Source organism: Pseudonaja textilis, chromosome 1, assembly GCF_049901715.1.
Source record: "Pseudonaja textilis isolate UNSWEBS1 chromosome 1, rPseTex1.2, whole genome shotgun sequence".
NCBI lineage: Eukaryota > Metazoa > Chordata > Lepidosauria > Squamata > Elapidae > Pseudonaja > Pseudonaja textilis.
Genome location: NC_141990.1, coordinates 50528022 through 50600110, shown reverse-complemented (window position 1 = coordinate 50600110; position 72089 = coordinate 50528022). Strand labels below are relative to the sequence as shown.

The 72089-nt window shown below is 36.3% G+C and overlaps 1 long non-coding RNA gene across 3 annotated transcripts; it reads left to right on the top strand.

Moving 5' to 3' along the window:
• Positions 1–43718: 43718 nt before the first annotated feature.
• Positions 43719–57189, top strand: LOC148127613 (uncharacterized). Of its 3 annotated transcripts, none has more exons than XR_015740975.1 (4): positions 47783–47869; positions 48355–48524; positions 48685–48776; positions 57021–57189. It is a non-coding gene; the product is annotated as an uncharacterized LOC148127613 (long non-coding RNA). The 3 variants fall into 3 exon arrangements; XR_015740976.1 differs by lacking the exon at positions 57021–57189 and adding an exon at positions 54462–54523; XR_015740973.1 differs by lacking the exons at positions 47783–47869; positions 48355–48524 and adding an exon at positions 43719–43740.
• The last annotated feature ends 14900 nt before the right edge of the window (positions 57190–72089 follow it).

Below are 72089 nucleotides of genomic sequence, written 5' to 3'. Positions count from 1 at the left end.
GAAAAAGAAAAGAGATTGATACACCAATTAATAGATGAGAAAGGCATCCCACAACATGAGATTGAGAAGAAAAAGGATATTATATTAAACTATTTCCAAAGATTATATAAAAAGAAGAAATCAATGAGGATAAAATAAGAACTTATCTGGAGAATACGAATGATAAAACAATAGGGGAAGGAGACAAAGAATTACTAAATAAGGATATTACATGGTCTGAGTTAAAATCTGCAATGGAAAATCAATGTAATAATAAATCCCCTGGTCCAGATGGGATTCCAGTAGAATTATATAAAGCCACATTAGATTTAGTAGGGCCTCTGATGCTGGAAGTGTTTAACAGTACTTTCGGCTGCCAAAATGCCAGACTCATGGAGGGAGGCGTTGATTGCGTTAATTCCGAAGGAGGATGTGGATGCCAGATATATTAACAATTATAGACCAATCTCACTTTTAAATGCCGATTATAAATTATTTACCTCAATTATTGCGAATAGAGTAAAACAAGTTTTAAATTTATACATTCATGAAGACCAAAATGGTTTCCTTCCATTCCGCCAAATTAAAAACAATTTAAGAACCGTTATTGACGTCTTAGAATATTATGAAGCTCATCCAGAGAAACAATTTACACTCTTGTTTCTAGATGCGGAGAAAGCATTCGATAACTTACATTGGCACTTCTTAATACAAAAATCTATAACATGAATCTGGGCACTAAATTCGAGAATATTATCACAACAATTTACAATACCCAACAAGCCAATATACTAATTAATGGTGAACAAACAGGCCCACTAAGCATTGAAAAGGGCGTTAGACAGGGTTGCCTCTCTCACCCCTCTTATTTATATTTGCTTTAGAATCATTGTTAACGCGGATAAGACAAAATCCTGAAATTCAAGGGGTTAGGGTCAAGGCAGAGGAATATAAATTACAGGCGTTTGCAGACGATATGGTTTTCTTCCTAGAGGATCCCATGGAGAAAGGACATAATCTAATAAAAGAACTAGAACAATATGGTTCAGTAGCAGGACTAAAGATCAACAGAAATAAGACGAAATTACTGACTAAAAATCTAACAGAGAACCAGAGGAAAGAATTAGAAAAAACCATGGGGATACAGGCAACAAAAAAGGTCAAATATTTAGGCATATGGTTAACACCACATAGTAAATCACTCAAAGAGAATAATTATGATAAACTGTTACAGCAAATTAAGAAAGATCTAGAATCCTGGAATAAGTTGCAGCTTTCTTTACTGGGCAGGATTGCCACAATCAAAATGAACATTTTACCAAAACTCCTTTACTTATTCCAGACAATCCCAATAAAATTACCAAAAATTTTTTTTGATGATATAAATAAGGTAACTCTTAAATTTATTTGGCAAGGGAAAAAAAGCTAGAATCAGTATTAAGGCCTTACAAGATGCAAAAAGTAGAGGTGGGCTAGCGCTTCCAAACTGGGAATTATATTATTGGGCAGCCAATTTACTATGGTTAAAAGACTGGGTCAATTTACGGAATAAAAGAACTCTAGCCTTGGAAGGCACGACCTTCAGAGAGGATGGCACGCATTTCTATGGGATGTGGGGAAAACTAAACAGGCGTACTTTCATAGACATCTTATTAGAGATTCACTATTAACTAATTGGAAAAAAATATGTAAAAACATTATTTAAAAATTCGATTTGGCTTTCAACAATGGAGGCAATGGTTCATCCCAACAATTTGGATATAACAAAAATGACTAAATATAAAGATTTATTAGATCCTTTAGGGAAACTAAGAACTCGACAGGATTTACAGGAACAGGGATTTAAAATTGATCAGTGGTTATATATACAAATCCATAGTAGATACAAACAAGATATCAAAGAGTTTGGAATTTATAGCAAATTACAACACTTAGATAAAATCTTATTAGGATCAAATAAAAAGAATATTTCTAAATTTTATAAATATTTATTGGAGGTAGAATTAGAGCAAGAGATAGTGAAAGGGAACATGATAAAGTGGAGTAGGAATATTGGAAGAAGCATTACATTAACAGAATGGGAAAAGATCTGGAATAGAATCATTAAGATTACGAAATCTGCGGCGTACAAAGAAAATATGTATAAAATGTTATATAGATGGCACTTACCCCCTTCGAGGTTAGCGAAAATGAACCCAAACTCTAGTCCAAAATGTTGGAAATGTAAAAACATAGAGGGAACCTACTTTCATATGTGGTGGACCTGTAAAGAAGCCCAGAAATACTGGCAAAAATTAGAAAATGGCTGGAGGAGATAACCAAAGATCAAATTGAATACAAACCAGAGTTCTTCCTACTAGGGATCTCTGATAAACATTTTCCTAAAAAGACAGAAATACATAATAATTCATATTCTAACTGCGGCCAGATTAGCATTTGCCCAATGCTGGAAATCATCCCGTTTACCTACAGATCAATTGGTCATTCAGAAAATATGTGACTCATGCAGAAATGGACAATTTAACCATAGCTCTTAAAATAAAGAGTCTTCAGCATTTGATAATAATTGGAATGCATGGTATAATTGGTTATATCAGAGATAGACTGTTTAATGAGCATAAATAAGCATAAATATCCATAAATAGCGATAAGATGTGTATATTTAAAGTAAGGTAGGAGAATTGGATCTTGTAGACTGTCAAAAAGAATATTTGTCTGGTTTTAACGTATTTTCTTTTTTTTTCCGTCTCTTTGTTTTTTTTTTTTTTTTTCTCTCTTTATACTTCTTCTTCTCCTTTTTCGGTCGCAAGACCGAGCGTTTTTTTTTTTTCCTCTCTCTTTCTCTTCTTTCTTTCTTCTTTTTCTCTCTCTGTTTCTTATGTAATGTTGTTATGTTATTTTTTTAATTGTAAATTCAATAAAATTTATATGAAAGAAAATGTAAACTGAGTTTCATTTTAAAACCATTGCATTTGATTATTGTGAATCTTTTTTATCTAGGATTGTTGATTTGGCTGGATTCTGGACCCATCAAATTATTATTTGACTTTTTATTACCTCTTGATATATTATTAACTAGAATGATCCAGGCTAGAATGATAGTCATTTTTTACTCATTATATGCAACAGCTGCCAGCATATTCAGTGGTATGAAAAGGCAGCAGTGATGATATGAATAAGCCATCAGTATTACACAGAATCAATCTTTTATTGTTTATTCCAAAGCTTTGCTAAGGCAAACAGATGTTTGGGCATGCTCACAGGTATTCCCACCCCTCAATAAAAAATAAATTGGTATATAGAATACATCAGGCTCAATTCTTTGGTCTCTGTATATTCTAATTTGCCTTCTGTTCCTTGGCAGACTTAACATCATTTGGCTGAAAAACAACAGGGTGAGAGAAAAGGACTGAAAACTTCAGCTTTGTTGTCTGATGAATCTGGACTAATCCCATATCTGAGACAAAATAATTCCTCCAACAACCTAGAACTATTAGCCATTTAGTGGTTGGAAGGATATAGAGACAAATGGGCCTGAAAAAAATTGTCTTCAGTTCTGCTGATAGGAAAAGTACTCCATAGTGTGAGGCAAATGGTACAGGGAAGGAACATATAAGGGCTGTGCATCAGAGATGGTATTCAGCAAGTTCTGACCAGTTTGGAGAACGAGTAGCAGAAATTTTGAGTAGTGCAGAGAACCAGCAAATACCACCTTTGACTGGAGAGTTTACAACGTCCTTCCCTTGCCACACCCACCAAGCCATGCCCACAGAACCAGTAGTAAATAAAATTGAATCCCACCATTGCTGTGCACATGTTTTACTGCTAACAGACGAATGCAAGATTTTAAAAGGCTCCCCAGTCACACACAGCCATGTTCACATGACCATAACATAGTTGCAGGCTCCGTATTCTTTGTGGGTCCATTTCTAATAATCTGCATATTGAGTTTTAGTGGATTCAGTGGGAAGGGTTTTTGCCTGGAAACTGCTGATGGAGCACTCACAACTTCTTAAGACAAACCGTTCCACTGATTAATTGGTCTCACTTTCAGTGAGAACAATTTCTCCTTAGTTCGACGTTGGTTCTCTCCTTGATTAGTTTCCATCTGTTATTTCTTGTCCTTCCTTCAAGTGCTGTGCTTTGGAGTATAGGTTGACCCCCTTTTCTTTGTGGCAGCTTCTCAATTAGCACTAGCACTAGCATTTAGGCTTATATACCACTTCACAGTGCTTTAGAGCCCCCTCTAAGTGGTTTACAGAGTCAGCATATTGTTCCCAACAATCTCACTCCTCATTTTTCCAGCCTCGGAAGGATGGAAGGCTGAGTCTATCTTGAACCAGTTAGGATCAAACTCCTGACAGTGGGAATGCAGAGTTAGCCTGCAATACTACATTCTAACCACTTTGCGACCATGAATCTTATTCCAGGTATTGGAACACTGCTATCATGTCATCCCTAGTATTTTTTTCATTAAAGTAGGCATACCCAATTCCTGCAACCATTCTTCATACCATAACCAAAGAGTTAAGCATACAAAAAAAAAGAAGAGGGGGAGGGGGGAAATCCTCTCTCTCTCCTTTTTTGTACTTCTCCTTCTGGATTATATCTATAAAAAGGAAATAGCTACAATTAGGAAATCAGAGTAACTTGCAGAAGGGAGAAGGTCTTTGATAGATCAAAGGACAAAAATGGGATTAGCCAACAACATATAATCTGTATACAAAACCACATGCCCATTTACATCTCTAACCAATATAACAAAGTCACCATAGCATTGCTTATTCATTTATCCAGTAATAAACAACCTAGAGAATCACTCATCCTTTGCCTTATCTCTTGCTCACTGTTGAGCCATTCGTTGAGCATTTTGTTTATTCTCACACATGTTTTGTTTCATCATATACATGAGCAATGGCAAGAAACTGAGATTATTTTGTACAGACCAACCCATGAGAGGAAAGACCATCCTTGCTGCAGTTTGCTAATTACTATGCTGGTTGGGAATGGTTTGAGTCCAATACATCTGGAAGGCCTGGAGAAGGCAGATGTGCTGAGGAAAAGACATTCCAAGCAAAATTTGGCTAATTTTGTTTACATTTTCCAAGGCTTCAGAGAAGCCAGGGCTTATGCCAAATTGAGTCATGTCTACATGTTGTATAATGGAGGGTTAAATCCAGATGGTACTCAGATATTGCTGAATTTTGGTAAAAACGTCAAATACATCTAAAGAGGAATTTATGGGGAAAGCTGATAGGCAAATGGTTGATGAGATGAAACAGATCAGAAGAATAAAGCAATGACTCAGGCAAATGTCTTTTATTCCGCACCCTCATTTCTAAGATTTGCCTAGTTTAGATGTTAGTGGAGATGGTATAGAAATCAAGAGACTGGAGCATGATACAAACTTTCAACACAAACTAAATCAAAACCTCGTGATCACCATGTGCTTCTCATATGTAAACAACCATGATAGAATAGGAACAAGATTTTCAATGAATAATGAGAAGTACCTGGAAATCTCCTCAGAGGAATTCCCATTTCCTGTAAGATACTGCATGCAGTATCTTACCGAAGATACAATAGGTATCTTCGATAATTCTCCAGCTCTATATTAATGCTGTCATGCACTATTAGCTGCTTGAGACCCCTCCTTTTCTGTCTGTACCCAAAGCCCCAAGGACAAGAGATGGATGGAAGCAGTCTATTTCTGGCCTCTCCCATTTCTACATGAACTTGAGTATATTTTCCCATAAAATATATACTGTACATCTTTCTTTTTGTAAGCACATCCTCCTCAAATGTGTCTTTTGAGTACTAAGAATTACTTCATGAAATTGAGAACTGATTACTCATTTTGATTGTTCAGTTTGACTATTCAAGATTATTGTGTGTCAGAGGATAATTATCTTCAAATGACTCTGAGCCACATTGTTAGTATGAAAACTGTAAGTTAGATTAAAATGGTGGAATCAAACTTTCCAAGATTTTTAGAAAACTGTAACTGTTCCACAATATCTTAAATCAATGCTGAAGTGCTTCTGAGTATTACTGCTTCAAGGACAGGCTCGTGGGATTTGTTGTGCACCTAATAATGTCACTGGGGATGTGATGTTATCTGAATTACATTCATAATTCAGCTATGAATGAAGCAAAAAAATTGTAAGAGGAACATTTTAGAGAAGAAGGACTAAACTGTTGATTGAAAAATTTCAAATGAGGCAGAAGGTTGTTCCATTGCAAATTGCTATGTGGAATTGATGGGGATACCTTGTTTCTGTATTTGTATTGGAAGCATCTACAAAACCAACTGAAGAGTGCTTCTGGATTGAAAGGATTTGCCACTGACAACGCCATTGTCCAGGGGATGTCCTATCGCCAGAAATAATGCAATCTTCATGTCGCCCAGGGTACCTGGTTGAAAAGTTAATCCATAACTTTTTATTTCTATCTTTAAGCATATCATGTTTTGGCAACTATTCTATACAAGTAAATATTTATTGGACAAAATACAGAATGGAATCTCCTCCTCCATATATATTGATTTATCCCATGTTTGTGAATAAATGGTTTTGTTTTGGGATCCTATGAAGATTGCTTTTCAAGGGGCTTAAAAATATAAGGAAAATGTATTACAGTATTAGAAAGCCTCTTCCTATTTGACCTCTGATTCTTTTTACTTAGGGTTTGCAAAATAGATCATTTTATTTCCATTCTTAAAGGTTTTCTTCCCCTGAGATTGTTGGATTGAGAATCTGCAACCATCACTGTTTGTTATTACTATGAAGGGTGAGAGATGTCCTTTAAAAGTATAAACAAATATAACAGAATATTTATAGGACATTAATCATTCAGGATGCTGAATTCAGCCAACTACGAGAATATTCACACTGCCATTTCCTGCATTTGTTATGGAAATGCCTTGCAAAATCTGCTCCACTACTCTAACCTTAACTCCACATTTCTCTATTACAGAACTGTATCTTCGCCCTCCCTGTAATAATGCAACCACTGGCAGAGGACAGTGAAGTACTGTATCTATTAGATTTCCTGCTCTTTCTCTTTCTCCCTCCCTAAAGTGCAGAATCAAGAACCAATTTAATCACCAAGCTCTGAGTCAGCTAGTAAATAATTCAGCTCCCCATATTCAGACGCCAGAATCAATTGTACAAACAGAGCAACTTGAAAGCATGAAATGAGGGGAATAGGGAAGTGGCAAGACTGTGAAGATTTTTTTCCTTTAAAAAAAAGGGTGGTTTTGCACTGGAATTTGTGATGCTTACATGGTAATTATCAACTGCATTTTGATAGAGAAAGAGGGAAGACATTGAAGCCCAGAGTCATTTGCTGAGATGGATGGCTATATAAATTGACTAAATAAATAAAGATACAGCTGCAGTCCTTGAAGTACTCTCTGGAGAGCATCCTTAAGTGCTGTAATTTCTTTTGGACAAGAAGGAGCATATGGGGGGGGGGGTGAGCAAAAATCCAGCTGCACATAATTAATGAGATATTGAAGCTAGAATGAGTTCAGTTTGAGGAGTATCTCCATAAATGTTAACAGTGAAGTGCGGACTGGTTCCTCTTTGACTGTGTGAAATCAAAACTAGACACAAGCTAACTATCATCTTTATCTTCAATTCTTCCGGGTGATTTCAAGCAATGTCAGTATTTAGATATGCTTCCTTTAATTGGATATATTCCAGTTTTGTTGGATTACAAAACCCATGCTAGCTAGAATTTATAGTCCAAGACACCTGGAGAACACAGAATTGGAGAATGCTAATTTAAACAGTTTCCTATTTCTACTGAATATTTCTTCCATTTAAAAAAATATTGAGTGCAGATAATTCAATTTCAGCATTTTAAAATAATGTGCATATTAATTTGTAATATACACTGCTCAAAAAAATAAAGGGAACACAAAAATAAGACATCCTAGATCTGAATGAATGAAATATTCTCATTAAATACTTTGTTCATTACATAATTGAATGTGCTGACAACAACATCACACAAAAATTATCAATGGAAATCAAATTTAGCAACCCATGGAGGTCTGGATTTGGAGTTACATTCAAAATTAAAGTGGAAAAAAACATTACAGGCTGATCCAACTTTGATGTAATGTCCTTAAAACAAGTCAAAATGAGGCTCAGTAGTGTGTGTGGCCTCCACGTGCCTGTATGATCTCCCTACAATGCCTAGGCATGCTCCTGATGAGGTGGCGGATGGTCTCCTGAGGGATCTCCTCCCACACCTGGACTAAAGCATCCCCCAACTCCTGGACACTCTGTCGTGCAATGTGGCGTTGGTGGATGGAGCGAGACATGATGTCCCAGATGTGCTCAATTGGATTCAGGTCTGGGGAATGGGCAGGCCAGTCCATAGCATCAATGCCTTCGTATTGCAGGAACTACTGACACACTCCAGCCACATGAGGTCTAGCATTGTCGTGCATTAGGAGGAACCCAAGGCCAAGTGCACCAGCATATGGTCTCACAAGGAGTCTGAGGATCTCATCTTGTTTCTCTCTTCTTCTCTTGCTTTGATTGAAAACAAATAAATCCACTCCTTCATTCTCTATTGCAGGTGTGCTTTAAAGTCCACAGGAGATCACATGAGTCAGTTTATTGACTAATATAGGACGGATGGCAAATATACAGATGCATTCAAAAATACCCAAAGTATACCTGGTGTTTTACTTCTGCTTTTAGTTACACAGAATCCTACCTTCAGTTACAAGAATTTACTTGATATAATGTGGAGAAACAAACCATTTTCCTGTTTCTGCCATCATTAATTAATGTAGTACATTGCAAAATCATAAATCTGACAAGTTCTATTCAGATATCATGGGCAGGGTTGAACTAGCATTTCTCATACATAAATCCTTTTGCAACCAAAAATGACTTTACTGAAGTGTGGATGATGGTGATGAACCACTTTATATATATTTCTTCCCAGGTTCAGCAGAAGATGCCCATGGACTCCCTCACTTGGTATTTGGAAGCTGTGGGAGATTAATTAGTACAAAATAAATTGAAAAAGACATAAACATGTGGTTTATTTTGATTCCTATAATGGTGCAAGATTCTGTCACACTCATTTTGAAGAAGTAGGTCTGGGCATTGAGGGTATTTTTGGATTCACACTTCTGCTTTACCAGCATATGGAACCATAGCCAGGGAAATTTTAGTCCTGATTTGACTAGTATGCAAAGAGGACGTGGGAACAATTAGTGCCCTTGGCATTGTACATCTGATCATGCCAGCATGCTCTATTTGCTATTGTCTTTGAAGACTAAAATTTCACTTGGTAAAGAATGTGGCCGCCCATACCCAATCACTTGGCAGGCAACCACTCAACCCAGTAGGAGAATAACAGTAAAGGTGACTAGACCTGAGGAAAATACACTGGGTGTCTTTGGACAATTTTTTCTCAGTCTAACCTACCTCCTCCTTCTGAAGGTAAAATGAAGGATTATCCCATATACATTATGTTTGAGTACCTGGAAGAGAAGGAGGAGGAAAAGGAGGGGCCAGAAATGGAAAACAAAGACATTGCACTAATTTACTGTCAAATGATACAATGTGCATGTGTGTAGTATTGTATATACAATATATGTAATATACACAAATGTTAGGAATATGTCACCTAACAGTAATTTTGGTTGGAAATATATAAACCAAGATAAACCTTTTAATACTGTATCTTTAAGAAAATGCAAAACTATAATTGGGTGTGGTTTCTCAAACGGCCATAAGATGGAGCCAGAAACCTGGGTCATTTAGTTTTAGTCTTAGTCTCAGAAGAGAGTGTGAGTGAATCTGTTTCCTTCTGTTGGAGAGTATTGCCGTTCCTCCATTTTTCCTCTTAATTGACTGTTATTCTTGGATTTGATGTAAGTTTGATACTGAACTGTTTTTGACACTGGACTTTGTTATTGGATTATCCCTGGATTGAAAACTGACTGATTTACTTGTGAATGACTTTTTGGATTGCTTGTTTGGACTTTGCTTAAACCGTTTCTGGAAGTAAAAACCTACATTTACTGTACAGTGTATCTGTGTGCTGTGTGTGTATTATTCAAACACTACTCTCAAATACGTCTCCCTGTACGCGCTCATTCTCCTAATGGGGAATTACCTCAAAAACAATTTATCACTTATGATACTAAAAGAAATAAAGAAATGTTCCACATGGTATATGAATCCTATCAATAAATTTGAGATATGGTTTCTTCACATTTTGCTTAATTATGTGAATTTAATCATTCTCTCTCTCACACACAAACCCATTTTACAACATTCAGTAGATGTACTCATGCTTCACATTAAGCCCAAATAAGGAAATTATACTATGGTTTAGCAAAAGTAGAACCCACTATTTTCACTTATTAATAATGGAGATTTAAATAAGATGAAAATAAGTAAATAGTGGTAAAAGCATAAAAGAAGCAGTTTCTGTCCATTTTAAAATTGTCTTCAGGGAGTAAGAAACTAGGTATTTTTGTATAGAAAGATAAGAAATGTTATATATTCTGCATTCAAAACCAGTTCTTGGGCTCAGGACAAATTAAATCTATGTCTTTGCCAAGAACCTCAGTTAGGAGAACAATGAAAAAGTTCCAATCAAAACATAATAGAAGTTGCAGGTATGCAATTAATCCACTCCCAGTTTAGTAAATATACAGGTTTAAAGATGAATAAATCAACCAATGTCAGAGATCAGTGGACCAGGAAGTTGTGAGACTGTTGTTTTATAAATAATTTCAAAATGCTGCTTAATGTACTTCATGCCTATAGATCAGGGATGTCAAACTCGCAGCTGGATGTGTCATGTGCTGGCCCCCCCACTGCCCAGTTTAGCGAATGGGAAAAAGTCCCAATACATCATATGATGCTGCTGTGACAATGTGAATTTGACACCCCTGCTATAGATGTAGATGCTGGAGAGAAAAGAATGCTCTAACAATGAAACAGTCCTAGCAAATGTCAAAATAAATTCTGGTTTCTTCTATGAAAAGAGGAAGACAAAGTTAGTCTTTTTCTTTGAAAAACTGCTAATTCTTCCATGCTGCTATTCAAAGTAATCTCTATTTGAGGAATAGATAATCAAAGTTTCATAGGGAAATCAAGATTCAAATATGAAATTTGTTGTGTTTTCTACTGAGCCATCAAGACACTTTCAGTTAATACAGACTGAGTTTCGGAAAGGATAAAAAGAGGACGGGGAATCAATACTATGTAGAGTTTTTGTTATTGTTGTTATTACAGTTATTAATCCAAGCCTTCCAGGTATAAGAAATCATTTTGCTCAGGAAACAAGACTGGTGGCCATCTTGGATTGAAATGGAGGATGCCTCTAACATTTGCCTCTTGTACAAATTGCTTCTGCTGAAGTCAGGTAATAGTGCATCTACTGAGAGGACAAAAGAAGCAAAGGAAAGCCATCAAGCTGCACAGCAAGTAGTAAAACCATAACCTATCTCGTTTGTTGTGGGGAAAAATGCATCTCAATGTGACCTGCATTCCAATGGAAGATGGTAGTAAATTGCAAGGCTAAGACAGTTATAGAGGGAGCAAAAATTCCAGGGTCCACCTCTAGTCTAATTCTGTTTGTAGTACAGAAATAGGTTCACTCACTATACTTTGTCACTTTCATCTTTCTTTCTTTTTGATTCCAGTGAGCTTTTCCTTTAATCTCCCACTTCTTTCTTTGCTCCTTGCTAGAAATGGAAGATTTTGAGCACCTTCTTTTTACATTCAAATGGGAGCTTTTAGTAGTTCATTTGCTAAAGTTAGAATAGCTCAGAAAGTTTGAATGTTTTTGAGAGAAGACGACTTGAAAAATGCAGTGTAGGAATTGGAATTCTTTATGGTGCTGGTGATTCTTTTCCTTCACATTGTATTGCCTTGTTTTATTCCTCATGTCATTTACTACCATTATATAATACTGCTTTGATAGTTTCCTTTATGTTTTGTTATAGTTACTTAAATTCACATTCTGATTTAGATAACACTCCTGAAATGGCAAATGTGTATCAATAAACTGTTTGATTCCTTCCTGTAATAATCTTGAATTTCTAAGGTAAACTAAATATAAACAAAGGTATTTCTGAATGGATCTAATGGCGAGGATAAATTGTAGATTTTTTTTGTCTCTACAGTGACCACAGAATGTTAAAGGTCTGGAGCTGAAGGATACTCTAGCATGTGTGACTTCATTGCTGTTTGCCATGCATCAAATCCTTGAAACAGTTATAGAAACAGAATAGGATTAGGATTACCAGATTGCAGTCTGCACATTATGTTGTATATTAGCCTCTCCCAACCTGATGATCTCGGTTAGATTTATCATGACCCATGGAAATTCTTCTTATTGTTTTACATGGTCTTAATTAGATTTGAAATGGAGAGACCTCCTGTCCAAGGTTATCCAGCTGGCTTCCAGGCCTAAATGAGAACCAGAACATAGGTCTGGTCTACATGTTCCTAGTCCAGTATTTTAGAACTACATCATGTTGGATCTCAGCACAGCCAGTGGCAGTACTGTATGTGATGCAAATTGCAAACCAAAACAATTGGTTGATACTGGATTGAGAAAAGTTTAACATTCCCAGTCAACTGCAGAATCATTCCTTTAACATCTTCTGCACATTTCACCTCTACTATGCAACATTTGGGATTGTGGGATAGGTTGATTTGGAGGAAAAAAAGTTGCCACAGGAGATTTGTCTATTTACAAGATGGCAACTATTGTGTGTATGAGAATCCTATTTGCAGAAAGATTCTCAGAAAGTATTTTACCATTTTGATAAAAACTTTGTGGGCTCACAAAACATTCTTGCAATAAGTATACTGCTAAAGGATGTTGCTTTCTTTTCAGAATATCAGCTTTGTAATTGTTTTAACTAAAAGGATTTCCCCTCCACACAAATTTAGAGAGTTGGCTGGGCAATTAGGAGATTTCTTGATTATATCATTGTGTAGAGGCACATCGTTGCTCATCCCTGATAAAAATGCACTCTTTGTTTTAAAATTATAATAATAAAAAGGAGCCAAACTTCCATTATAGTGGAGAAAAATCTAACAAAACATGTAGATTGTATGCTTTTCATCTTTGTCTTTTGGACATTACTAGGGTTACACTCAGTTCATCACTTTGCCTAATCTATCAGACCCAAGTTAACCCTCCTTGCCTCCAAACAAAATCTTCCCACCCACGGTAGACAGTTTGAGGTTGAAGCTGTAAGGAGTTGAGGTTATAACAATGGAGTCAGGTAGGGCATTCCAGGTGTTGACCACTTTGCTGAAGTTGTATTTTCTGCAATCAAGTTTGGAGCGGTTTACCTTGAGTTTGTATCGATACTTTGCCTGTGTATTATTGTGATTGAGGCTGAAGAAGTCATTGACAGGTAAGACATTGTAACAGAAATTTTGTGTACTATGCTTAGATCGGACCGCAGGTGGTGCAGTTCTAAATTGTTCAGGCACAAAATTTCGAGCCTGGAGGTATAGGGAATTCTATTGTGAGTGGAGGTTATTGCCACTGTTAATGTTTATTTCTCATAATATACTGGATGAACCTAATAAAAATTAGCTTTTGTTTTAATTGACAGAATAAACATTCTTCAATCCTTTGACCAGTAATTTGGGTGTCATTTTAATTAAATGGCACTTGAGAACAAACACTTGCCAGTATTGGTTTTGGAAGTGTTGAATAAGACTTGCTGCCTCGTGGTAGCTATGGGATGGTTTTGAAATACGTTTTGACAAATATTACCATCTGCTGGGCAGACTGGAACAGTGCCGTGTGTAATAAATTCAGAGGTAAAGCTCAGAGGAAAAGCAAATTCATAGCAACAACAACAATCCTGTTTTTCTTTTAAGGTTACCATTTTATTCAGCACCACTTTTTATGAAGCAAAGTCCATGATATCAGCTTCATAAAGTCTTGTTCTCTGTCTCATATTGATATTATTTATGTATACATATAAACACTTAAAAGGGAAAATATTTGTTTAGGTTGTGGTTAACGGACTACAAAATGGAAAGCAGAGTGGAAGGACTATGTATCATTTAGTCCAAATGATGCATAATCCATTCATAGGTATAAATACTACATAATATTGTTACATAATTGTGTGACCTTATTTCTAAAGTAGGAAAAGAAGGTCCAAATGCAATTAAATTTTCATTGAATAGAATAGAATTCTAATTTAGATTTAAACCTAACAGTTCTCAGCTAAAAATCTGATTTTTACACATGTTCATGTGGACTGCACAAATCTTCTGTGCCTCTTTGCTATCATCTAATGGTTATATGAATATATTCATTTGAAAATTTTCTTATGCAGAGGAGTCTAAATAAGCATCCTTTTGTTTGTCATGCTAACTTTCTGCATGCGTTGGGCAATACAGATAAGACTATGTACTTGGGGAGTGAATGAGAAAAACAGTTTCCTGTGAAGTTATCATTATTTGTGAGTGGCAGGCACAGCGGTTAGAATGCAGTATTGCAGGCTAACTCCACTCACATTGCCAGAAGTTTGATTCTTTCTAGCCTTTCTAGCCTGGTGCAAGGTTGACTCAAATTTCCATCCTTCCGAGATCAGTAAAATGAGGGCCCAGATTGTTGAGGGTATATGCTGACTCTGTAAACCAGTGCTATAAAGCACTGTGAAGCAGTATATAAGCCTAAGTGCCATTGCTATTGCTATTCACAATAGGAGGCCCATTTCATGATAAGATGTAAAGAAATTTAAACCAAAATTATTTTCAACCTTCTCATCAGTTGCCTCATCAGTAGGCTTGAATGCCATAGCCTTCCAAATGCCAAAATTGTCATCCAAACTCAAATCCTTGGATTTGTAGAAAATCCACAATTGCAATTTGATTGTTCATTGGAGCTCCTTTGTTTTTTTAATAAAATATTTACTATATTTTATCAATAAGAATAAAATGCAAAACAGGAAAAACAGAAAAACATGCATCTAACAGTAACAAAAAAAGTCGTGTATAAAAAGAAAAAGAACAAATAACCCGTACATCAAATAAACTCTAACATTAAACATACAAAAAAATCCCTCCAGCCAGCTACTGGAAAGAATAAAAATCCCAGCTTCCAGTGGAGTTCCTTTAAATGTGGTTATCTGGGTCAGGTTTCCTAAAATGCTTTCCAATACTGATGTCCATTTGCAGATGCCTTGATGAATTGCATTAAGGGTACTGACATGTATATTCATCACTTTTGTTTCCTATTTTTCTCCACACTGGGACTCCTAACAAGCTATAGCACAGACCCAGAGCAAGCTAGTGATCATTTTATCTCCATCACAATTTCCCCAATCTAGCAAAATGCCAGGCCTTTTGGTGCAAAGATTATCAGCAAATTGGCCTTTTTTTCCTAGTGGTGTCATTAAAAAGAAATATCCCTTTCTCAGAGAAACATTTTCACCTTTTCCTGCTTTTTAAGATTGAACTTTTAATGGTAAAATGCTTTTTGTAAACATGCCTCCCTTATCCAGATCTTCCTTCTACGGTTCCTGCTCTGAACATGTGAAAATATTTCCTTGTTTTTAGAGGCCAGGAGATGGAGCCATAGTGCAGCTCAAAACACAGTGGTGATCCTTAGAAAGCAAATAGAGAATTATTGTGTGTCCTGTTAATAGGTAATGCAAAGGCCCAGTTAACTGAACAATGGTGCTGAAAAGAGTATGCAGGTGAACAGAGAAGTTTTTTTCCCCAGTCTGATTTAGAAATTATTCAGCCTACACCTAGAATTGCATTTGCCTTACTCTTGAAGGATATTTCTCAACAGCCTAAAGGCTGAAGTTTATACCCAATTCTAAAAACAAGATTCACGTATAAGTTATAATAAAATGAGCATTCATTTCTCTCAATCCAGAAGATACATTCTGAAACAGAAACAAAATTATTTCATATCATTCCAAGAAGGATTTTCCCCAAACTAATATTTATTGTTCTTATAGAAAGAATAATTACTGCCAGCTGACACAGTTCTCATACTATTGTATTACTGTCCTTTCATTTTGGCCAACAAACAGCTTCCTCTGGTACTAAGATTCATAATACAAAGGAGATACCAGTTAACATTAAATTATTCCCCTAAATCTAAAATCTCAAAACAAATTCATCTCGGCTTTACAATGAAAAACATTTTATATGCTGCTTTGTTTCCAGCAAGGAACAATGGTCCTCCACCCACCCACCCCCGCCGATCCTATAAGCTGCTCCAATTCTGCTTTAGCAAGGGACTGAAAAGCCAACTTTACAAAGAGGGAGCAGGTTGAGGTGTTTTGTGAACACATTGAGTGTGACTGATGAAGGTCAGCTGAAAATGCATTTTATGTACATCCCCACTGCATCATTATATTTATTCCTTTTGTGTCCTGATTGTTTTTGTTGATTTTTAAATATAAGCTATTTTGAATCTTTCTTATTTGTTGGTTATATCTTTATATCTCAAATTTTATTTTGATTTGTTGATCCATTAGTAGCTTTGGCTCAGTTCATAATCCTTTTTTAAATCTTTTCAAGCTAAGTGCCATACTTGGTATTTCATTGGGATAGATTGATTTAACTTTTAACTTTAAATTTCATAAAGTGTTAAGTCGAATAAAGCTAAATACATTAGAAATAATAAAGTTTACCTCTTGACACATGATATACTAAGCCACAAATTTTCCAGTCACATATTGTTATGCAAATCCAGCCTTTGTGGTCAGTTTATTGTCCAAAATATAATGCAACCTCTACCCCCTAAAAAGCAAAAATAACCAAATCAGGTCAATTCAATTTATTATGGGTAAGACAGTCATGTGAACACAGTCTCTCTGTAATCATAATTTTCACTTCTATTTTATTAAAAATTATAATTCTGTAGGGATTTTAGAAGGAAAAATTTGTGGCTCCAGGAAAATAGGTTATGCACCCCTGCCCTCAATATCAGCCACTGGTAACCTTGTTTATTTGTTTGTTTAAGCTGGGAGGATTACCTAGCTCCAGAAAACTCTGGATGGTATTAAAACAATAGCAACCAAAGTAACAAAAACAACTTTTTTGGAGAGAGAGAAGTTCCTTGAAGATGGGTTCCAGTACAAGTCCAAAAGCTTGTAAAAAATAAACCTCTGGTCCAAGTGACTGAGTCAGATTGGATCCTGAAACATAATCTTGAGACAAGTATATTTCCTTTCATTTGCAAAAAACATTTATGTCGCAGAAGAAAACATTCAACTAGTATGTAAAATCTTAAAAGAGGCTTGTCATCCATTTTAACCCAATGCCTGAGGAAAAGGTCAGATTTTCATTGACTTTAAAAGTAATAAGGGTGGAGGCCATACTCTAATTAAACCAAGGTTTAATTAAAGAAAAGTTTTGATCAGTAGACCAAGCTATAAATAAAGTGTCTTTGAGACATTCAGTACAGATTGGGCAGAAAAGTAACATATAAATCAAATATACAAATCAGCCAATCAAATACAAGATGAAATGGAAGAATGAAGTAGAAAGAAAGAAATTTCAGTAGAAGTAAATTAGCATAGAATCCAACTTCATGAAATAGTTCTGTGGAAACTTATTTTCATCCTTTGCTTCTAACTCTTTTACAAGGATGACATCAACTGTACCAGCAGCAATATAAAACAAAAGTGTTACCAGTTTGATGTCATACCTAAGCCTACCTTTTACAATAGCACTGAGTAAAGATACATTGAGTGTTTCCAGTTTTTGAAGATTTTTATATGCTTTTGTTTAATATCTTTTTCAATTTTTAAAAATTATCACATCAGTTATACATTTATTTGAAGTTAAACCCCAAAGTACATATTAGAAGGGCTAAACCCTAAGGAAATATTATTTTCAGTGTATTAAAACCTGAACAAGTTGTTATGAAAGGAATTATTTGCATTTATAAACATGGCAACTTATATATAATAGGGCCAGGTGTTCAACTGATACTATAGATTTTCACCAGGTGTACTTTCTATAACTTCGCTAAAAGCAAAGAAATAATTTGAAGCAGAAAAATAAAACAATGTATATTCTAATGAATCTGCACAGCTGCTGAGGATGGTCATGGGAATGGCACTTTGTACCCAATTTACTTCACCATTTTAGCTCCATTATTAAGATAAATTGAATAGTAAACTGGGAGATTGTATTCTCCCTTGAAACTCTATTGAACTCTAAGATCACAATCCAACCCTTTGTAGAGAAAATATGTTGCAATATGGTCATTCCTTCTACAGCTTTTTCCTTAAGCTGGCAATACCTAAGGAACATTCCAGCAGCCAAATATGTTGAACAAAAAAATGGAAGGAATCTGGATGCTCTTCAAAAAAAAGTCACTTCCAGGACAAAAAATATTGTGATTTTAGTTTGTAAAATCTCCATAATAGCTTTTGCATGATTCATGCTCATGTTGCAATAGAGGGTTAGAAAAAATGTAATGGGGCAAAATATTGTTTTATAATTTGAAGAGAAATAGGAGAAAAGGGGATGTGGATCAGCAAGTGGATGTATAATTATTTCCAGTTACTGTACTTTAGACAGAACCAATTATTCTTTGAAACCAATGGTAGATGATCTCTTTACTCATGCTGACAATATGCTTTTCTTGCCCTTTTTGTTTAGGAAATATAGAATAATTCCATAGTGTATGAGAATTAGTGATTGCAGCTCTGGGGTGATTAAATCAATCGAACATACCCTCCTAAATTGTGTACAGTGGCATCCACAGCAGACCACAATGTTGCAATCAAAATGATAACATACTCTATATATGACATCGTCACAATTATGGATTTCTTTCCCAACATCTAATGCAAGTTTCCAAACCCAAACACAAAGAGTTCAGAATTACACCTAATTAACAGAATAATAGAGTTGGAAGGTACTTTAGAGATCTTTTAGTCCAACCCCATGCAAAAGCAGAAGACCCTAGACCAGGCCTGTCAAACTGGCAGCCCACAGACCGGATACATCACACACACAGGCCACGCCCACCCTGGCTCCCCAAAGGCAAAAAAGTCTCGATACATCACAATCTGGCCCATGACACGATCGAGTTTGACACCCGTCTTATACCATTCTGGACAAATGGCGGATTTATTTAACAAATGACTGGTATATGGTAATTATTTAACAAGTACGGGATTTAGCTTGTCTTGTTACTTGAAGGAGAAAAAAGTATATTTGCTTTCATCAACCCTATCTTCCATGTTCTTATAATCATTGGTATTTATTTTGAACGTGGCTATCGTATTCATCATCACTATAGTATGGGACAAACAAGAGACATATATCAAAGCAATCTCTGCTGGTAACATTATCTAGGGCTCTTTGAAATCCCCAAAGCAACTGTTAATAGCTCCATCCCAGGAAAAATGATACTGTTTTGAGTAATCCAAGTATTTTGGTTGAGAGAGGGCAGAGTGCTTGGTGTCATGGTTTATTTTTTGAAACAGTTGGCAGAGTGATCAGATTCACTCAGTTAAACGAATTAAGTAATTGCACAATATTGCAAAAAAAAATTTCCATATTACACCACCTGATATTCCCATCATACAGCCCTGAGCCTGCAAACTGAAGGCTTTAGCTGAACAAGCAGGAATCTGATCTCAAACAGGGCCCTTGTTAAGCAGTTGCAATGAAATGATGCCAGAGTTTGGGTTGCGGGTTTGTCAACTAACTGCTTTTTATTACCACTCATTAGCAAAAGTGATACCTCAGGCGTAGGAGATTCATCAGCCAAACATTGACCTTTGGAGGGGCCTAATTAAATTGGATGGGAGACCAAGCACAAGAGCTGGTCCACTTGCAACTCACTGGCTAAATCACCTGCATCTTGGGCTCGGAGTCATTTTTGCATAATTGCTCATCAAAGAAACAGAGAAATGTATGACAATAGCAAAGAATGCAAAGAACTTTATCAGATATTTTTAGTCTGGGTAAAGAAAGGGAACATATTACTTTGCGGAATGACTATCATATTTTTCTGAAAACTTTATTGGCTTTTACCTTTATTGAAAGATTTTTAAAAAACTATAACTCCAAGTCATAACAATGACATATAAACAACAAGTTATAACAATGATGCAAATTACACATCGTGTTAGATTGTGAAATGTCTGTTTACAGACTCACCCAAGACATTTAGTTGCCCAAAGCAAAGAACAAAATAATACCTTCTGTGTACCATATGACTTTGTCATCAACAGAGAGGGAGAGGGAGAGAAGAAACGTGCCCATTGTCTTACTCGTGTTAGTCTTAAGTAAAAGTAGCTTTTCTTCAGATGATCCTATTTGCTCTGAGGAAAAAACTGTTTTGGAGACTAAGAAGATTTGCCAACTTGAAAAATAGCAAACTGAAGAGCAACACAGTGATTTCTTTCTGATTGTTCTATCACATGAAAAAGCAGAAACATGACAGAAGGGAACAAAGACTAGGCCTGGTTTTAAAAGCTTCAATAGAGAAAAAATTATAAAATCTATACATACCCTAATCTTCCCAGTCCTTTCTATTTAAAAATAAAACTATAAATGGATAGCTAGGGCAAATTAATAATCATAATCATCCCTCTGATATTTGCTCCTATAAAAACCATTTGATTGAAAGGTTTTATGGGGAATTATTTTACATTCATTTGGAATTATGTGTAACAGACTTCTCAACACAAAGCCAATCCAAAATTAATTTCTTGAGTAAGTCCCATTAAACTGATGGCCTTACTTTAAGCCAATATATGCATACTTACATACTTTGAAATATATACCTAAATATACATACACTGTGAAATTATTCAGTGTTGTGGATTTTCCCCCAAAATCCTGAGAATTATACTCTGATGGGAGTACTGAAAACCCTGTCAAATGTAATTTCCTCACAAAGTCTTATTCTTTTTAAAGGAGAAATTACCCTTAAACATACACTGCACATACCACCCATTTAAACAATCTCACACTGAAACCTCTGGTTTTGTAAGAGTTAACACTTCATAATGATCAGAGTAATTGATGAGAATGACAATAACTGATAAAATCTTAGATCAATTCATGTGAAGCAGGAATTCAGATCCCTGCAGATCATACATATGGTTTTTCACCATTTAAGACCTGGTCCAGATGCTAAGCACCCTAAACAAGTCATAAGGCAAAATTTAGAAAATAACCGGAAGGAAGAAAATTATTCACAAATAACGCAGATCTAAGTTAGCAAGAAAATGAATGCTTCTTATGCACCTTTTTTGCTGAGAAAGATATAATGTTCAGTTTGGATGGATATAGATTGGTAGACTGGATTATTTTAGTCTTTAGGATTTGAAACAGCCTAGGAAGAAGCACAAAATAATACTGTGTAGTCTGGAAGGTCGGCTCAAAACTCAGAGAACCAGTTGGGTGTTATTGTCTAATGTCAAATTTGCTCCCTGACTCCTATTTTGAAGTTTTCTAACACCGAAAAAGGCTGCAAGCCTGTAACTAATTTGATGCTTTCAGCTTGTCAACATAAATACTTTTTACTCAAAGTATCCACCCACTTCTTGCCTGCTTGAATATTTGACAGCTGATATATCCAAAGGGAATGCATTTTACAATGAAACCCATGTTAATTTTACACATACACTGAACATTATATAAGCAACCCATATGAGATGTGTTGTTTTAGAGACATGAAATTATGTGATAGAATAATAATTCACTTTGTTGTAAGAGCCACTTAGATGTCTTGTGTTTTTTTCTTTTATACATAATTATCATCACTCTTGCTTGCCTTGTTTGTCTGTCTTTCCTTCTTAGGGCAATTTCAAAGCAAGTATATTTCTTCTACAACTGACCCCAACCCATTGGGTTCACAACCTCTGGTGATCACAAAAAAAGAAGTACAAGAACTATTTCATAGACAAAAGCCAGGAAAAGCACCAGGGCCAGACAAGATAACTCCTTCTTGCTTAAAAGTCTGTGCTGAACAATTGGCCCCCATGTTCACCCAAATCTTCAATGAATCACCAGAGATGTGCTATGTTCCTTCTTGCTTCAAATGCTCTACTACCATCCCAGTGCCAAAGAAGCATCCATCAAAGAACTGAATGGCTACAGACCAGTTGCTCTAACATTGGTAATTATGAAAATCTTTGAAAAGCTAGTGCTGTCCTACCTGAAAACCATCACGGATCCGCTGTTAGATCCCATGCAGTTTGCATACCAAGCAAATAGTTCAACAGATGATGCTGTTAATATGGCTCTGCACTACATCCTACAACACCTTGAATCTCCAAATGCAAGGTCCTCTTTGTAGACTTCAGTTCTGCATTCAATACCATCATTCTAGACACTCTTCTAAGTAAATTAAACCAGCTAGCGGTACCTGATTGGACCAAGTGGATCATAAGCTTCTTAACAGATAGGAAGCAGCAGGTGAAGCTTGGCAGAATCACATCTGATACCTGTACCATTAGCACAGAGCCCCCCCCAAGGCTGTGTGCTTTCTTCACTTCTCTTCTCTCTATATACCAATGACTGCATCTCAAACGATCTATCTGTTAAAATACTGAAATTTGCAGATGACGCAACAGTGATTGGTCTCATTCGAGACAACGACGAATCCCCATACAGACAGGAGGTTGTACAACTTGTCTTGTGGTATAACTGGAACAATCTGGATCTGAACACACTCAAAACCGTAGAAATGGTGGTAGACTTTAGAAGAAGCCCTCTCATACTACCACCTCTTACAATACTAGACAACACAGTATCAACAGTAGAGACCTTCAAATTTCTAGGTTCTATTATATCACATGACCTAAAATGGACATCAAAAACATCATTAAAAAAGCACAACAAAAAATATTCTTTCTGCGCCAACTCAGAAAGCTCAAACTGCCCAAGGAGCTGCTGATACAGTTCTACAGAAGAATTATTGAGTCTATCATCTGCACCTCTATAACTGTCTGGTTTGGTTCTGCAACCCAACAGGACAGACACAGACTTCAGAGGATAATTAAGATTGCAGAAAAAATAATTACTACCAACCTGCCTTCAATTGAGGACCTGTTTACTGCACAAGTTAAAAAAGGGCTGTGAAAATATTTACAGACCCCTCACATCCTGGACATAAACTGTTTCAACTCCTTCCCTCAAAACAACTCTATAAAGCACTGCACACCAGAACAACTAAACACGAGGACAGTTTTTCCCCAAACGCCATCACTCTGCTAAACAAATAATTCCCACAACACTGTCTAACTATTTACAAAGTTTTCACTACTATTACTATTAACCTATTACTATTAACCTTCTTATCACTCCTTATCACCCATCCCCTCCCACTTGTATGACTGTAACTTTGTCGCTTGTATCTTTATGATTTATATTGACTGTTTCCTAGTATAATTTAATTGCTTATTGTACCCTATGACTATCATTAAGTGTTGTACCTTATGATTTCTGACTCCTGACGAATGTATTTTTTCTTTTATGTATACTGAGAGCATTTGCACCAAGACAAATTCCTTGTGCATCCAATCACACTTGGCCAATAAAAAAGAATTCTAATTCTACTTCTTAAACTTCAGAAATTCCAGTCTGGATTTCAGCAGATTGGTGACAGAGCCAGACTTGTGTTCATTCTGGACTTATACACACCACAAAACCTGATTGTCAGTTCCCCTGCTTCTTGCCTGTCCTATCTTGCAGAGAAGGTAACCTTCATTGGCTGGCTAATGGATAGACTAGTCTCCAGTACCTGCCTTTTCCTTGATTCCTCCTCACAAGAGCTGTGCCTTTGCTTTGTTTCTCCAGGCACATATGAATACCATCACATCCTCTGCTTATCTTTCTCCTTTGTCATTAACAGAGAGCCTTGCTTTTTTTTTTTCCTTTCTTTCTTTAACATATGGTACCATCATTGGGCTGATGCAGAAGAACAGGGAACAGATTGTCCTTTCATTCCTACACTAATTGAAAGGAATTGAAAATGGAAACTTTGTGGAAAGGAAGACCTGATAATTCAGCTTCATATCAACAAAGTGTCAGTGTTTCTATTTGCAAATTTAAAAGAAGTGTTTGAAAATCAAGGGAAGGGAAGCTTTGCAGACTTCTGAGCAGAAAGTGAGAAAGCAAGGCAACATGCTCGTCCAGCCAGGACAAAAATGGAAAGGGTGCTTACTGGGAGACATATGGCCTGAGCAGAGCACGAGCCTTTAGGATTTAGGATAGCTCATAACTTAACAGCCATATTCAGATCAATACCAAGATTATTTCTTTGTTTACTTTACTAAATTTATATGCCACCCATCTCATTATCAAATGACTCTTAAAAAAGAAATTATCTTAAAATACAAAACAGTACCTACCAACCAGAAAAGATAGTGCAGTCCAGGACAAAAGGGAGGGATCAGCGGCTGGAGTAGAAGCAACCTGCCATGGATTGCAGCCAGCAAGAGTTAGGTTTGTAACTACAACTACAACAAAACTAAGTGTCAGAGAACAAAGAGAACTCCAAAAGGCTTAAAACAATTTACTTCTGGAAACAAGAGTTTTGAATTGAATCTGGAAAATAAAGGTATAAGGTACTTTTGCAATGGGCTGGGCATAGGAGGAGGTTACCATCATCCACTCCTGCACTCCAGGAATAGGGAACAATTCTTACAATTCCTACTGGTGATGGGTGAAGCAGATACACCCTTATCTCTAAATTTCCTTAACTTTCTACTTCTCTTCCAAATAAGGAAGGATCCAGTTAACTCTTTTCTTCAGTTCTATTAATGCATTATCATCACGCTCTATACTCATTAAAGAAAATACCACACAAACACACACAAGCCTTTGCATTCTTTGTCCATATGATAAAGAATCCAGTAATCTTCCCATCTTATATACTGCAGGGCATTTAAGTTAAATAATCATAATGTCTGGACTCATAATAAAAGATATTAAAGACTTCCTTGGAAAATGCTGTTATTTTGTCCACTTCCAACTTGCATAAGCCAGGCACCCTATGTGAGTTTTCTCTAAATAGAGAAATTCAAATGTATCATTTTAGTGACTGAAGATTTTACAAAATATTAAAAATGTTGATAGGTAAAATATGTAAGGGCAAGAAGACAGGAAGGCAATGAAACTAATGGAACTGAAAGCTGAAGTCTGTGTTCTGGAATGGCAGAGAACTACAAATTACAACATAGCATTGTAATCCATTTGGAACACTAAGTTGTTGTGAAGTTATTACCACTTCAGGGGGCACATTGTTTCAATCAACCTTCTAAGGTACACTTCTCAAACAAGGGTACAGCAGCTGTACTACTTAATTTAACAAGAGCTGCTTATGTGCTTGCATAGCCCATGTACTAAAATTCTTTCTTCTTTCAGCTGCATCCTTTTGCTTAATGGAGCATTTTGCCTTCATTGCACTAGTGAAGAGCAAGCTGGAGCAAGCCTACTTGACACTGAGTACAAGATCCAGTACATTATGGTTTAAACTAAACAATACCGAGCTACCTTCTTTTAGTTTCTAGTCTTAGTTATTTGATTGGAAGCGTATGTTGTTCCAATTGTAGATTTTTTTTATGCTTAGATTTTAAAAAAAATACTCCATTGATATCAGTGAGGGATATTACCACTTAAAACCCTGACAGGGAAAATCTATATAACCCTTAGATATATGCTGTTCATGGAATAAGGGTTTCTCACCATTTGTTTTTGATTGTAGCCCTCAATTCTTACTCTCAAAAGCCAGCCTTAGGGGGATATTCAGTTTGCATATGAACTGAGTGTAGCATGATCCCCTTTTTCTGCAAATGAGAGCACTATTTCTCTCTAATACCCTCACTGCACCTCCAGAGCACTTAGATCACCATTTCAGCTGGCTGAGGTCAATATTATGGCTCATTTTGGGAGGGGTTGACTGTGGTGGAAAAGGATTAAGGGCACAATAAGAAATAAAGTTTCATTCAAGTTGAGTTTCATGCCTAGTTACTTCGTGACCATCCAGGTAAGAGTTTTTAGCAGCAACATCAAAATGGTTTAGCAATGATATTTCCAGATATTCTGGGTTTGTTAATTTCCCAGTTTAGGTTACAGCCTTAGCATATTTCCAAACACTAACCATATCCTGCCCTGCTTAATTTCCTGAGATCAACAAAAGTTGGAGTTGGCACTGCTACATAGCCGGGCATAAACAAAGAAGCAGGCAAGCAGATGAATAAGTAAAACAATCGATCTTGCAATAGAACTGTGGATCCACAGTCGCATCTCTTCTTTTTTTTTTAGAAAAGACAATCAATTATGGATACCATGCATGGAAATACATATTTCATCTCATTACCTTAGAAATGGCAATCATCCAATAAAACTTCTGCTGGAGATTTAAGCTAAATAATTTAGTTTAAAGCAGAATGTTTAAAATGTGAGTAATATATCTAAAACAGTTCCAAAATCGCAGTATAGAAACATCAATAATAAACTCTAAAGTTGCTATGAAAAAATATCTTATGCTAAATTAAAAGTCCGGGTTTGAAACCTCCAGATCCCAAAATTGTTAAGGCTTATTGGAAAACCAATACATCCACGTTGCAGGCTAAAAAATTTGGCAGACTAAACCAAGTGGGCCTCCTCTAGTGTAAAAAGCATAATACCAAAATAGGTGAGCAACTATTTTCCAAATAGCGAAATAATACTTCCAATTAAGAGTACATAATGGTAGGAGGGCAACAGCCAGTCTCTTGTCTTCAAGCCCTATTTTCTAAAAGCACCCAACTAACCATTGTGAAAATCAGGACACTGGACTAAATGGGCCTGTTTGATCCAGCAGGGTTTTTCTGACATTCATAAATCCATGTTCAACATAGCACATTAGAAGGAAATAATTAGCTTACTGTGGTGGCCACTTCTTTTGAACTGTAAGTTCCCTGCCAAGTAACTGAAAGTTACTTCCAAAGTTGATTTGCTTTTACATGGGATCAAATACTACCATAGTACTATGGTTGGAATATTTATTCAACACAGTTTATTCATAACTTGGCTTTCCATACTTCTCCAGTTCTCCTTTGCAATGTGTCCTAAGGAAATAGCACTTCCGGCCAATCTGAAGTATCAAAACTGGATTGCTCCAGAATATTTTAAGCTTTTGTAGACACAAAACACCACAGCTGCCACTCTTTGAATAGGCAGTGGAGAGCGTTTCTAGGCTATGTCCTGCTATTAAGTGACAGATCTGGAGGTATTGTTATTTCCTTGCTATTTATTCCTTTCCATTCCTTAGCATCAAACATTTTAATATGCTACCATATTTAAGGACTCATAATTATCTACCATGCATATATCAACCTTACAATGCCCCTGTTGGCTGTAAAAAAGAAGAAAAAATCTTTAATGAACATGCCATAGCCAGGTTTCCTTGGTCCCAGTCTTTTTAACAAATTGTGTTGAATGTTGGCATTCCAAACCAAATACCTGACTTTTAAGCAAAAAATCAAAAGACAGAGCTCTCATTCATTACAACTGGTCTTGGGAGCCAATATTTTTATGAAGTTTACTGAGGCTTATGCTATACTAGGGACTTTACAATGGAATTCATTGAATAGGAGACCACAGAGGCTGTGTATATACATATAGTTTCAATTTAATTCAAAGGAAGTAGCATATAATTCAACCTGCCCATGCTCCTAATTGAGGGAGAAGGCTAAAGATGCATCACTAATACTTCAGTCATGCAAAAAAAGTCTTCCAAGAAACATTGGTAATAAAAAAGCATCCAGTTTGTTTAAGAAACACTCTCCTCCTTTTAAGGAAAAGACATCATGCATCACTAAACAATCTAAAAACAAATTGAACTGCTATATTATTTAATTACTTGACCTCCCTGTGAGTTCCATAAGCCAAATCCCGTTCTAAAGTAAGCAGTTAAAGATCCTATTCAGAGAACGGTGCTGACCTACCAAGGCTAAAAGGGCATCTTGCTCTTTCTCCTCCATGCTCCTCCCCCCCATACCCCTAGGTTAGGTGCCAAGAGTTTTTCTATATCATAACTGACAGCTACCTTATATTTATCACATGCAGCTGTGGGTTTTCCATATTGAAACAGTCTTCTAATTTCTTGCTTTAGCTGAAAAGAAACACTTCAAGATGAGACTATAAAAGCCAATTCAATGACAAACTGAAAGCAAAGAATGAGGTCAATCGGACAATTCTGCAATATCAATTTAGAAATAATTGCTGGTTTAAAAAATAAACCAGGGCCCAAGACCAAAGTGATTGGTGGGGGAGTAGAATTGGCTGTCATTTTATTGGGTCTTTGCCTATTCCTGGGCCAGGAAAAAGATAGAAAGCAAAAGAGTTAGCAGTGATACAAATCCATTAACCACCATTGACAAGAATTTCCATCATGGTTTGGTTAGTTGAAAAATATCAATTTTGGCTGGTGATTAAGCCATAAATTCACTGGGATTTTTACAGCATGACAATTATAAAATATTGCTTTGTTACTTTATCTGTTTGGGGCATTTTTGTTGGTTAGCATTTGGTTTCTCTGAAACCGGATTCAAGAGCAGCCTCTTCCAATTTTCTTGAGAAGGATGAGAAAGAATGGGAAGTTAATGATTTGATCCCTAATCTTATGCTGTTCACCAGTCTTCTGGGTTCCAAGCAGAAACTTTTATTTTTCCAATGAATGTAAGAAAACTAAAAATCCTATTCCATGCATCCAATAAAGGATCAAGGAATAAATTCCTATTCATCCATCAAAGAGGCAACTAATCTTGATTAAACTAATCTACTCTAGTACAGAGTATTTTGCATGAAGTGACCAAGAAATGTTTCTGTGTCTTGCTTTCTACTGCATAATATCTGGTGATCTCCAGTCTGTCTTTCTTTCTTATGATGCTCTCACCCACTCAGAGTTCCCCAGAACAAAATGAAAATTAAATAAGCTATTAACATCATGCCAACAGAAATATAAAATCTAAACAACTTATGTACAAAAAATAATAATACGGATATGCTTCTCAATCACAGCACCAAGCCAACAATATGTTATATTCTTCCAAATATAAAAGAGATTCCTGGTGAGTTGCTTTATATTTCCACTGGCTTAAAAATCCAATTTATTTATTGGTTTGCAATAAAAATCTCAGCAAAAAGTCCTTCAGTGTCAGAGATCTCTTAAAACTGGGCAAGCTACAATCAGTTTCTAAACATAGGGCTCTTGACTATGTATTAAAAATCCTGCAGTCAACAGAACTTTACACAAAACAGAAATGAACCTTTTCAACAGATACAGATGGTTGTTGTTCTATGACTAAATTTCCTCTTTTATCATCTTATAGAATCATAACATCTTACAATCACAGACTTGGGAGAGTTATTTGAGGCCAACCAGTCCAATGCCACACTCAGTAAAAGATTCACAAGGAAGTCTCTAACAGGTAACCATCCATCTTCCGCTTGAAGATCTCCAGGAAAGGAAAATTCACCATTTTGTGGGATAGCGTATTCTACTGGCTGGTAGGCCATTCAGTAAGGACGTTCCTTCTAATGACTAGATTGAATCTAGTTCCCTGACTTTTAATCTGGTGATTCTGATAGGAAATAAATCTATGTAACAGTTCTTCAGATCTTTTGAAGACTACTATCCTAGTTTTCCTTAATAAGCTCTTCTATAGAATAAACATACCTGGGCCCTTAACTGTTTCACATTAGCTTGTTACAGAATCTCACCATCTTGGTAGCCCTCTTCCAGTGTTTCTTCACTCCAGTTTATATTCTTAATTATGATGTCCAAGAGTGTATATAGTATTCCAAATTGGGCTTAATCATGCAATAATAGAGTTACTTCCCATGATCCCGGACTCTGTGCTCCTATGACTCAGGATAGCATTGATTTTTAGCAGCTGCATCACATTTCTAGTTCATTTTTAACTTCTTACCATAATACTGCTGGGACTTTCTCTGTGTATTATTGCTAAACCAGATTGCCTACATCCTATAATTTTTTTTCCTTTTATTTTTTGTACCAGATGCAGAATTGTATATTTATCCCTGTTAAATTCCATTCTTTTTTTTTTTTAGCATTTCCCAAGTATGCCTAAATCCTTCAAAGTTTCTTTCTTTCCCCTCAGCTTTGTGTCATCTGCATCTGTACTAGTGTCCCCTCAACTTTCTCAAGGATAGAGCCCTGTGGTACCATACTCAAAGTGGAATCTTAAGAGCAGTCTTTAGGTATAGTTACTGAACCAATTGTGAATCTAACAGTTGATTTATCTAATTCATATTACTGAGAAGGAAGTCATAAGGAATTTTGTCAAAGGTTTTGTTGACCCCGGTGTGCACTATTTTAATGTCATATTAATGACATTCCTTGGATATGTTAACCTAGTAAGTCTCAAAGAAGGAGATAAGATTAATCTTATCTTAGGATTTGTTTGTGACAAAGCCATTCTGGTTGCTGTTAACTGTGACTTGCCAATCTCACACTGTTTCAAGACCTTGCCTAGTACTGATGTTAAGCTGATAAGATTATGATTTCCAGACACCTCTTTCTTTCTCCCCCTTCCCTTTCTTTTCATGGGGGAGAGGGGAATTTAAGGGTATCTGCTCTTCTCCAGTTTCCTTACCAATTTTTCAGAAATTCTCAACCTTTTCCAAATGTAGTTTTGTGATTATCACCTCTACTATTTCCTTCAGTTTTGTAGATTGCAACTCATTTGGCCCTGGAGATCCAAATTTGTTTAAATTAGCTAAATTCTCACTTGCTCTCTCCTTGTCTATCCTAAGCTGCAGATCTCCTTCCCTCGTGGAATAACAATGACCAGCTCTAGGTTCCTTCTGAGAAAAGACAGACACATAATACAAATTAAGGCATTATCTCTTCTCAGTATCACTCATTTCCAATTCCATTTTTTCCCCTTACAAAGCACCAATACCATCTTTGGCTTTCTTTCTGTTACCCTTTTTGTGGCTTTTTATATCTCTTGCAAACTTTGTGTTATTCCAAGATTTAGCCCTCTTGACCCAGTTTCTACAGTTTCTGGAGGAACTTTATATTCTTCTTTGGTTATATCTGCCTCCACTGATGTCCTAGGTATGTTCTGTGTCCTCATCAGCATTTTAGAAAGCTCTGCATATGCCCATGCTAGCTTCTTTAGATTTCTCCAATATTTTCTTCTAGGAATAATCTGATTTTCAAATGTATTCTTTTTGTAACTTTTCTTTGGATGGAGTTGCACTCAGATGAATAAATAGTCAAGAGAAAGTAATTAATCCAGGCTGGCAAAGTAGGAAGCTACTACTGTTTCAGAGGCAGAGTCCACTGCCATCACCTCATCATGATATTTTGCTAATCCTTTACCTTATGGGGAGACACTATTTCATTCTCCTGCAGAAACAGTTGCCAAATCAGTCCTAAAGTTTCTGATGAAAATACGATCCAAGCTGGTTTGTCCATAACAGAATGTCTCCTCAAATCTTGGAAACAGAATTATGTCAACCAATATCATTGTCCCTCTGTCCCTCATCTTTTTTTTTTTCATTTTGTGGGATAGTTTACGATGAAAGTATTGAGTAGTTCAATGAACTTTATGGTTGACTTTAAATTTAAATATGAGATTTTTGATAATTAGTTGAATACTCTGTCAGTGTATTTTGTTAACTATAATAGCTAATATGGAAAGTTGAGCAGTTGAAATTGACTGCCCTAAACAATTTACTTGAATGCCCTTAGAGACTTACTGGGATGAACCCATCAGCTCCTTTGTCATTTCTTATTGGTTAGAGCATTGTCACGACGGCATCATGTGGTGTATCAGGATTTTTTTCGCCTTTACTAAACTGGGTGTGGACATGGCCAGCACGTGATGCATCCAGCCTGCTTGCCATGAGTTTGACAGCCCTGGCCTAGAGGATAATATCAAGACCCAGAGTACATAATTCTTCACCCATTTTAGTCCAAGGTGATCGTAACCTAGCTTATTCCCCAGGTACCTACTAAGCCACACTGCTAGAATAATTCTACAATCAGACCCCACAAGATGGCCTCATCCTGGGGACTATAATCTACTGTAACCTCCCCCAGCATGGTACTCTGAATCTGTTCAAACTACAGCTCCCTTAATCTCTATTCAGCATACTGATTGAGTAGTAGTCTCAACATACAGGGCATGATGGTTCAGCAGCTAAAGATTCTGAGCTTGTCAGTTGCACTACAGGGTGAGCTCCCATTCCTTGCCATAGCTCCTGCCCACCTAGTAGGTTGAAAGTATGCAAATGCAAGTAGACAAAGAGGTACCACTTCGGTGGGAAGGTAACAGTGTTCCATGCACCTTGGCATATAGTTACGCTGACTACATGACCACAAAAATGTCTTCAGACAACGCTGGCTCCCTTGGCAAAAAAATGGAGATGAGCACTGCCCCTCTCCCAGTGTTGGACACAACTGAGAAATCTTTATTATCTACATCAGTGGTCTTCAAACTTGACATCTTTAAGACATATGGACTTCAACTCCCAGAATTCCTTCTCCAGTCATGTTAGCTCAGGAATTCTGGGAGTTGAAGTCCACAAGTTTTAAACTTGCCAAGTTTGAAGACTTTTGATCTACATGATGTCAGATTGAAGAAAATGAGTAGTTTATGGTTAATTTTTGACCCATGCTGTTATTATACCATATTTTGTAGACTAGGACATGCAGCAGTTTTAAAGTAAAGCATTACAGAAAAAGTTGGGTTTCTACTAGTGAGAATGTGTCTGTCTCTTGACAAATTAATCTTAAATGTTTGTGACCCATGGTACTTTGGTAGTAAATACATCCCCCAGTGTTGCCACAAGGGGTCTCCCTTTCCACAAATTCCTTTACTCCTTCACCACATGGCCTGTGAGAGTCCAAATCCCATCAAACCAGGGTTACTGCCTTTTCAAGATTTCTGTTGAATGCCAAAGCTCAGGTGGAAAGATGACCCCATGCAAAGAGGATAGTTTCCACTCTGTTGCCCATTATTTTTATACGTGGACCAGGCTTTTAAAATTATATGTAATGCTAATAAAAACAGTTATTTCATGAATATATATGATTTTTTTTTAAATTGTGGTTTTGTTAAAGGCTGATTGAAACATTAAATAATTGAAGGACTTTTACATATTTCAGTCACTGGTAAATCAATTGTAATGGTAAATATGATATTAGTAGTAGTATCAATTGCAGTCTACATTTTTAGAAAAAAATAAAAATAGCACAGCACAGAGCAAACAACTCAAATAACATCTCTCCAAAGGTTAATGACCAAAACTAAACAGTATTTTAAATCAAGCAGCAGAATTTTACCATAAACTTTATTTTAAAAATATTTAAAAGACCTGCTCTTTACAAGTGGATATATCTTTATTGGCAGGTGAAAAACAAAAGATAGCTGGTTAGTGAGGGGCACTGAATGAGGATCTGCAAATCCTTACTGGACCATTACTCAATAAAACTTAGTTACATGCAAAAATTCTTAAATTTATCCCAATAATTATCAGATAAATTTGATAATTGCTTTAAACTAGAACATTCTAAATCATCTTCCCTAACTCAATTCTCTCCAAACATATTTTACCCTTAGCTCATCATCCCAGTTAGCCTAAGTCTGTCAGCTAATTCCACATTGGATTTTTTTTCAATAACATGCACTGTGGATGTTACTTTTTTACTTCTTAGAAAGGTTTTCAAAATCTGGATTGTATGGTAAGAATGATATTTCTGACAGACTAGAGCAATTTTTAATTTAAAGTGCAAATGTTTGGTTACCCAACTAGGTAACATCTTCAGTGCTAGGAAGAAGTGAGGTTTTCTATCTGTTATATATAGTAGCTTGCCCTTTTGGTGGAGGTGTTGTTTTCTCCTCGGTAGTTTCTTTATCATGGTATTGTTTACTGCTTGATCGTTTTCTGGTATTAACCCTGGTGTTAATCCCTGTTTATCAGAATATTGACTGCTGGCAAAAGGGTGTTCTGATCTTTTCATTCCCTTTTTAGTTTTTTTTACTGCCTCTTTTCAATGGTGTATAAATGTTGTTAATCTCTAAGTGCCTGTTGATGGCTTCCTTCTTTCAGAAATTTCCTCCCATTTTTGAATTTAGCTTGTCTAGGATGCTGACAATTTCCTAGTTGAAATTATGATTGAGTCTGTCCATGTGCTGTGACATGAAGGAGTTTTCGTTGTGTCTTTTGACTGCTAATTGGTATTCATGGATGCATTTGCTACTCTTCTGCCTGTCTATCCTACCTAGTAACTGTTACTGTCTTTACACTGTTATCGATGACTTTCACCTCTTTCTTCTTGGGCTACTCAATCTTTTGGCTTTAATTACAATGTTTTGGAAGGTTTATTTGGTTTGTGTATTATGGTGATGCTATGTGGTTGTAATATTGTGTTGGTTATTTGTGATAGGTTTCTGATGTATGGGAGTATTGTGATTTTTGTAGCTTATGCTGTTGGTGCTGTAATGGGTTTAGCAGTCAGACACTTTTTGATAATATCCATTTTGTTGGAAGATGATGTATAGGTAGTCTATTTCCTTTTTCTGGTGTTCTGGGCTTTTTTTTTTCTTTTGCTCATCTGAATAATGCTCTTAGACAGCTCTTCTTGTGGGAGGTTTCTAAATTTAAAAGCCTAATGAACTTCCAGACTTTAAGAAAGTCCATAGCCTTGACAAAGGATAGATTTCTTTGAATAGTAACTTGATGCAACCTGTACCATTTTATTTCCTCCTTAATTCAGAAATGAAGAAAGGCTTATTTGCCCTGAGGTGAGAAACAAGACTGAGGTGATCCCATTTTTAAAAATTTCTTAAAACCTAAAAATGAGCAATGTCAGGAGATACTGTACACACAAAAATCACAAAAATCTTTAAAGACAGGCATGTGAAGGTTTTTCCCACAGTAACACTCCCTGAAGGTTAAATAGATGACAATCAGATTGACAAAATCCTTAACGTTTAGGGAACTATAATGAAAGGAATTAAACTTGGAAACCAGCTACTGAATGCATACAAAATCTGCTTCCCCACCCTCCAAATAAATTTCAAAAAGAATTTTATTACTTGGCTAAATCATGAACCAGGCAAGTGGCTTTTCTTCTGTTACCTTTATGAGAAATCTGGGATATTATTAGCTTAATAAATCTCAGATCCTGATGTGATGGAACCAGATATGAGGTTTTAATTTTTTAAGATCTCTGCAGGAATCTACGTGCAGATGTCATGCACCAGGAAGTAGCTTTAACACACGAACCTTTCATGGGTCAAAATGCAGGCCATAATACAAATCCCAAGAAAGGGCTACATCTTGTGCCTCCCATTTCTTAGCACCAAGGCCTCATCCTTCTTTAAATACTCAGACTGTGCCAAATACACCCTCATTTATGTTGCTGTCCTAATTATAACTTGCAGAAGTAAAATCCTGTCAGTTCCGTGGGACATTTGCAGATCAGTCTGCCATGTATTGATTACTGCAAATCAACTTCTTTTTTTAAATTATTATATAATATACAAAGCTTAGAAAATTATATACATTTGATTCCATTGTTGAATGTTTATTTGTTTGTTTAAGAGGTGGTATTCAGCAGGTTCTGACCAGGTAGCAGACGTTTGAGTAGTTCGAAGAACTGGCAAATACCACCTCTGACTGGCCCCGCTCCCATCTATTCTCTGCCTCCTGAGTCCCAGCTGATCGATTGGGTCTTCTTTTGTTGCCCTGCATAGGACAATGGAGCTGGAAAGCAGGTTAGTGGGATGGGAGGGAATGGAGATTTTACAGTATCCTTCCCCTGCCACGTCCACCAAGCCATGCCCACCAAGCCATGCCCACAGAACCAATTGTAAAAAAAATTGAATCCCACCACTGAACAAATTTATATAGCTGCCCAATTCACACATATCCAGGCAGCTTCATAGACCAGTATTGATAATTCATTAATAAGCAAGCAAATTAGCAAACTAACCCTAACCCTAATGAAATGGATAATACATACCTTAAATATCTGCTGAACCTCCTGCTTTCATTTCTCAAGATAAACTTTGCATTAATTTCATCATCTTAGATACTTAATTTCCAAGAAGAGAGAAATAGCTTGCATTTTACTTCTGCTGGCACAGGTGCACTTTAAGACTAAGCTTATTTTTCATCTTTAAATGACCCCAACTAAGTATCATATATTAATAATGGATGCTATTACCAAGGGCTGGAGATGTGCAAAAATGCTGACCTTGGCATTCTAACCTTGAAATGGCTGCTTTGAATATCCCAAGCTCATTTTTTTTAAAAAAAATGTTGCATATGTTTCAAGAGCTTCTGTTGTCAATAGGCTTAGATATGAAAAGAAAGTCAGTAATTCCCCATAAATATCAAAAAGGAGAGATGGTTTCTGTAGAAAGACCCTCATATTCTCCCTCTCCTAGTGATACAAAATGTAGTTCTCTCTTAAAACTAGATCAGAACAGAAGGAGGGCTTTGAAGGAGAAACCTTCGATTAGAGTTGAGAAAATAGAGATTTCTTGAAATTTCCAAGAAAAAGGAAAACCCAGACAAAGGGGAGTGGGGGGAGGAGGCTTTTTAAAAAAGGCTTCTATTTCTGGAGAAAAGGCTATATGTTTTAGCCAGGATTTGTGTTAGATGGTTTCTTTTTCCTCTTCAGTGTATATCTCATTAAAATCTAATGTTAGATTTAGAAAATTGGTTTATGTCAGCACCTAATTATATCTTACTTTGTTTGCCAGTAAATAAAATCAATATTTCACAAGAAAATAAAAACAAATACAAATAATACAATTGTATAATTACCTTGTGTTCTATATAGTTTGGATCCCATCTCTCTCTCCCTCTCTTTGTAGAGAACGTTCATTGGTAGTAGATCAACACCAACAGGATTTTTGCATTTCTTGTAAATTCTCCTAATCAAGGCATTTCTGCAATTCCCTTTCTGAACAATACACATATGCATTTAAAGTTTAAAAAGTAATATTTTGTCTCTTCCTTTTAAAAATGCTGTTTGTTTTTCTTCTTGTTGTAAAAGATAATGGCTTACAAGGACAGAAAGGCCCTACCAAGGCCAATATTTAGAAATCATCAGACAATATTACAGTATATCATGGAGCTTTGACAATTGAAGAAATTTTCATAAATTATTATTGTCTAATGGGTGGTAATAATGACCCCCACACACAAACAAGTCCTACAATGATGAAACAGTGGAACTAATTAAATAGATTAAAAAAAGAAACTCCTCTTCAGCAAGAAATTGAACACAATCTCACTACCTGGTGATCAGTAGCTTTGACAATTCCACACATTGGACCCAAATTATTATCCACTTTGTCATTAATAAATAACTTATAGTGCAATGTTCATGCAGGACACACACACCCCAGTGAAGAAATCTGGAGGCCTCTGCCCATTGCATCAAAAAGCTAAAAATCGCTCTTCCATAGACAGAAGAAATAAACCCTTTGATCAGTACCAATAACATCTTTTTTTGCACTCAACAGCCAAACTTCCATACTAGCAAAACCAAACCAATAAATAAAAAGCTTGCCAAAGTGTTATATAATCTTACTAAGTGACTCTGTAGAAAAAAAAACCCTTCTATTTACTATTAATAATGTGTTAAATTTAAATACTGCTTCTTACTAGCGTTAGCACATTATCTTAAATATTCTCAAGGTTAACTATTTTAAGTTGGAATTCTGAAAATCCTACCTAGGAGTTAACAACCTAATTAATTTTATTTTTTTAAAAAAAGACAAGCAGAACACTTCATTTTTCTCTTATTTGCCTCTACATCCTTTCCAATATTTGTCATTTTCTGGTTATTTTTGGATACTGTGCATACCAAAAACATCAGAAGTACTTTGGGCGGCGTCACTTTTCTGGAAAGTGTTGCCTTTGAAGTGTTCAAGCATCCTCTATTTTGATTATGTGTCAACTTATTGTGTACAAAATATAGAGATATGAGATTGCTACTTCCCTCTGGGTAATGAATGGACAAATAGACCAGGGATGATTCATGCACAGTCATTCCAGAGTTCAGACAATGGGGAACAATAATGGTTTTAAAAATCCAACACTTTCGTCTCCAATAGCTGTAGACTGTTATTAAAAAGCAGCAAAGCATTAACAATGCCGTTAGAGGGGAAAAAAACAAATAATTGTTTCCTATCACCATTTAACAGTTTCTTCCTGGGGAGAATGTTTTTCTGAACCTTTATGAATTTGTTATATAGCACTCTTAAGACATAGGAAACAGAAAAAAGTAGCACAATCACCATCTTGAAAGATTTTATACATTGGATTCAAATTCACCCTCTTCTATGGAACCCTCATTGGATAATTTTGGAGTCATCAGTGTTTCTCAGTTTAACCTACAAAGTTGTTGCTTTAAGAATAAAATTGGGGGAATGGTCTGAATATGCAGTCTTGAATCTTGGAACAAATGTAGGTTACAAATGAAGAAATCATACTAAACTAGCTGCAGGTCCTAATTTGATTTATCAAAAAGATTACTACTGCAACCTCAAGGACATTCTGGCCCTGATTTGTTTTGACTCAGGCCACAATGGCTTATGAATGTTTTTAAACAAACTTTTTGGATGAATGAAAGGATTGCTGATTCAGCAGACGCTGTTTCTAATGGAATGGGAAGGAAGATTCTTGCTGAAAGATAGTTTCTATTAAGCCCCCTAGGACATGTCCTATGCTGTGTTCAAATGCCCTCTACATACCTGTACTTTCTGATTTCCTTCCCCCCTTTTAGACTCTTATAACTGAAAACTTCATCAGTTGCAAAGCCTCTAGCATTGCATTTATTTCTAATCATGCCTTTGCCCTCATAGGTACAGAGGTCCAGTCTTAGAAAGCAGGCATGTTTAGCATTGTTAGAAATCAGCGTTTTCTTGTAAAATGATTTGACTCAACAAGGCCAATTAGGCAACACTAAAAGCTGCTATGTTCAAGTCTATCTTTTCCATCTTTGCACCCTCCAACTCTATTGGGAATGCATAATTACCAGCCAGCATGTCTTTTGATACCAAATTGGGAAGACTATATTGCAATAAACAATTTCCCAATTCCTCCATAAATATCTTCCTGTGTTTCATTGTAGCTAAGCTTGGGAACAGACTTTTTAATTTTTAACACTATTAAGCTCACAATTTATGTAAGATCTTAGTGATATTAAATTTATATGAGACCTTAATGGTATCCTCCTTGGTGGCGAGGATAGTGTTTGTAATTAATAAAGACTGCTTTAACTAGATCTGCTATATCATATACTTTGAGTGATTTTACTGACAATTACCACTCACCTAAATTACCTTAATGGTTCTGACAAATGATATAAAAATTAAAATGCAATGCAATCTAGCAGTCTAAAAACAAACTTTAAACATCAAAAAGATTGCATTGAAATATCCTTCCCTAAACTGTAATAAGATGGGGGGCCTCTTCAACTCTAGTGGCATTTTGTTCCAAAAAACAGGCTCTGCAATGGAAAAACAGAATTAACTCTCAGTATGAAACACATCCCAAGCAAGACCTAGCTTAGAGCCCTTCAACAGCTAGGTCGCCATTTTTCAAATAAGCTTTTATTAATCTCAGTCAAAATCCTTTTAGATGGTAACTCAGTAATTAGGGCTAGTCCATTCCAAGTTGCCCCACTCTTTCCATTCTGCAGAGCTTACCTTCAGACAGCAGCTATCCTCATGCTGTCCTTAATCTGGAAAAGTTTGCCAAGAGGATATTCTCAGCATAAGGAATTTTTTAAAATTGTACTTTGCCAAGTCTTCTCAGGAAGAACTAGAAAATTGTAGAATATTCCAATAAATAATGTTTTTTTTTTAATGGTAGAAGCATTCTGTCAGTTAGGCTTACTGTAATGATTGCGATTTGTTTATTTACATCCTTCTTTGCAGAAGCTTCTGGAAATATTGTTTGGGGAAAAAGGAAGGGGGAGAAAGTGGCAAATAAAAGTGCTTAAAAGGCGAAGGATAGGAGGTGGCTTGTAGACAAAGATTTGGAATACTTTCCCCCCTGTTATTTTAGGGTTCTTGTTCTCCACTGAATTATTGGAAAAAACTCTACAGGGTTGTCATTCTACCTTAGAATCTAGGAGGTCATCATATTTAAGCCTAGGATCCCAACGACTATTACACTGTGTCTAACACAAAAAGGCGGCCCAAATATCCAAATGTTTCAAGTTCACAGGGAATTTAACATGAAGAAGGGGCCTTGCATTGGAAGGATCAGTGCTTCTTTCAATAAGTTGCATCCCCTGGTGTCAGACTGCAAGTGGAATGGTCCCATAGTCATAGGATCCACCAGGGAAGATTTGAGTGGTGGGAGCATAAAGGTAATAGCCACTTAAGTGACATGGGTGGTGTAGAAAGATGATAAATACATACATGGCCAGGAATACTAGGAGAACCTAAATAGAAACTAAAATTAAAAATTATACAATAGAATCTGGATTTTTCTATCAGATCTGATGAATGATAAATTAATGATGAACACTATTGAAAGAAGAGGAATCAATGCTACTCATTAAGATGTTTGAGGTAAGGGTACAAGTAGAGAGGGAAGGGAAGCTGTATTAAGAATTGAAATGGCCAAATAACCCTAAAGATGATCATGAAACGTGCCTTGTAGCATGCTGTTTGGAATCTGGCAACTCACTTAAATATGTTTTGCTTTCCAGGGCCAGATTACTTGAATATAATAAGCAGTACACAGTTTTAAAGCAACTGCCGGAAGTCTGAGATTGCAACAGGAAAGGACAATAAAAACTTGTTGAGTACCCAACCAGGTAGAGAAACAAATTTGATTAGAAAGACTGATGACAATGTGCTTCTTAGTCTTTGGGAAAGGTGTGCACCAATCAGCATCTTCATTGTATTGCTTTATATCTCATGCTTCAGGGAAGCAGAAGATTCCTCACTAGTTTTTTCAGGTATGTAAAATGACACATGTATGTAAAGATTTGTATCATTTCCCCCTAAAAGCATCTTTCACATTGCCCAGTCAGTGGGCCAAAAGAATGGAGATGAATTTTGAAAGAAAACCTCATTTAGGAGATTTGCTGTTCTTGCCAGCTGTCCTAGTAATGAGCATCTTCTTTTCTGGGCAAGATATTGTTAAAAGGGATTTTCCAAAAAAGTAATCTGAGACATAAATAGATGCCTACATTCTTCATTTTGCCATATATTTTTATGCTTAATATCTAAAGTTCCAGCATAATGTTAAGGATTTTGGTAGATGATCCAGAATTTATTTTATTTCTTTAATCCCTGATTCTAAGATTTCTTCACATTCAGCTTACAGTGATTGACCACAATAAATGCAAAATAAGGGAGAGGAAGAATATATTCTTTATTGGCTGTTGGAAATGGTGATGGTGAAAAGAAGAAAAGTCACAACAATTCATCAGTGGAATGACTTGCCTCCAGAAGTGTGCTCCAATTCTGGAGGTTTTAAAGAAAAGATTGAACAACCATTTGTCTGCAATGGTATAGGGTTCCTGCTTGAGAAGAGAGTTGGACTAGAAAACCTCCAATAACTCTGTTATTCTGTTAAAAGGAAAGAAGAGGTTCTCCACTGGCTTAATCATTGAGAAAAGATGCATTGGAGCAAGTTATTTCTTTAGCTGAACATTTGATTAGTTATATAGTGATATTATTTATATAATAGCATGGTGCAGGTTTTCAAAAGGGTGTTTTACATTGCTGGAGGTTTGAGCAAAGAATTCCCAGGAACCTACTTAACTAGTGTGCCCTGTTTGCTGCTAAGAGTGAAACAAAGAGACCGTGTTGCTTTTGCTTGTGATATTTTTCAGTTCTGGATCAGTCCAAACTTTAGAAGCCCTATTTTCCCAATGTAATAAGGAAGCAATAATTGTGAGCTTCTCTGTTATGACTGACAGGCAACATCCTTCCATCCATCCATTCATCACTACCCGTGTTCTTAATGTCACTATATTACAAACAATGAAATATTGTGTGCTATATACTGGTAATAAATATTTTGGTAGACCAAAATTAATGCTTTTCTGCAGTATTGATATAAATCCATATACTACTAAAACTTTCCTGTTTGTAACCTTCAATTGGGTGAAATAGGGCATCATAGAGCAACATTTTTTGAATCAAAGACAAAGAATAGAACCGAACAGAACAGAACAGAACAGAATAGAATAGAATTATTTATTGGCCAAGTGTGATTGGACACACGAAGAATTCATCTTGATGCATATGCTCTCAATGTACATAAAAGAAAAGATACATTCGTCAAGAGTCAAGAATCATGAGGTACAGCACTTAATAATAGTCATAAGGTACAATAAGCAATCAAATCATACTAGGAAACAGTCAATATAAATCATTAGGATACAAGCAACAATGTTACAGTCATACAATCACAAGTGGGAGGGGATGAATGAAAGGAAGGATGGGAGGATTAAAAGTAATAGTAATGCAGACTTAGTAAATAGTTTGACAGTGTTGAGGGAATTATTTGTTTAGCAGAGTGATAGTGTTCGGGGAAAAAACTGTTATTGTGTCTAGTTCTGGTGTGCAGTGCTCCATAGCATAGTTTTGAGGGTAGGATCCAAAATCCATGATCCATTACTCCTGTTGAATTGAAATTTCCATGATGTTCAGATCAATTTTATTCACAAAGTTGTCGCCATTCCAACATGATTGTGATTTCTGATGCTCCTAGTCAGTTTCTCACAAGGAAAGTCAGTGGGGAAGCATATAGGTGCTGTCAGTATAAAGTATAAGCACTGTCATTAAAAGCAAACCTAATCACCACATCAATGCAAAGCTTCAGCTTTGATTAAGGGTCAGTCTGGTACATTCATGGCCATTTTTATGTTCTTATTTTTCTTTCATTATTAAACTTATGTTTTGTGGTAGGTACTCCATCAGGGGGCCAAGTTTAGGGAAGGCTAGGGTATCATCTAACTTTCTCATCATGTTGCTAAATACTTTGCAAAAATCTGACTTAAGCACATAGTTTGTTACAAAAACTGTACCTTCAACTACATTGGTCAATGACCCATAGATTGTTCAGTACCAACCCTTTAGTTTTGCTTTGCAGTTTGCCAGAAAAGAAGCCAACAAATGTGATGATGTGACTCCAAAGACTATATATTTTGTCAGGATTAAATAGCTCATGAAGTGTTTTCAGATAGCTGTCATTTTGACTCCTGAAAAATAAATCATAAATCTTCCTTGCTTGTTTGTTTTGTTAATTATGCCATATTGGGTTTTTAAAAGGAACTGGTGTACCACCTGGGCATAGCCAGAAGAAGTTTGCTTACATCTCCCTCCTTTTACTATTATGAGTTTATGAGAAAGGAAGCTCAAGGAAGATCAATACTTCCTCTGCGTACATTACAAATGACTTGTGACGTATATTCACGAGAGCTGTTTTTAGTGGGAGATATTCTAGTTATTATGGATTTGACATGAACTTGGCCCACTGCCCTTAGGGAATGCAATGTAGGCATAATTCGGGCTTCCTGTAATTGTCTATTTAACTTGGCAATCTGCGGTGATTTTTTCCTGTAAAATGAGCCCAAGACGTCACTAAAGCAATGTTCAGTTTAATTAATGAGAAATAATAATGCTCCTAATAAAAGCTCATGATATGATCCTTCTTCCTTTGCTCTGCCTTTACTTCTTCCTCCTCATTCTGTCTTAAGAAAAGCACTTTACGGGAATTGGTGAGTCACTTTCCATCAAGGCATTTTGATTTTAATTGACGCAAACAATACAGTGGAGAAAAATAAGCAGTAGAGAACCATCTGTTTAATTGAGTCCTTGACATTTTATTGTATTTCCCCCTATTGCATATTAAAGGAAGCAAATAGAAAAACAATGGCTAATTATATGCTGTTTACAGGTCCTGGTTTTACTTTGATTCTAGGCTTCTCAACAGTTACCCTCCTTTGTGTCTACTTCTTTCTTCCTTTGCATGCAATGAAATTCTTATCATATTTTTAAAATATCTTCATCTCTCAGTCTGCTTCTTGACAATGGAACAGAATCTCTAAAAATGTGCTAAGATGAAAAGCAGACTTACATAAAAGCCTGTCACCAAATACGATCAGAAGCTGCTCACTATTACTCCCTCCATAAAGGTAGTAGAAGATATTACATTCATTTTAGGAGGTTCTACTCTGCCTGCTTTTGGTGATATGAAGATTCTGGCTGTGGTCAATTTTGCATGTTCTTTTGGGCATTTTCCTTTTTTCTTTTATATAACTGAGGGACTTTAAAAGCATAAATCCAAGGGAGATGGGTGCTTAAGAAATCTAAAATATAAAAAAATAAATGACATCAGTTAGATGAGGAATGGTGATTGGAGCACTTTATGTAGGAATCAGGAGTGAGGCAGGCAGCAAATTGTAGTGGTTTGAATATCAGAGTATGATTAGTTCCTCATTTTTCCATAAATCTCACTAAATGAACTTGAATGAAACATGTGCTTTAAGTCTCATGTCTCTTACAAGGCTATGATTGAGGGCTTGTGACTGATAGAAGCCACATAACATCATTTCTTTCCTGAAGAAATTGTGCAAATTACACAAATTATGTAATGTGCTTCCATGATGTCCTTTTCTCTCCATAGGAACAGCCATGAATGAGGTTAAAATATTGGGGGCTACATGCACAGATTAAAAAAATAACAGTTGTCACTTCTTATAATCGCCTTACAAATTGTCTAATGGTGGTAGGGGGTCACGAGATTAAATTTGGGGACCCCAGAGTCTCCAATTAAAAAGATAGTTTGGTCAGATTTAATATTGCAACCATGGAGAATATAAGCTAATGTGCAGAAGAACTGTAGTGAAGGATCTGATCATAGCAATCTACATCCACAGGGATAAAGGAATGGAGGGAAGCCCAATGCCAATTAATTGGGCTGAAAAAGACTCAAGAAAGGGTGGGCTTATGCACTATTGCCAGACAGCATCATAACTCTTATCCTTCAGTCAACCAACTTGGCTCCAGAAGAACCTTGGGGAAGAAAAAAAAAAGATGAGAAAAGTGGGATGGCTTTGTTTTTCAGGCCCAAAGGGTAGAGGGTTTTTCCCCTCTCTCTACTTCTTCTCATCACCTGTGACAAGAGAGCTCCTTGTTAGCAAATTAGCAGTTAAAAATTATACGGTATAAGAAGAATAGAAACCATGAAACCTTTTTAGATGCTGAAAGGCAAATATTTATAAGTAGTCTGAAATTTACTTTGGTGATAAGGAAAAATGTTTTTATTAAACAGCAAAATATCTGTCAAGAAGGATATCACTGGAAGGAATAGGGTGACACTTTTTTCCCTTGCTCCCATTTTATCGGGATTTTACCATATAGTATAAATTTATACTGTATAGTATAAATTAGTATATCTATTTCAGTCATTATTTCAGTCATTATTATTCATACAAATGCAATCATATAAGTATACATATAAATGGTAGAAAATCGCATTGCTGTTATTTCTTAACTTGTCCCTGTAACAAACAACTTCCCCTAAAACACAAACATTCATGGTAAAATGTCAAATCAATTGAAAAAATATACTAAGATAAATGTAGAAATATTGACTTCACATCAGCACTGCCTCAGTCACTATAAATCTCCAGAACAAGTCAACAGGTAACCATTTCAGAAATATTAATATGGAGACATCCTGATATTAACTACAACATGGAGCAAGTTAGTCACTCAGAAATAACAGCCTCAACTTCTCTTATTAGTGGAGGATCACTAACAGATTCTTCTAGGTCATCCAAGTTTCGTAGGTCAATTCCACTTGATGAAAACAGTTGAGAAGGTGCCAAGCATTATAGGGTTTAATGATCTTCTGCCGTATTTCAGTAGTGTGATTCTTTGAAATCTCCAAGGGTACAATGAAAGAGATAGGGGAGTGCATACCTGTCTTTCAGCAAAAAAAAAAAAAAGCAGTCCTTGATTAAGAATAACAATTAGAAGCAACACCTTTCCTTCAGAAGATGGCAGTTCCAACCTTTTTGGTCCCACAGAAAGAATAAAATTCCACTATGCTATAAGAGAAAGGCAGGAAGAGGACTGATGGTTTAAGATGACTTGTTGGTACAACATATGTATCATTTTCAAACAGATCGAACAGAAGTCCCATGGTGATTTTTGAACTATGCTTTTCCCATAATCTGACATCACTTCATTTGTCTGCTTCCTCATTTTGACATTTCCTTTTGTATGTTGTAATATAAAGAAACGCCTTATTTGATCCTCCCCATGCTGCTTTTCCCAATGTTGTCCGTGCTTCCTTCAGCACATATCATCACACATGGGGTTTCCCAGGGAGACCTCTTTGTGTAATTTTGTTTCAGAAGACCAATTAGCCATTTGTTTTGATAAAATTAATGCAGAGAGCTTAATTTTGCAATCAAATGCATTAAGACTGCAGACTTTCCAAATGTACTTAAGCTAATGCACCAAAATGTGTTTGGTGTGTGATGAATAATGTTTATAAATCCCTAAAGGGTTTTGGGGGGGAAAACCAACTGATATATCAAAATCATAATAAATATTTTTTCCTTCAAACATTATACACACACACACATGGGCACATCATTCTCATTATTAAAAAATAAAGTAAAAAAAATAAAGTCCAACATAGAGATGAGAATTTCTGTAGAATCAGGATACTTAACTGTTATTAATGTCAAGTATCCTGATTTTACAAAAATAAAATAGCATGCTCTTTCCAAAAGTTTAGCTCTGTCTAATCTACTTATCCATCAACAAAACTGCAAATTCAACATAGGATTGAAAGGTAGAGAAAACAACATTGTTGTCATTTGTGATGGAAGATGGTAGCATTTATTCATTCATTGGTGTTCATATGTCCTTCGTCTTTCTACCCACTGGCTGCAAGATGTATTCCATGTACTACAGGTAGCTATATTACAGAGGGTACCCTAATTCCCTCTGAACCCTGGAGAATATCTGAAAACACATTCATTTTATTGGAACATTCTTGTTGTAAACAGGGAATTCCAACAAGTCTCAAGCAGAGTTTGAAGGTCCTATACCAGAGTTATATTTACCTTTAATGACACTGGTCCTATTTTTATTAATTTTTAGACAAAGTTCCATTTTAGCCCTAGTGACACATTGGTTAAAGTGCAGTTGCAGACAAAATCCTGATCTGGCTCAAAGTTGACTCAGCCTCCCATCCTTCTGAGGTTGTTAAAATGAGAAACCAGATTGTTGGAGGGGGGGACATATGCAAATAATGCTGCTACATTGTAAACTGCTCAGAGAGTGCTGTAAAGCATTATGGGATGGTATATAAGCCTAAAAGTTAAATGCTATAAGGTTATTAAGTGATATAGGGCTTAATAAAGAATAAACTACACACAAATCTAGTTTAATGTAAATAATGAAAGGTCTACTCTATTCTATACCCCATCTATACTCAGGGGTGAAAAAAGAAACAGAAAACCAAGATTGCAGAGACAAACATCAATGAAGGGAGGAACATATTATCTGGGGATAATGGAAAGTAATTGAACAACAAAGCAGAAACATTTTAATAGGTTATGAGGTTATGCATTCAGCTATCTCAATAAAATCATTGGTATTGAAAGACCCTAACACATGTGCAGGAGCCAGTTTGCTGTAATGGTTAAGGCAGCAGACTAGGAACCAAGAGACTATGAGATCTATTTCAACCTTAGACACAAAGCCAGCAGAATAGGTCAATCATTCTTTCTCAGCTCTAGGAAGTAGTCAGCGGCAAACCACTTCCAAAATCTTGCCAAGAAAACTGCAGGGACTCATCAAAGCAATCTCCAGACTGACTTGAAGGTATAAAAAATAATATGCATTTTTCACTTGCTAAATATGAAACAAAATTAATCCATATTGGTAATATAATAAATAAAATATTGCTTTTGTTCAGATTTTTCTGTCTGGATTTACTTCTATACATTTTTAAAGGCTCAGAGAAAGTTCTGACAGTTAGTGTATTTCTACCTACAGCATTGTCAATTCTAAGAAGGAATGTACTTTAAGTACCTTCTTAAGTACCTTTATCATAACAGAAGTATTGCTTTGTTTTTTTAACAATGAAAGAAATTAAAAATGTATTTTTGTGAAGATAAGAGTGTGATGAAAGAGATATTTTAGATTGGGTGAAGTTGTTTACTCCATCATCCCTTGCGTTTGGGGATTTCACCATGTGGTTTAATATTTTCAAATAAGCTGTAACTCTTTCATAATGAATCATGTTATTTTATTTGTTTCATACTATGTCTCTGAATCAATCAACAATAATCTTTTGGTCCATGTAGGCCAGAGTATAAATGCTGGATAAAAACTGCTGAAAAGGAATACTACATCCAGTTGTGATTGCCACAATGTAAAAAAGATGTTGAGACTGTAGAAAGAGTACAGAGAAGAGCAACCAAGATGATTAGGAAACTAGAGGCTAAAACATATGAAGAACGGTTGCTGGAATTGGGTATGTCTAGTTTAATGTAAAGAAGAACTAAGGGTGACATTACAGCACTATTCCAATAACAAAGGGCCACAAAGGGCCCTCTTACCTGAGTATACCTACCATTTATTCTGATCCGGTGGAAGAAACATAATCATTCCTTATTCTCCATTTTACTCTGCAGCTTTTCAGCAAGGCTCCAACTGCAAGTGATACCCATATCCTTTGGCTGTTTGCCTTAAGTCAGCTGTCTAACTGATGTTAAAAACCTCAAGGGTAAAAACACGTATGAATGTTTACTATTTTTTAACATAAGCTAGGGCTTTGGTTGTAAATAGTTTGATCATCTCATTTTGTGTGTGTGTTTAATGTAATCCATTTCCTAAATTTATCATCTGCTGCAGCTAGTATATCCTTAGTACCTGTAGGCTTATCCTCCATCCACCCATCCAATCCCACCCACCCAATCCAACTCAGACTTAAAGAAACAAGTTTATTGGCATCAGGATTATATAAGAGCTTGATGTTCAAGATTAGTTTTTCAAATAAATTATCCTCTCCCCTCCTCTCCTTTCACTCCAGTATTAAGCAACCAGGGAGATGCAATAGTTCAATTTTCCCTATAATATTTGTAGCAAATTATTCAAAAGACTCTGAATTGAAGCAGTCTGAATTACTTTAATGGAAAAAGGAGAATAAAAAATGTAAATAACTGAACTATTTAATTCCTACTTTGAACACCTGGATTCATTTAAATACATTTTTCATTACTCTGAATGAAGAGGCAAATATTTTAAACAGATTACAAGAAAGGGTGGTGGATAAAGTATTTTATTGTAATGAATACATGTTTAATATCATGCACCAGTTTCTTGATGAAAACATACCCTGTGGCTCATTCAGAATATATAAACTTCTGTTAGGTTGATGCTTGAGAATTGCCATTCAGAGACATTTTAGCTTAGCCCATAGGGGAAAAAAAATAGAAAAGTTCAAAAAGTTATTACCGACTGTATGGTGTAACAAAGCAAATGCTTTTTTTTTTTTGAATTTTTGAACACCAAGCAACCAATGTTTTACACCTTTTCAAAAATATCTAATATTTAATTACCATTCAAACTGGCAAGATTTTATTAAACTGAACATTAAGAAAAACACTATGCACTCCCTTAAAAAGAAATGATCTTGTAATATTCTCAGCTGACCTATTTGTTCTAAATATGGCTGATAAAGACATGTCCATTTATCAGTTTATGGTCACAAATCATGTAAATCTCAAACTACATGGCCAATGATCAGAAGATCTGAGAACTAGTGATTCAAAATGTCGGAAGGAGCATTATCTTTTGGCCTAAATATTCATGAAATTGTTATGTTTACATTCAGCAATCAGTAGTCTTATGTACTTGATTAGGTCTACATATGGAAAAAAAAGCTAAAATCTACTCAGAAGCAAATTCTATTAATTTCAAAGGTCTATAAAAATAACATAGTTGCCTGAAAAACCTTTTTATTTCACCGGAAAAATAAAAAGTAAAGGTCACAATTGTGTTTTTGACTGTCTAGATATCTACTATTGGCTATATAGTATACAATACTGTAGCCATATTCAGACATTATGTTAGAAATTGGTAGATGAAATAGTCTTGGCTGGGTATCAATTGCATTGCAATTTCTTTTTTAATTCTGTACATATATTTTGATTGGGCTTATGATTACTCTAGTGTAAGATTATCACAGAGCTTTATTGGCTTATGGAGAAGAAGGAAAAGGAGGAGTTTAAGTAGATCATATTCACTGAATTTTCATCCACTCAATTCAATAGTACATAAATGGAACATATGTCTACTCCTTTCATTTTTCTTTAAAATAAAAGTGTTCTTCCTCTGTTTAACCATCAGAGCAGAAGACTGACCAGAGGATATATTTTTCAAACAGCATAAGAAACTTGATGTTAGTCTGTGGAATGTAAAGGATGACACATGGAAGGGCAACACCTGTTCTCTGATATCCCAAAGGATGGAACATGGAATAAAAAAAAGTTAGAAAAATTATTTTAACAATAGGAGGAGTGGAAACTATTATTCAAAGATAAAATGACTGCCTCTTCACTGGATGTGTGCAAGCAGAGCCTGGACAGCTATTTGTCATAGACATGGATCCCTGAAATGTTATGGTTTCATTGAGACAGTGGTTAGGGCGGAGTACCAGAGCCATAATTTGAAATCCATTTTTGTGAAATGTTTAGGTAACTTAGCTACAAGTTATCAGGTCATCTGTTAAATCTTCCTTCTATCTTCCAGATTGACTAGTCCTGCTACTTCAGGGTTTTTTTTTTTCATTGATAGAGGAGCATGGTGGAATGTAATGTGAAAAGGAGAGACTTAGCCATCCATAATGACTCTGATATTAATCAAGTTTTACATTTTACATTTATTTACTTAAACTTTATACTACTCCAGTCATACCAGATACCCAGAAATATTTCCCCATGTAGAAACATAATTGAAAGCAGTGAAAATTTAAACGACACTTACACCAAATAATCAAAGAAAACAATCAGCAAATAACTCAATATTGCCACTGCAGGAGGGGATGGAAGTCCAATCTCAAAGACTTTTTTTGAGGGGGTGAAATCCAAACCTTAAGGGTGAATGGAAACTCTAGTACAGCAGGGCTGTTAAACTCCCGGCCCGCAAACCAGATGCATCACGTGTTGACCATGCCCACGCCTGGTTTAGAAAAGAGGGGGAAAGTCCCAATACATCAAGTGACACTGCCGTGATGATGTGAGTTTGACACCCCTGCTCTACAAGAATGCTGTCCCAGACAAACTGGAAGCAGTCCATATAAACCAGAACATAAGATTGGCTTCAGTTGCTGAGTGCTATGTAGCCAGACTTAGCAGCTTACCTGGTTGGCATACAAAGTGCTCAGGGTATCATCTGCTCAGTCATTAAAGACAGACAAGAGAAATCTAAGTGTGCTTCTTTTTTTTCAACCTCATGAGAAAGCCTTCTAACTTCAATGACTAACAGAGGCTCTTGTGGGGTCTAAGGAGCTTTCTCCTTTGTTGGAAATGTGCATAGTCCCATTAGTCATTCCTTATCTTAGGGGAAGATCATTTGTAGTTCTGCAGATGTGGGTAAAATTGATAGGACCCAATTCTGAATTTCAAGTTAATGGCTCTGCCCCACAGTTAAAAGAAATGCTATCCAACTCTCTGCAAGTACTGTAGGATGTGTTCCCCCCATGTCTAAATGAGGCAATTATATAAGATTTTTATTGAAGAAAACATCTGTTAATCCATAAGATCTATAGAAATATAGGCCAGCCCAGTCTCAAATATTATGTAGAGGAGAAAGAGATTGAGAAGCTGGTGTCTTCCCAGCTGCAAATTAAAATGACACTGATGCTATTATTTGACTCATTTCAAAAGGGGTTTTAGTTTATCTATGGTACTGAAATTGTTTGGATTGTTTTAATGGATGTCCTGCACTAGGAACTGGGTGGAGAGAAGGCTGTCATGCTATACCATCTTGATTTTTGCAGACATAATCATGGTTAGAGGGCTGTAAAGAAGAGCAAATAGCAGGTTATTTCTTGCACTGTAGCTCACCTGGTCCTTCTCCTGCTTTCCCAACTGATCTTGTGCTGCTGTTAGTCAACTCTTAGAAATGTGGATATTTTGTGCTATGTGCCAATAGTCAGGAAGTTCCTGCCCAAGACCTGTCCTTGCAAAACTGGGACAGCTGGTTGCCTTATACCTTATAGTCAGAATAAATTCAGTAACCGAATTAAAACAAGGTTGCCAAAACAAAGTAGAAGAGAAAAGTAATAGGAACAAAAATAACAGGTTGTGCTATTTTAAAAGGCTCCATTTTTATTTTTTATTTTTGAGTACATTTTTATTTTATTTGGAAAATTAAGATACAATGCAAACACCCCCAAAAGGGGGAAATAAATTTTACAAAAACAAAACAAAAAATAGACAAAACACTAGAGAAGATAAAAGTGTGCACCAAAAAAGAAAAAAGACAAAAACTCATATACATATATCATACCTCCTACTGATAAATATATTGGAATAATATTAGCTTCCCCTCTCCTTGAAGCAGGCCCAAAATGTATAAACTTCTATGTCTATTTGCAACCAATTTGATCTGTCACCTATCTACTGTAGATAAAGGCAAGGTAGTTAACAGGTGAACCAATAGCAAATTAACTTCAAAGTCCTCTGTTTTTTATTGTATTTAATTCAGAAAGTCTACAACAGCTTCTTATCTACCATAAATCATCACAGTCATTATTTCTGATCTGTCTGAGATCAAATACCTTTGTTTAATTTTTAATAATAAACTTCTTAAGATTTTGGTTGAAAACTTTCCCAACAAATATTTCCTACTGCCCACAATCATAAACCTCTGCTGTCGATCCATTTTCCCAAAAGGTCCAGTCCAAATTATTTTCGTTAGTTAAAGTCCATTCCCCAATCACCATCAATCTTAAGAATGTCCAGTTCATCTCTCTTCAATTCTGTTAATTCCAGATCTGTAAAATCCATATCCCCTTCAGCCTTCTCAAATGAACTTACAATTTCCAAACCAAGTTCCTTCTCCTTTAAATCTGCCAGTAGCTCCTTTAAATCTGCCAGTAGCAATTTAGATTCCAATCCATCCAGTTGCCAGTTTGGTTGGCTACAGTTGCTTGTGACTGGATATCTCCTTTAGGTTGATTTAAAATCTTTGTTATTTTTATCAAACTTTTACCAAAGTTTTCAATTTAAACTTGTAGGTTAAAAAGCATTCTTTTTTCAAAGGCTTCCCAGAGGGCTTTATCTCTTAGTTGGTACATTGTTTGCATTTTTTAATATAGTCCACTAACTAGGCATTCACAACTTGAAATGAACAGTTCCTTTTCAGGACAGGGGGTTAAATATGTTATAACAGAGTAACCAAGAACATTAATATAATATTTCTCACAAAAAAAGGATGGGGAAAAAAAGGAAAAAAGAGAAAATATCCATGAACCATTAAAAAAAAATTAAAGATCACAGCTTTTTTAAAATTATGAAAATGCAAAACCTGTGTCATGAAAATCTGATGCAAATGGAAATCCAAACTATTCACTTTTACTACCCAGAAAATCTCCATCGATTTCCATATGGAGAAAGTGAAAGTAATTCAGAACAGCAGAATGAAACAGTGAAAAAAAACATTAAAGAATTCAAATTAAAAATCACCAGAGAGTTAAAGTAAATCAGCCTTCAATTAGCTTTTAAAACAAAAACCAAATGAAAAAAAATTCCCATGCATGCTTTAGAAAAACCAAACAACTGAGAGGAAAGATGCAGGCACAGCTCTCCAAAAGCTCCTTCCAGCAACAGGAATCCTCAAAATTCCTCTTCACAGGAAGATCCACATTCATCTGAGGGTTATCTCTGATTATTCTTAGCTCCTCCCATTCAGATCTAGGAAGCCAGCTATCAAAGAACCAGTTACCATTAAACCACAGTCTTTCTTGTCTGATTATTTCCTAAGCAGCATCTCTTCCCTTCTTCCCCCAAGGTCATCCATATATTCCATTACACATTGGTTAGAATATCTAAAAAGATGTATCTTTTTAAACATTAGTTGATGTTTATAATAGTAATATTTCGTTTTTAGTTTTTACTTCGTTAGCCAATTAAGTACTATCAGAGCAGAAAATCGGGACATTCAACAATTTAACAAACATACAAATGCATAAATTGTGGACTGGAACTCCTAACTGCAGCAGGAATTGGTAATGCTGAGGTTGTAACACATCTCAGGTGCACTAGATTATCTGCATACATCTTCTCTTTTTTCACATTATGAAGGCCATTATTAATTTCCGATAAGAATGGGAGTATATTTCACAGCAATGGCCTCAAGCTGAACAAGAAGACAGTGGGAAGTAAAAAATGTTTTCCCTCCCTAGTTCATAATCCTTTGAAGTTGCCAGCAATGGAACAAACAGAGCAAAAAATGGAAATCATACCAACTTCCTTGCTGGAGAAACAGGTATGTATGAGGAATGGGCTACAATTTGCCTACTCTATTGTCCAGCCAAATTGGCAGGTGGATAGCCTGGGTGGTTGCAAATGTTTATGTTGTTCCTACAGATAACTCAATGGATGGCATGACATGAAACATTTGTTGTTCTAGATAAATTACATTTGTTGCATGAATTGAAAGCAAAAAAGTATAGTGAGAAGGAGCAGATAAAATTCTTTCTATTGAAATATCCTCTACAGAAAAATAACAAATGAAGGTATCAGGGAACAAAGAATTGATTTCATGTTCTGCCATTAGTTAGCCACCTGTTAACTGATCATTATTCAGAGCTGAAAGGGGAAAGGCTAATCTTCTGTACATTTATATCAACAAACTCAAACAAAGCCTCCTAATTATCCCACTGAACCTGTGTCAGTTTTAAAACCAGCTCCCTTTTTCAGTTGGCTGCATGCCAATCCCAGAAACTAGTGTCTACAAGCTACATGTTAATGACAATGTCTTTTCATTCTAGGAATGGTATAATTGCCAAAAGTATTTCAGGGGCTCATTATTTTTATGGTCATATTTCAAAGGAAGAGCCAAAGGTCAATAGGGGTTTACATAGAGCAATGTATAGGAACTGGCCTCTTGAGGACACACTGGCAACTACCCATTGCCAACTACAAATCAGCAGGCTACAGTCCCAACAAGAAAAGCCAGAATTATTGCCTGAGACTCTTAATTCACTGACAATGGAGAACAAATTCACTTAAATGTGAGAAATTAAATCCAGATTGTAGGGATGACATCAATATCTGTGCATGTAGAGTGTATTTGAATCAATTTTATGAACCTTCTGACAAGTATGAAAAAATAAATATTTAGAATAGAGTAGAATAGAACAGGATTGGAAGGGACCTTGGAGGTCTTCTAGTCCAACTCCCATGCTCAGGTAGGAAACCCCAAACCATTTTAGACAAATGGTTGTCCAATCTCTGCTTAAAAATTTCCAGTGTTGGAGAATTCACAACTTCTAGAGGCAAGTTATTCCACTGCTTAATTGTTCTGTCTGTAAATTTCTTCTTAGTTCTAGGTTGCTTCTCTCCTTGATTAGTTTCCATCTGTTGTTTCTTGTTCTGCACTCAGGTACTTTGGAGAATAGCTTGACTCCCTCTTCTTTCTGGAAACCCCTGAGATATCAGAACACCACTGCATATTTCCCTGCATGTAGATGCAGTTTCATTGAGGACTCCTAGTTGAGTGTAGCTGATCAGCCAGTTATGGATCCATCTGGTGGTGATGTTGTTTAACCCACATGTTTCTATCTTATCAAGTAATAGATTATGGTCTACTTTGTCAAATGCCTTGCTGAAATCCAAGTAAATCATATCCACAGCATTACTCTGATCCTCTAATTTTGTTACAAAAAAATGTAATAAGATTTTGTCTGGTATGATCTGTTTTTGACAAACACATTTTGGGTTTTGATAATGACTTTGTTTGCCTCTAAGTATTCACTGATTTATTGCTTGATCACATTCATGTTCAGTTCACATCAGAACTTATTTTCAGAGTGGACTATTTTTTGTCAGAAGTCTTATGAAAGTGTTTCTCTCCTACCACATCTCACTAAGACACCTGCACAAGAACTGATTTCATTAATCTAAAAGGAACATTTGTGTTCAGATAACTGATTTTCAGTACATGGATAAAATAGATCGCAAGAGTCCCTGAATGTAAACAGAGGAAGTGCAGATGTTAGGCAGTTACAAATCCCACAAGTAGAATTCTGCTCTCATTTTGGTATGTCTTTAACTTGCTTACTAAAGCAATGGGGATTAAGGATGAAGGGCTGAATATTTGCTGGATTATGTTTTATGACCATAAAACAGTTAAGGAACTTCTGTACTATCATTTCAGCTTCTCATTTAATGCTAACAATCCAGAGGAAAAAAAATATCCCAATGGGGAGCGTTTGGCTCTGACTTGAAGAGTTGTAATATGGAAGGACTCATCTACCCCCAGATAAGTTGATTTCATTCCCAAACTGCTCTAAGTATGATTTTTCTAACGTTCAGTTTTATTTATTTATTTGTATGTTTATTTTATATGGTCATTCAGTTGCCAAGTGACCCTAGGCAGCTAACAATTAAAAACTATATAGCGATTGCAGTAAAATATTTCCCTTTCCTAGTGTTATTCAACAAATTATACTGTTAACACTTCATCCTTCTGATTCTGAAAACAATATGTAGCCATCAAGTCTTGATGCTCTTCAGCACTTTCTCTTCCCTCTGAATTTGTCTAATCTTTAGTTTAAGTCCACTCCGTGGTTGTTTTTGTTTCACCTGATAATGAATTCCATACATTTTCATTGTAAAATGAAATACTTATTTTAGCTTGTTTTCAATCGTCTCCCAGTCAGCTTCTCTAAATATCTTTCAAGTTAACTATTCTTTTCATACTCTCATGCATCTATATGCATCTTTATCTTATGTGACAGGGGTTGATAAACTACGTCCTGCAGACCAAATTGCCAAGATTCAGCCATATTCTTGGGATACCAAGGGCCTTGCATCCTGGGCAGTAGCAGCCTTATAAGATGATAAGAACACAGCTGAACCTACCTCAATGGGCAAATGAAAGACAACGAATGAGATAAAATTTCTTACTGGGAGTAAAAGTGTTTAAAATATTTTATTTCTATCTTTGACTTGCATCTTAAAATATATGGATTAAATTGGAATTGAAATAAAAAGTAGATTTGGACCCATGAAGGTTTGATCTCAAAATGGTATAAGTCCTGAAACTGCTGTTTGATGTTAAAATTTAATATATGCAATTTTGTGCTGGCTAAAAGTACTAAAATGTATTACATATCAGCTGTCAGGCACCAACCATCAAACACTGACTACTCTGTTTAAAGCAACTATTATTTTATATATATTGCAGATATAATGTAGGCTTCATCCAGAAAAATAGTCTCCCTTCATGCCACTTTGGATAATAAACCCCACCTTGGCAACCCATCCATCTGGACATTGCACTTTAATAAGGATTCAGATAAGTACTAAGAAGGGCAATGAGGTTCAGATAGATGAAAAATAGGTCCTATGAAGACAGATAGAGGGAAATGAATTTATTTTGCCTTGAAAAAAGATAATTGAGAAGGATGATACTCTTCAAGAGCAGACAAGGGAAGACCAATCCTTGTTTTCCATCATCCCAGAGTGTAAGATACAGAATAAAAGTTTGAAGTTACCAACAATTGGTAGTTGGATAATGGAAACAAACCTCCCACCTAAGGAAGAAGGTGTTCTTCAATTTGCTGGTATGTTGAAGCAGAGGTTGGACAGCCATTTTGTCCAGGACATTTTCATTTGGAGCCTGTATTGAGCAAGAGATGCTCAGTAATGGTTTAAATGGTTCCTTCTGACTCTGAATAATTCTTGTGTTTTTATTCTCTTTTCTTTTCTACTTTTTAGCTTTTTGTGTTCTTGAAAAGCTGTAACAGTTGTTTTTAGCTTTTCCAACACACTGCAAACTCACTGACTGTCGAAACTTCTGGGTCTGAAATGGAAAAAATCTGTGTAGATCTTCAAGAGGAGACTTTACTTTTCTGTAATCAAAATGAGGGGGCAAAATATAGAGCTGTTGGTCAATAATGGTTTGTTGGTTCCTTAAAGCAATTGTCTTTTTTTTTTTTTAGGCTCATGCAGAAGCTTGCAACACGAGGGGATGGTTTAATACGGCGGTCACCAACCGGTGGGCTGCGGCCCATTGGTGGGCCATGAGAGAAATCCTAGTGGGCTGCAGAGAAATCTCACCCCCAGAACCCCCCCCCCCACAAAGTAATTAATCCAGGCTGCACAGAAACAAACACAAGGCTGTGCCGCCCACATGGCCCGTGGGAATCCTCCCCGCCCACTCACTCCTTACCCGGCAAACTTGCCTGCTAAATTGCTATTTTTCCGACCATCAGCTGTGAGATTTAGATTAGCTAGGAAGCAGGAAATGGTTGGATTTCTTGCTTTCTAGCTAGTCTTTAGATCTTCAGCTCTGCTTTTAAGCACAGCCGAACCTCCCTTAGGACTGAAGGTTCTATTATTCTATTATTTTATGTGACAGACTGAGCTAGCCGATGGCAGATAGATAGATCAATGAATAATTCTGTGAGCAACTCAATCTGCCTGCCTGCTTTGCCTGATTTTGGATAAAAGTTGCTCTTTTTTAATAAAAAATTCAATATTTATATAAATATTTATAATATTTAGATACAAGCAATGCTCAGCCAGTCACATGACCACCAAGCCACACCCACAAATTAGGCCATGCCCACAGAACCGGTTAGTGGTCCCTGGGATCTAAAATTATGAGTTTGGTGGTCCCTGAGGTCCAAAAGGTTGGCGACCCCTGCTTTAATAAACCATGGAAAGATGTGGTGCTTGTGTAACATGCCAAACATTTCTTGAGAACTACTGTCCAAGTGTGCACAGCTGTAGCAAGGATGAATGACAATGAAATAATAATGAAAAGGCACCATTTCAAAAGTCTTATTACTAGGTTTTTTAGAATTTTTATCCCTTCTAATTTCCTTGTTTTTTTTCCCTTAATGTGTATAACATGAAAATTAAAAACTAAGTCCTTCAAGAGTAGTGAATTAATTCACTTCAAACTTAAATATAAACTTTCAACAAAAAAGGAAAGATTTTATCACTGTTACTGGAAACCTTAATAGATAATGACCCTATAATTCTGGCATTTCCTATAGGTTTAAGATCGTTAATTTATTCTTGTAACTCTTTCCCGTCTCCAGTCAAACATGTTGAACGTTTTGCTCATTAGCAGGTACATTTGAGTCTTTCCTTGGGAATTCGCTACTTTACCTTCATTTTTAGGGCAAAGCCCTCAGACCTATCGTGCTGCATGATGTGTATTAACTGACCTGTTCCCCCAGGACACTGATATTCCATTAATGAGAATGTGGGAAGGGGATATCAAGTCTTCTGAAGTAGTATCAGTAAGTGAGATGAAGGTCTGTTCCGGGTGTCTTTCTTCTTTAATACTGTTTAGCATCAACAACAAAAAAAACAAAGAAAGAATACTATCATTTTTTCTATGTATTTGTTTTGTATGCTCTTAAATGGTGAATGGATTTGGGGAAGTATTTGGGGGAAGGGTTTCTTACCTATGCATTCAGTGGTTTCTACAGCATCTGGATCCCATGCTTATTCCATTATTTATAGGTACTTTAATGCCACTGTGACCAAGCAAATCTAAGCAGTTTATGGCACTAATAAAACATATATCATACAACAAAGCAAAAAAATAAATTGTATAAAAATCCTATATAATGACTGTATAAAACAGTCATTTCAACTGATTTTATAAATCATAAGAAGAAATGGCACAATTCCTCTCCTAAATATCTCATATTTCCCACCAATGGATGGACTGACGATGTAGTAATAGAGACCCAGGATTTGCTGGATGTACATACCATTTCATACCACTGTGTGTCTGTACAAAAGACAAAGTACTCCATCCTTGAAAATGGTAGATGAACAAGTATAGGACAGGGAGGAATAAGTATAATTAAATAATAGCAAATCCTGGGGGGAGTGGGGGAGAGAGTAAGAAAGTCGCTGATGTTATAGCTCTTGTTCTGGCCAGCAAAAGCCAGGTATTGCACTCATTTCTTCCATTATTTTTAATCCAAAATTTTTGGTGTTCCACTGCTAAGTCATGTTCCACTCTTCACAATCTCATGGACCATTGCATGCCAGCCCCCACCCCCCATCCTTTACTCTCTCCTGGAGTTTGTCCAAATTGAAGTTCATTGCATTGATGACACCATCTAACCATCTTATCCTCTGCCATCACCTTCTCCTTTTGCTTTCAACCTTTCCCAACATATCCACAATTTAATTCAGGAAAAAGACCAGTAACAGAGTTAACAGTACTTATTCTACTGGGTCTAGGAGAATTTGTGCAACCATCGTTCCAGGTGCAATTTGTGGCAGCCATCTTGCAGTGGCCATCTTGCAGCAGCCAACCCAATATGTCCACCTCACTGGGGCCATCTTACCATGGACAACTTGCCACGGGACAATTCACATGGGTAATTCAAAGTGATAAATATTAACTACCACTGTTTCTTCTACATTATTTCCATTTTGGTCAACGCAAATGACATCAAAGGAACAGTGGCAGATAATATTTATTGTGTTCCATTATCCTGCACTCCCATGGTGAGTTATTCCCATGATGTGTTGGCCACAATAAGTTGTTCCATGGCAAGTTGGCCACAGCAAGATAACCATGGCAAGATTGCCATGCTGGGATAGCTGTGGCAAGATGGCTACAGCAAGTTAGCTATGGTAAGATGGCCATGGTGAGTTGTCCCATTCTGTATTCTAGCACTCTAAAATTTCTACTAATCACAATCTCCTTTTTAGCAGCTTTCCCCTCTATCTTCTTTTGTAAGTGTTTTTTTTAATTGTGTGTAATGAGAGGAAAAATATATAGTGGATACCACACTAGTTTCACTCAATGAGATTATTTTCAAGTTCCTTAGGCATGTAATCCACAAAGACCACCAAATGATTTAATGCCTAATTAAGAAATTTTCAAATTGGGGAGAGCTTAAGTCTTTTTAACAATATGCTGATGTTACAGAGAAATAAAATATTTTTTCCTCACATCAACCATGCGTGCTTTTTGTGAACTTTAAACTCCAAACATGTGTTTAAGGTCTGTATGCAGTGCTTCTAAGCTCTTTAAGCAATCACATTCTTGGTCAGTTCTAAACACAGGGAGTAGAATTTCAGAATAGTAAAAACTACAATCCAGAACTTAAAGGGCAGCATTGACCCCTGTATTGCAACTGGGAATTTGGATTAATGTGTTCCTAAAAAGCTGTTCATCATGAGTAATTCCAGGCAAAAAGAACTGGGTGTACTCCATACATAAATATATGTGTGCCGCATTTAGGCTTTGAAAAACTATATGCAGACTTCTTGGGAACATTGCAAACAACATGATTTTTCCAGAAGGGAAATAGAAAATTGTTTGCTTAACTCTCAGAGAAAATGTTCTATTTCAGGGAGAAAAATGTTTCAAACCAGCAACTAATTAAGAACCGATATCATGTCACATTAAGCTGATATATCAACTATATCCTACTCAGGATATCACACATCATATTTCCCAGATACATGTTGAAGGAATTGTCCTTCCTCTCCTATTTTGCTTCTTTTCTCTTTTCTTTATGTGGGGCCATAGCCCATAGCAGCACTCAGAGACTTTCACATTAGAAAGATTAAATATGATTAGAGTCTATTATTTTCCTGTTATTTCAATAATTATCTCTCCCTCCCTCTGGTATTAGCATAACATCCTAACAATCATAAATTGTCTTTTTGTACTTTTTCCTATGAATCCTATAGGAGTTCAGGAGGGATATTTCTTCTCTCTCTCTCTCTATCCCCCCCTCTCTCTCCCTCCCTTTCCCCTTTCTCTCTCTCTCTCTCTCTCTCACATACACACATACACACACACACACAGAGAGAGAGAGAGAGAGAGAGAGAGAGAGAACTTTGCATTCTTTCCATTCAGAAGCATTTGTTCTTTGTGACAACTTCATTTTAAGTATTGAGGGCAAAACAGCATATCCTGTGGTATAATTTGGACAGGGAGATAGATCGCTCTATTTTCCCATTCATTTTGTTTCACAGCTGTCTAGGAAATTATCCCATAGAGAGAATAAAGCCAAGCGATCCCTGCAACCTCTGTGCTCTGGCATATTCCCTCTCCTCCTGGATGGGAATGATCCTGCACAAAGACATCCCTCCCACCATCCCCTGGAGCCCAACTGCAAACACCTGGCAGCTATTCCAGGGAATGAGCCGATGGTGCACAGGCATCCAAGCTGAACCTTATTTTAAGGATTCCCAAGGGCCCTTCATTCAATAATCCATGCAAGTTTTCTGAGAGCTAGATTATGGGGATTTGCAAAGGGGGATTAATAATGTTTCTAAGGATAGTTACCACTGACATCTGTGGCATTAATAGAGAGGATTTTATTTAAAGCACCACTTAGTTATAATAGTCCTCATCTTGGTAATCTGTGCATCATAGGTTATGATCCTTAGCGTTCAGGGTGGTTTTCAACAACCCAATTGGATATACATGGCTGTGACTTCAACATCTGGCTGAGTTCAACATCTGAGATGTGCAGGATGTGAAATGGAATCGGAGGAGGTACCACACATGTGATCAGGATAATGATAGGTCATTTCAGCTTGTACATCACCTGTGTGATCTTCTGATGTAAGTATAGCTTCCTCTTCTACATGTCTCAAGTGGCTGCTTGCAGGTTAATTAGATGGAGGAAGGGTGATGGTTGTCAATCACTGAGAGGCATTATGGGAGTGAGCAAAAAATTTCAAGAGGATGGAGTATCTTTTGGAAGAAGGGAATAAGAGCCTATGGAACAGTCTGAGGATGATTTTACAGATCTGGGAAATGTTTCTGTGCAAAGAGTAGTATTCAGGGACCGATTTCTTGGTTCTGTTAGTGATGTTGGAATATGATATTTCTTGACTGCTTTGCCTTTCAATTTTTGTAGTGTTGTAAAATGTTTTTATTTTAATTTTGCTTGCCACCCAGAGTCACTTGTTGAGATGAATGGCTACACATATTGAATAAATGAAGGGGATGTGAGTGTTAGCATTGCTCCTAGATTCTGAATGTGCTCCGATTACCAAATGATGATGATATAGGAGAAGAAGAGGCAGAGCCTGGTGATGGAGTCAAGACAGGAATCAACCTGAAGTTGTTTGTTGTTGTTGTTAGTTGTGAAGTTGTGTCTGACCCGTCTGACCCATTCCTCCAGGCCTTCCTGTCCTCTACCATCTGGAATCCATTTAAGCTGACACCTACTGCTTCAGTGATTCCATCCAGCCACCTCATTCTCTGTCATCCCATTCTTCTTTTGCTTTCAATCTTTCCCAGCATTAGGCTCTTCTCCAGTGAATCCTTCCTTCTCATTAGGTGGCCAAAGTATTTGAGTTTCATCTTTGGGATCTGGCTTTCTAAATGGTTGCTTTCCTCTAGGACTGACCAGTTTGATCACCTTGCAGTCCAAGGGATTTGCAAGGGACTGAAGTGGTTACATCCCCATAAGTGATCCATGTCCGGTCCCCCCTCCCTCAAAGAAATCTGTTAACTCTTGTCTAGCATCATGTTAGGGCTGAACCTTAGTTGATTAGATTCTTGTGAACGGGCATTAGCAATACATCAGAACAGTTTCCTTCTTGACTTCCCTCCTGTAGACTCCCCTGGACACATATTTATTCCAAGGGTCTGTGGATTGAAACTAATACCAGCCCTATCATAAGGCAGAATGAGGAGGTGATTTAGTTTGGGACAACAAGAATTTAATTTGTTGTGTTTGAGAGAGGGGAAGAGGTGTTCATGGGCCATCAATAATTTAGCCTGAGTTGGACAGAGCAGTGCCACAACTACTCTCCAAAAGTAGCAAAATAGTTTGAGACTGTAATTGTAATGCAGCACCTCTGTGCCTGTTCACTGCCCTAAGTATTTGCAGACATTGTTCCTTAGTGAAGTCCCTTCAACTCATGAATTATTTGCTTGGCTTTTGTGTCCTCCCAAAGCAATGTAAGATATTGCATATCAACTTTCTTTTTAAAGAAGATAATGAGCTTCATGTACCATAATTAACAACATGTTTTTTCACTCTTGAGCCCTTGGTATCCAGCACAGTAAAATAACCAGACTTAAATGATTTACAGTGAAAGAAAGTAAGTAAGCCTTCACTTGTAATCTTTCTTTCATATCACTTCACTGATTTATGAAATAGTTTTGTGACTTCAATTGGGCTGTGAAAATGCTTAGAATTTCCAGAGTGCATTGATGTTGGAATAAATGTATTTCTTAGCCCACCAAGTTGGAATAAATGTATTTCTTAGCCCACCAAGACAGTGTGCAATTTATTTGAAACATATTTAAATGCTGCTTGAAGGATCTTTCCTAGAGAAAAAAGGCTTTCTTCAGGAAGCCTATCGCCAAATTGGAATTGTCCTGTGGTTTGGAAGGAACATCTGTTCTTAGAAAACATTAACCAGGTACAACTTGAAGACTCGTGCAGGTAATTGGTTTCATCCACTTTCTTAAAATGGGAGTGCAGTTCCTTCAGCTATAACAGCTGTTTCCTTAATTCTTGTTCTTTTTTTTTTCAACCTTCTGTTGCTTTTATACTTTTTAAAAAATCAGGCTTTGCTATTTGTGATATCCCTACCTCCTTTCCTTTCTATGCCTGCTCTAGCAAGCAAAACATGAAGGTCAAATAGTGTATTTCCTATGACCCAAAGTAAACTTTGATTCTTCAACTCCAATCATAGTGTGAGTATAATATGCTTTTAGAGGAGATTGGTAGTGCATATGGCGAAGAAAGAATCAGCAGACACAAAACAGATCTACAATAATATTTCATCAGTTGAAGCAGCATTCCAAAACAAGTGTTCTCCTGTATTGGATTTGAGTCCCGTCACATGAGGCAGGCTGTGCTTAAGAGTTGGTCTGAAACATCTGGAGACCCTCATGTTGAGGCAAGTTGAACTAATCTTTAGGAATGGATGTATCAATCTGGTATTAACTTTCTCATCAAAGCACACATTTTAAGATATATGATTGCATTTTTTAATGAAGAGACACATTTTTGATGTGTTACGAAGCAACAACTGTATTTTAACATACAGGAAGTATGACACTGGCTAGATACTCCCAAAATACATCCTGTTCAAATAAGGGCAGTTCAGATCTATCTGTATCAGAACTTACACAATATGGATGAATTCCTTGAATATTCCAAATAATTTTAGAGTTCCAGTATGGTAGGGCTGTCAAACTTGTGGCGTGCAGACCAGATGCATCACTCATTGGCCACGTCCACACCCAGTTTAGCAAAGGGTGGGGAAGTCCTGATACATCATGTGATGCTGCCGTGATGATGTGAGTTTGACAGCCCTGCAGTATGGTATCCATCAAGCTACATCATTTTTTTCAGTGTGGCTGAACCCAAAGAAATACAGAAAGTGCAGCTGTTCTTACCATTTTTGCATCCTAATGAGAAGACGGGTCTATCCCAACACAGTACATAGATCAATATATTTCAAATTCCTTAGGAGATTCAGGTTATTACTGTAGATCAGTTGAACTCATTCTAAGAATGTTGTCAGTTATAGAATTTGCTGTTTTATATATCTGATAAATTGTGACAGCATGCGATCCCTCCACTGCATTGCATCATTGCTTATCCATGATTTACTGAAACTCAGCTGGTTATGAACTGTTTGTTAGAAATAATAGTTTGCATTAAACAGATGTTCCTTATGCTCCTTTCACTTTAATTCAAACTCCTTCCCTGTGTCTCTCTCTAACATTGTTGGCTGTAATTCTTCCCTGATGGTATTGAGGACACTACTTAGAGCTTGCAGACAAGTTACACTTCCCAATCAAGGTATATATTTACTATTTTTTTAAAAAGTGAGTCAATATCAAACACATACTAAATTACAGTACAGTTAAGTGACTGGGAGAGGAAGGATTTTTAACTTTTTGATATGCTTTTTCCTGAATTTGAAATGTTACGTAACTAGAATTTCTTGAATTGGAGCTATGCAGTTAATGGGATTTGACACAATTAAAACATATGTTCATATGTTTCAATCCCGCCCCAGCAAAATTTATTTTGTATATTCATATATACAAAATATATTCATATATACTTCTTTCCAATAAAAAGGAAGAAGGCCCCAACAAGATATTGGGAATGTATTCTTTTATCTAGAGAAAAAATATTGTTGTTGATTCATAGTTCTTAGTACAGGTAGACCTCAACTTACAACAGTTCCTGTTATTTCACACTTATGATCATTGCTGCATCTCCAAGGTCACATGCTCAAACTTCAGACACTTGGCAACTGACTCATATTTAGGATGGTTGCAGTGCCCTAAGGTTATGTGATTCCCTTTTGTGACCTTCTGAGAAGCAAAGTCAATGGGGGAACCAGGTTTTCTGAACCACCGTGTCATTAACTGAATAACTGAAATGATTCGTTTAACAACTGTGGCACGAAAGGTCATAGGATGAGTCAAAACTCACTTAACAAATGTCTCACTTAGCAACAAATATTTTGGGCTCAATTGTGGTTGTAAGTCAAGGACTACCCATATAGATTGCTGATATCATCATCTTCTGACGTACATTGCCAGGCAGTCAGGAAGCAGTTTTCAGCTTTACCTTCATTTGGCAACATAATGCCACCTTTGCCACTTTTCAGTGACTGACTGAGCTTCTACTTCTTCAGCACTTCAGCACTTCACCTCACAGTGAATCACTTCATTGTCTGCTGATATTTTCTCTTTTTCTCTTTTATTCAAGGTTCTATGACTAGTAAGGTTAAATTGGTTTGTTTTTTGTTTTTTTGTATAATCTAGTAGTTCTCGACTTGTGGTCTGTGGACTCCCGGGGGGGGCATCATGTTGTCACAGGGGTCTGTGAAGGCTTTAAAAATGTTATGCTTTAAATCTTAAGTCTTGGGGCTCCATGGCCATGGTCTCTAGCCACAACAGGTATTTAAAGGGGGCCCATAGTAAAGAAAAAGTTGAGAACCACTGGTTTAATCTAATATTTTCACAATTGATGGTATCTTAGAATACCATCTAATCATTATGCAAGCATTCCAAACCCACAGAATGGTACTTTAGTGTGTAGAAGAGAGAAACAACTACCAACACTTTTATCAAAAGTATGATGAACTTTCTAATGCAACTCAATAAAAACTAATTTATCTGCCTTATGAGAAGTAAAGGACAGACATTAACCCTGCAAATGATACACCTTCTCTGTCATAGTGCCTACCTTATGGAACATTTTTCACCCCAAATTAGAATAGCTCCATCCCTTTGTCATTCCTGAAAACCTTCAAGATTTGGCTATGGGTTAGGGTTAGCCTGGGGCTCTCTGAGAACCAGAGATTTGCTTAGATGACTCCATTGTTGACACGGATATATTTTTTTCTTCTTTTTGCCTATGGGATTTTTTTATATATAGCTATCTCTTAATGTAGATTTCTATATTTTTTATATCTATTGTTTTCACATTGGTGCTTTTTATCTCATTGTTGTGCATCACCCAGAGTCGCTTTTAGTGAGATGGGCACCTATACAGATTTGATTAATGGATAACTAAACAAATAAATAACCCAGTGGTTACTAACACTCCAAGAATGCCATGCACAGCTGAAACCACTAAATCCACATGGCTCACCAAGTGAGATACCCCATAACCCGCATCTCTTTAGGCACTTTTGCAATCATTTTATTATATATGCCTGTCAACATTTGTATTTCATTTATAAATTGCTGGTTCACAAAATGCATTTGTCCATTGTTCAAATTGTTCAAATAATAAGCTGGGATTAATATCTTAATAATATGGGCCAACTACTTCAAACTACAAAGAGAGTTTACTAACTCTTTTTCAATAACTCAGTTTTCTTTAGCAGAAGTTAATCTGTGTCACCTCAATCTTCAAAAGGTGCCTCTTGATGTGCTTTCGATCTTCCCAGTGTAATCATGTGGGGAAAGTAGAGGTGCTATGTGGAGGTGAAAATTAAAAGGAAGCAAATGGTATCTTCTTATAGATACAGATAATCAGAGTTGGAAGGGATCTTGTAGGTCATCTAGTCCAACCCGCCACCCAACTGGGAGATCCTACACCATTTCTGACAAATGGCAGTCCAATCTCTTCTTGAAAGTCTCAAGTGATGGCACTCCCACAGCTTCAGAGGGCAAGCTGGTCTATTGGTTGATTGTTCTCACAGTCAGAAAGTTTCTCCTTGTTTCCAGGTTAAATCTCTCCTTGCTCAGTTTCCATCCATTATTCCTTGTCTGGCCTACAGGAGCTTTAGAAAATAGCTTGGCCCCTTCTTCCCTGTGGCAGCCCCTCAAATATTAGAAGACTGCTATCATGTCTTCCCTGGTCCTTCTCTTTACTAGATTAGCCAAGCCCAGTTCTTGCTACTGTTCATTGTATGTTTTAGCCTCCAGTCCTCTCATCATCCTGGTTGCTCTTCTCTGTACTTTTTCTAGAGTCTCAACATCTTTTTTATAATGTGGTGACCAAAACTGGATGCAATTCTTGGCAGAATTGCTTCTCTATCCCTAAAAATCAAAAGCCAAAATAAGTTTCATTAGTCCACAAGTAAATCTAAAAATAATGTTAGTAAAAGAGCAACAGAATTATATTTAATAGCTCTTGGATGACTTCCGGTTTGAAGTCTCTTCGGTGACAGACAGAAAACTGTGATCGTACACGGTTTTGGTCTGGGCTCGCCGCTGGAGCGCCCCGAGCCAGCTGGTTTTGGGGCTAAGCCACCCCATAGCGGTGGTGAAGAGGGGGGGGAGACCGCCAGCAGGGTTGAAGAGAGCCGCATCTCTCCTCCCCAGCTGGCCATTACTCTCTTTCCCGAAGGTGGTTGCAGCAGTGGTCAGAAATGGCCACCACAAAGAAGAACTCGACCGGAAAAGAATGTGCAGGAGGAAGATAAGAAGTGAAAGTTTTGGCTGACCGGGTTAAATTGTAAAAGTGACAGCTAAGGTACCCTGGAATTTAAACTTACAAGAAAAATAACATTGCTCCCAAAGAAGAGTCGGAAGCAGCGAAGGAAAGTGAAAAGGGAAAGGTTTGGGGTTTTTTTCTTCTCTCTCCTTCCCTATACTGACAACTAAGAGACTTAAATAAGAAATCGGAAAAATCTGCTTTTACATCAATAGGCAATTAAGCTGAAAATAAAACAAAATGTCAAAGGGATAATAAAGATTTCTGGACACTAATTTTTTTTTCATAAGCAGGAAGGGAGAGAAAAAGAATAAGAGCAGGATCTGGAAGAGAGACGAGACTGCCTGGAATTAAAAAGAATCTACAGTAAATCTTTAATAAGACTTCTAAAAGATACATTTTAACTGAAACTTTGTAACTAAACAGTAACCCCAGGAAGAGAAAGTGTAAAAAAAGAGCAAAAAGAAACAGCTTGTGTGTATTTGGATTATTTGGTGATCTTTGGATTCTTGGATATTACATTTGAATGACTAAAATTAATTGGGTGGCTGTTTAAAAATTTATACAATGGCACCATTTCTGGATGAATTGAAAATGGAACTTAAAAAGTACAAAGAAGATGCACAAGAAGGGAAAGGTTCTTTTGGCTTCGTTTTTCAATTCTTAGAAATGGAGATTTAGAACTATGAGAAACAACAAGAAACGTCTGCAAAACAAGAAGACTGGGACAAAGAAGAAGCCATCTTTAATGAACAAGTAATTTTATGTGGGGAAGAAAAAGGAAAGGGGGGAAAGAGAATGGAAAATTTAAGACTTAAAAAAACAACCAAAGAAAAGAAAAATAATTCAAAAAATAAGTATAACACTGGAAAGCAACAGAAAAGGGGAATACAGAAGAGAGAAATAGAGGTAGAGAGACAAGGTGGTAAAAGGGGGAGAGAGAATAAGAGAGGGGAGAAGGAAAGGAAAAGAAGTTACAAAGGACTGGAGCAAGATATAGAGAAACAGGACCTATTTAGAGATAATGGGTGAAAATCTAACTGAAAAAGGGATTCTGTAAAGGTACATAAGATTGTATTGTTATATTAATACTAGAAATAACTTTAGAAAATTGGAAACAATGTATGATTAAAATGAGGGATAAAATAGTGTAATTTAGTGAAATGTTTGTTAATAAAATAAGTGAAATAAAATAAATGAGAAAATTGAATTAGCAAGGAACAGGAACATTTTAATTAGTTAATGTTTTATAAAATATAAGTGAAAAGGGGGGGAATTAATTATGGAAAGCTTATAATTGTTCCCATAGAAGTATGATATTTAATTGAAAAGTAATGTTAAAGAAGTTAAGACTTTAACGAATATGAATATTAATGATAGAATTGAATTGGAATGGAATGTGTTGTTTAAATTACATACATTTATAATTTTTTCTTTTTTTAAGAATATAGTGTGTATTTTAAGAATGTACCAAGCAGAATCCGAATGGAAGTTATGTATTATATTGAATGTTATAACTTTAGGGTATGTATTGAAGCTAAATAAGAGTTAAATGGATAAACTTAAAAGATATAAAGGCGTCATACTCCAATCAGTAACTACAGGAGAAATTTTGTTTAATGAGAAAAGATAATAGATAATTGAAACAAGACAGACAAAAAATTTAAATACAATGATTTGAATTGAGATGAGATAATTAAAATAAAATTGAGAAAATTAAAAGAGGGGAGAAGCTATGCAGAAAATGTAAAATAGTAATAAGATATGGAATAGAATATAAAAATGAGCATGAACCTGAATTTGTCTCTGTACGAAGAAATGTAACCCAGGATTACGCTACTTTCAAAAAAGATGTTTTATTTGTTTTGTTTTTTCTCTTTGTGAAAATTCAAATAAAATTTACAAAAAAAAAAAGAATTATATTTAATAGTTCTTAAGATCATCAGGCCATGAGTATGGCTATTTAAACTGGGATTTTGTATGTTTGCAAAGTAACCTAAACTAAAATGAACTAACTTGCTATCTCCATTAAAACCCAGGATCTCCAAATGTCTTTTCTCATAACTGTTTTGTATTATATAAGCATCAAAACAAAAGCCAAATTTTGTAACTGTTTTGTGTATATATTAAGTTAACTGGCCTGAGAAAGTGCCCTTGGTGTTACAGTTCACCCACCATTCTAGGCTTGAACCTAAATCTCCAAATGCCCATCTAGTGAAGTAAAACTTAAGGTTTAAATAATCTAAAAAAATAGAACGCAAACCTTGAGCAATCTCAGGAAGAGAGGGCCACAGTCATATCTTGATAATATCCGCTTGCTTAATCCATATGTACTAAATTGTTCATATGGAGCAAAGTGCAGAGATTTTTCTAGAGTTGGTAGATTACCCTCCTCAGGCTCCATTTGGTAAACATGTTGCCCTGCATGCAGCTGTTGAGATATCACATGTCAGAATCACCTGCTCTGTCTGAGTATACAGGAACTTGCTTGTCAGACAAAAAGGCCACTAATTACTCCTACCCATCCACACCTTTCCTAGCTGTCTGCTAATTGAAGTTTAATGGCCTTTGTCCGTTTTTTTGCAGAGTAGATCTCCAATTAGGAAAACATCTGGCTAAATAATATTGCTCATATTTTGCTACGCTATGTATTTTTTTTGAATTAATTTAGCAGAGCATCTGCTTCCATTCTTTTTCCCCCAAATATTTTTATTAAGGATTATAAATAGTAAAAATGTATAGAAATGACACAAAATACAAACAAAAATATAAAAGAAAAAAGTGTGAGAATTAAAAAAAGAAAAGGACAAGAAAAAGAAAGAGGAAAAAGTAACTTTTCTTCATCCCAATGAGTAAAAACAATTTTAGTAGCATATCCACATCACTAAATAAAGCAAAATCTTTTCAATACACAACTCATCTTTT